Source organism: Callithrix jacchus, chromosome 2, assembly GCF_049354715.1.
Source record: "Callithrix jacchus isolate 240 chromosome 2, calJac240_pri, whole genome shotgun sequence".
NCBI classification, from domain to species: Eukaryota; Metazoa; Chordata; class Mammalia; order Primates; family Cebidae; genus Callithrix; species Callithrix jacchus.
Window position 1 is genome coordinate 34,217,302 of NC_133503.1, and position 60,948 is coordinate 34,278,249.

Below are 60,948 nucleotides of genomic sequence, written 5' to 3' on the forward strand. Positions count from 1 at the left end.
AGTGAACATAGCACAGGCTTCAGACTGGGTCAGACTTGGGCGTTGCCATGTAGCCTGTCCCATCTCCTTGGCACAGCGAGGTTGGAAAGGCAAGTCTATCCCAGTGGGCTTCCTAAGGATTACCCGACAGAGAGGATCACAGAGCTCTGCGGAGTGTTTGGGAGTGGTAGAGACTCAGCAAAGATGGCCCCGAGTTGGGTCTCTGGGACTTGGAGGAGGGAGCTTGGTACCAGCTCACCAGAAACTGGCAGTTTATGGGCCAGTAGGCACTTACCAAGGGGTCTGGCTTAGGACGGGGACCTCAGTGGTCAGGCTGCCTGCAGGGAGTTGGGGGAGAGCATGGATGTCAGGAGCATGTGTCGGGGCGGGGACTCAAGGCCCAAAGGCTAGGGTGGGAGTTGGGAAGGCCAGGGTGGGAGTCAGGAAGGCTGGGGGCTAGGCTACCGTGGGTTCTTCCATGAGCCCGGAGACCACAAGTGGAATGGCCTGGGGGCTTTCTCAGGATCAAAGGAGCCCCCTGCCTTGTTCCCAATGGGCTCTGGGTCTGGGCCTGACAGGCAACATGGGAATGAGCTGGCTTTTCACTACCAGGTACTCCGAGCATGCATCCCCTTTGGGCCTAGGAATTAATTCCTCATTCCACTTCCCCATCCTCTCCCCAAGACGTGACTTCTCCCTCCTATCACCATGGAGTCTGCTAAAGGCTTCCTTCCCGGCCGAGGTGTTCTCTTTTTGTCTATGTCTTTCCTTCCTTCCCACCCTTCTTTGCTTTCTTCCAATACTTAGTGTCTACCATATGCCAGGGTTTTTCTAGGCCTTCGGGACATAGAAGTGAACTAGACAGATGGGTCCTGCCTCGGTGGAATTTGTAAATAACAGGATGAGAAATATTAATCAAGAAACCACACAGTTGAATGTTTCACAGCAGAGGAACGGGTGCTCCGAGTGAGGGGTATGAGGGTGGCGGCAGTCAGGAAGAAGGAGAAGCCACTAAGCCAGGCATGTAAGGGACGTGACTTTAGGCAAGGGCTGAGGAAGTCACCACCTAGGACAAAGGAGAGGAAGAGAATCTGGGCAGGAGCATCACCCATGCAGAGGCCCTGTGGTGGGAGGATGCTTGGCAAGTGAGATGGACCAAGAGAGGCTGTGGCTGGAGTGGACAGAGTGAAGGGAATATGAGGTGAGTTGAGAGCCAGCAGAGTAGTTGAAGTGTGAGCTGAGTGCCTGTTATGAACCAGAGGCACCAGACACACAACACAGATCAAACCACCCCACATGTAAGGCAGGCGGACCATAGCCCAGGTAGAGCATTCCAGTGATGAAGTGATCTGGAGGAGGGAGCCTGGGGAGGTTGGGGCTGGGAAGGCTCTTCTGAGCTGAGAGTCCAGGAGCAGATCTTGGCATAGGCTCTAAGGCAGGGCCAAGCTTGGTGTGACTGGGGAATGGTAAGAAGACCTGTGCACTTGAGCAATCTAACCATGGTTGAGGGCCATTGCTGTCTTTTCACAGAAGAGAGCCACAGTCAGGTTTGGGCTTTGTAAGACTCTTTCGGCCTGCAATGTAGACAGGGACTGGAACAGAGCTGGCGTGGCTAGGAAGTCAGGGTGCAGTGCCAGATGGAACACCCTTCTCTTCGCAGATGTCCCAGAAGAACTGTGAGCCTGAATCCGGAGCCCCAACCTCTCCTAGCCTCCTGGAGGAGGATGACCCAGGGTCCCTATCCTGGCAACAGCAGGCCACCAGTTCAAGGGACAAGAAACTTCTAAGCTCCCTCCACATTTCACATAGGGCCCAGGTAGCCTTGGAGTGCCTGCCTTTCTTCCGCACCTATGGGTGCCTCCTAGCAGAGGAGCGGTTGGTCCTGCAGCCCGAGATACCACTCCAGGAGGACTCAGAACTGCTTGGTGGGTTCTTCCCTTACTACCGCTCTGAGGAGGAGAGTGTGCCCAGCCTGGCCCCTCCTGGATGGTCACACAGGGTCCCTTACTACCGCTCTGAGGAGGAGAGTGTGCCCAGCCTGGCCCCTCCTGGATGGTCACACAGGGTCCCTTACTACCGCTCTGAGGAGGAGAGTGTGCCCAGCCTGGCCCCTCCTGGATGGTCACACAGGGGCTCCCAAGACCCACCCACTGCGAGGGACAGGCTGGCTGCTTCTGCAGGACAACAGTCAAGGACGAATGTTCTGTGAGTTGAGGAGGCCATGGGGGTGGGTGGGGGGAGCAGCACCAGATCCTACATCCTTCAAACCTCTCTGTCCTGGGGCCCAGACTCTAACAGGTCCCTAGACAGGCCCCTCTCAGGGCTGCTGGGGCTCTTGGAGCAAGGTATCACTGGTTGGGAGCACAGGGACTCCAGGAAGACTGTCCTGTTCAAGCCCAGCTTGACCACCATGGAGGAAAATGGGCTGGGGAACATGGTTTCCTTATAAGAAGAGAATAGCAGCAGCAACAATCGAGCCATTGTGAGAATTACATACAACCATGCGCCCAAAGTAGCAAGCGTGGCGGTGAGCTCACAGAAGCTTTTATTTGGTCCTTGTGACTTGCTAGGCTCTCAGACAAATGTTTCATTAGCATCATCTCATTTAATCCTATTAATAATCCTATAAGATAGGCCGTACTATAATTCCCATTTTACGAATGAGAAAATGAGTCTCAGAGAAGTTAAGTGACTTGGTCAAGGGCACATAGCTAGCAAGTAGCAAACACGAGATTTGACCCAAAGTCTGTGCCCTTTAAGATTCCTAATCACCACCGTGCAACTGGGCACTGTGGCTGTGACTGCAAAGACAGGAGGTGAGGTGGGTGTGTTCTAATCCCGGACACACCCCTCCCAGCAGGGTGCCCTTGGATGCGTGAGTGACATCCCTGAGTGCTTCCCAGGCTGTAGAGCAGACATGGGCCTGTCCTCTTCTGGGACTGCCACTGCGGTGTTGCAGGCACAGGCTGCTCCCAGGTATCAGGGTCTGAACCTGGAAGTGGGCTTGCATCTGGCTGACCCTCTTGTTCCTTCGGACCTCATCTCTGGGTCCTCACACTCACTGGGCTGCTGCCCCGTCCTACAGGTCTCGGCAGGGTGTCCCCATGACAGTGACCTGGATGCCCCTCTCTCCAGGGACCATGGCCTTTATGCCTCAGGATTCGTGCCTTACTACAGAACCCCTGAGGAGGGGCTACACACTAGCCTTGGGCCTCCTGCCTCCCCATCTGGGAGCCAGGGGTCTTTAGGGGCTGCCCAGGCCTGGTGCAGTCACACCACAGGGAAGCTGGAGCTGACTGCGGCCGAAGCCACTGGAGAGCAGACCCCTGGCACCTGCTGACCATCGAGGGATGAAGGTGACTAGGGGGAGGCTACCGTGGGTCAGTCAGTTTGCCCTGGGACCAGAGCTGGCCTGGGACTGCAGCCCTCAGGCCTGAATTCTCTCTCTCTTAGTGCCCATGACCAGGGATGGGGGGCATCCTACCTTCCTGCCCAGCAGAGCCAGTGGGAAGAGCCCTGGCAGGTTCTCCCAGCCCCTCCCAGCCCACCAGGCTGCTCCCTGCCAGCATGAGGCGTCCCACTATGCAGGCCTGGGGTTTGCCTTTCTCCTCAAGGGGCAGAAGGGAGAAACTCAGCCTGTGCCGCACGTTCAACCACTCCACACCCAGGAAGAGACCCATCCCACCCCAGGCTGCCACCTTCCTGTACTAGCTGGAAAAACTGCCACGTGAGAATTGAACAGCCACACCAAAGGAGAGGAGTGTCCATCTTGCCCAGCACTCTAACCTCAGACCGCTCCTTTTGTAGCCTGTCCTAAGTGCAAACAGAGGGAGCAGGAGCCTCCTGAAGGACTGAAGGGTGCAGACACCCTGAAGCTGGTTTTGTAAATAAATCATATCACTGTAGAGGTTGGAACTGGTGCGCTAATTGGCTGCTTTGGAGTAATACCTGCAGCTTCCATTTATCGAGCATTTACTTTGTACTAGGCACCTTATAGAGATCAAGGATTATGGAGACACAATCCTTGGGTGTAGACACTGGTGTCCTCTCCATTCTACAGCAGAGTAAACAGGCTAAGAGAGGTTAAGTAGGGTGCCTGAGCTCACACAGCTAGCAAACAGCCAGGAACAGCGGAGCTGGCATTCACACCAGCTGTCTGACCTCGGGCTGAGCCCTTCAGCATCTCCTCACTACACTCTTCCTCAGTGGGTCTCTGCACAGCAGGAAATGAGCCAGGTGCTCCCCCAGACCCCGGCCTCCCCTAGACCCATCCAAGCCTCTCTTTTCCCTCATTGCCTCTGCACCTTTCCTTCCCCTGCCCCCGCCCCTGCCCTTGGGTGGAGCAGGTGAGGACGGTGACTCTGCACGTGTCTGCTAGGCCCTACCTCCTTGGACCCTGTGGACCGGTTTTCTGGCCCCCAACCCACCCTCTAACCCCAGGCCCACCCTGCACACGGCTGAAGCACACTGGGATGTTGACACTATATGCTCATCCCGCCCACTCCAGGCCAGACACTTAGATGTTGGCTCCTGTTTGAAACTCCTTTGGCACCAGCCACACTGATGCGTCCCACGTTCACAGCCTCCCTGCTCCATGGCACTGGTTTCGTGCCTCCTCCCAGGTGCGGGGTCTTTGCTGGCTTTGACACTCGCACACCTCTGACCGCTGGATCCCAGCTCCTCCGCCCGACGGCTGCGTGTATGGAATGACCTCACCTGCTCACCTGCTTCCTGAGGATGAGGATCTTGAGAAGGAGAGAGAAATCAATCTGTCACACTACAGTTACAACAAAGACGTTCTTTTTAGAAAATCTAATTTTTACTATTTCCAAGGCACTCCTATGACTTCCTGTTGGGTTTGGGGATTCGGGGTTTGGACGATAGGAGTATCAAGAAATTAAGGTACCCTTGCCAGGAAAACTCCTTGGCTTTGTTCTTGGGGTGAGGCCATTGGACTGTTCCTTTTTATTTTTCACAGGGCTGAGGCTGGGCCTCATCAAAGAGCTGGCATCGGTGGGCCCTCACCACCCCCAAAGGAACAGACGGGTCGGGAGGTATCTTTGTGTATGGTAGAAACTAGGGCCACTCTCTCCTTGTGCAGCCCAAGCTGGGTCCGAGGCATGTCCCTTCTCTTCCTGTGGGTGCACCATCCAGAACCCAAGCAGGGCCAAGAGCCCTGCAGCAGCCTGTCAGCAGCCCCTTGGGGAGCTGGAGGAACCTCCCCTGCTCATGGGGCTGAAGAGACCCTCGGAGGTTTTTTATGCTGCAGAGCTCTCTTGAGGGAGGTCTGCAGGAAGGATTTGGTGCAGAAAAGATCCCCGATAAGGGGCTGACTTGGCTGGAAGGGCAATTTGCTTCTGGCCCACCCACAGGCCTTGGCTGGGAGCTGTCCATGTGCTGACCCAGACAGGAACACTGGGGACACACAGGCCATAACAATGGCGAGGTTTGACTTGCTGAGGGTATTACTGCGTGTCCGTCATGACACTGAGCACTTGACATGATTGACTCACGAAGTGTGAGTTAAGTGTAGCTTGAGTGAGGTAGTTATTGCCCCCGTCGCACAGATGAGGATGTCTGGTCACAGTAGATTAAATGGCCCAGTGAGCTCCTGCTGGGGAGGCTGAACTGCCTGTTCTCAGGTGGTGTGTTGAGGGGGATCACAGCCCTTCTGAGGGTCTGGATAGGCACAGGCTTCAACTTCCCCCGGGCAAGACCACTAGGTTCCTGCAGAGAACAAATGCTGGTTGCAAGCAGCCTGAGCCAGCCTCCGCATGGGCTATGGAGGTTCATCCAGGTCAGATGCAGCCGGCCCCAGAGATGGGCCTTTCATCCACTGGCAGAGCAGCAGCAGGACTGAGGACTGCTGCCAGCCTACAGACTCCACTGCCCACAGAATCATGGCCTCGCTTTTCCCTTGCCATTCAGGGTCCTCAGGAGCCAGGATCCAAGACTTCCAGCCTCCCCTCCCATAGCCATGGGGGCTTTGGGCGTACAAAACTCTTCCTGACTCCCCTTGCGTTCTCCCACCTGGTGCCGCTCGGATGTGCTCCTTTTCCTTCCCATCAAAGTCAACCTGAGAGTCAAGGCTGGCTCTGTGGACATCTGAGAACAGGACATGCTGCTGTCCACCTAAGTGAGGCCAGGCATGTCAGTGGACCTGGTAGCCCAGGCTGAGTACCCCTCTGCCTCCGTGTCCTTCTCCACTCTCACAACTGAGCTTGTCTTTTTAGTTCCAGCTCAAATGCTGCTCCTTCCCAAGACTTCTGGGTCTGCCCCCCAAATTTCCAATAGCCCTTCTGGGACTCTATTTGAGGTCAGGTCTGATGTGAGGTTTCTGGGTCTCCCCCAGCCCGGCAGCTGATGTTTGATGAGTGCATGACAGAGGAGACCACCGCATGGCAGAAGAGTGAGTAAACGGTCCTCACCGACTCTTCTGTCACTGTCAGCACCCAAGCTCCTCCGAGTCCCAGGAAGTTTAGCATATAGCAGGTGCTCAGCCTGGCTTTCAGCAGCAGTGCCTCCTTCTATACTCCCGCAGGAACCCCTTGATGCCAAAGCTCTCCAACCTGGGCTACCTGGTCCCCTGACCTGCCTGGCCTTCACTCAGGCAAACAGCAGCATTTCCTGTTCTCAGATGTCCACAAGAGCCAGCCTCGACCCATGGGTTAACTCTGATGGGAAGGAAAAGGAGCACACCTGATTTTCAAGCTGATATCACTGTAGCCTGGAATTTCACAGTTCTATGGACCCAAGTTCACAGGACCCTCTCAGGGAGGAAAGGATGGAGGGCAGCCCAGGGCACTGGGATGGTATTGGGGGAAGGGATGCTTTCCCCCGATTCAACTGTTGCAGGAGTCCTATGAATGTGATACCGTCGGACAGTGTTAATACCATCTCAGTGATGGTGGGGAAACTGAGGCAGAGAAGTTAGGACATTTATGCAGAGGGGTGGGGTTGGGGGCAAGGGTCCTTGGAAAAGTCACTCTACTCTCTGAGTCCTGGCCAGGAGGCAGCACTCGTTTAATAGCATGGGCCCTGGAGTTAAACAGCAGGTGTGACTGTAATCCTCCACTGACCACTGCGTGGCTTTGGAGAAACCACTTGACCTCCCTGGGCCTCATTCTTCTCACCTACTCAGTGGGGACTTGGCTTGAAATTCAACAAGATGTTGTAAACACAGCATACAGCACTGGGCCAGCTTGGAGCCCTGAGATGTAAGAAAACCTGGGACATTCGAGGCTTCCATAGACCTACACGGGTGAAGAGATTGGGGTGTCACCTCCCGTCCAAGCACACAGCGCTCAAACACCTCTGATGGATTCTCATCGAGCCTCTCGGAGGTTTGCTCTGGCACCTCAGACTCTTCTCTGAGCCTCCTGGGCCAGCATCCCCTCCATGGCCCGCATATATACTGAGTGTGGCTCTCTGCCAGCCAGTGCCAGGGAAACCGGCCAGGAAACTATCCAGAGTGGGCAGCCACGCTTGTCTTCGCGGCCCGAGAGCCTCAACTGCTGTGCAGCAGCGCCCTCTCCTGGCGCAGCTTGATGAGACGTCCACAGCTGATACCTCTGTAGCCCAGAATTTCAGACTTCCCAGGACACCATCTAAGAGGGGATAATCCTTACCTTCCAAAAGATAGGGGGAGAATTGAGGCCTGGACTTTCTCAAGACGCCCAGTGAGGCAGTAGCAGCACTGGGACCAGAGCCCAGGCAGCCCAGCCTTCCTGCCAGCTGCTTCACCCCTCACTTCGCAGCCACTTGCCTCTGTTTCTTGACTGCCAGCCTCAAACTGAACAGGTGATGGGCCATACTCAGTCTGTGCATGCTCTGCACATACTTTCTCAAAGTGCCGCCAACAGAGGAAGAAATCCTGCTCCCAGTTAGAAGCTCGAAAATCACGTGTGCTCCTTTTCCTTCCCATCAGAGTTGGGGAGGGAGCTCAGAGCTCCCGTTGTCCAAGGCCAGTGCAGGAATGATGCAACAGGGGCAAACCCTCAACGAAGAAAGACAGCACAAGCCTGCGGTCGTGTTTCATTAATCCTTCGCATTCAGTCCTAATTGCTGTCCATCTGCTCTGTGGCAGATCCTGAGAATGACATGGTGGCACACAGGTCAGGTGGGTCCTATCTTTCTTCCTGGAGCAACCAAGCATTGCACAAGGGCCAAGCGCCACCATGAGAGTTGGAAAAAGAAGCAGGGGTGCCTTGAGAGAGGGCAACAAAGGCTTGGCCTCCTGTGAGGGGCCTGGGGAGGCCTCCTCATGCAGAAGATGCTTTGGCATAGATCTGAAGGTGGTAGGAGTTGGCCTTGAGAAGGGCAGGGAGAGGGAGCTGCAGGCAGAGGGAGTGATCAGTGCACAAGCCTTCAGGGGAAGTGTGGCTGGTACCTCTGAGGGCCTGAAAAAAGCCAGGTTTCTGTGATGCTCCAGGAAAGGCCAAGGGGAGGTCTCATACCCAGGAGTGATGTGGCCACCTCTTCAGCTCTGCCTTGTACCTGGACACCTCCTTGTCTGCCAGCTACTGGCAGGCCCTTCAGACTTTGCCGCATGCCTCCCTGTTTAAGGCCCAGCTGACTGAGCAGTGACTGCCCATCAGGCCTGTGCCAGGCTCCGCATGTCCAGTGCAGAATGAGGCAGTATCAGGCTCTGCATATCCACTGCAGAACGAGGCAGTATCCTGCTCCCAATGGGCTCACAATCTGGACAGGAAGACAGACTATCAACCAGATATGCTCAGGATGTTCAGGAAACACAGCTGAGAGCTAGCAGATCCCGTGTGGCACAGGGTGATGAAGGTTTCGAGGAAGGCCTGTCAGGAGACGGTGACAGCTGAGCTGAGTCTCAAAGAAGAAGCGGGCAGGGGTTAGCCAGGGGAGAAGGAGGGAGAGGGTGTTTCCCACAAAGGAATAGTGCATGTGCAGTCACACACATGCACAGACTGTGGGATGTTGGGGTGAGAAGTAGAAGGGCAGCCAGACCCAGTCCCACAGAGCTATGCACACCACACTGGAGAACTGAAATTTATGCTCAAGATCACGGGAAGTCATCGGAGGTCACTAAACTGAGCAGATTTAAGGTTTCAGAAGCTCACGGGGGCAGCAGCTGGAGGGTGGATGCAGGACTGGGCAGAGGGACCCAGGGGCCCATGTCCACTGTGATCCATGTCCACTGTGCCACAGTGGCACAGGCCTGGGCTGAGCCACATCTCGAGATGCCAATGAGGGATGGGTGTCATTGAGGGAATGGATGCTCAGGACTTTGTGGCTGGTGGGATAAGACCTTGGGAGAGAGAAAGGGAGGATGGCATCTAAGATTCTGGTTTGGGTAGCCACTGGCTGGAGGTGTGTTTCTCTAAGTTGAAGAGGTACTGGAGGAGGAAGAGAGAGTTCATTGAGGGATGTGCTGAGCTAAGATGACCTGAGCCACCCAGGTAGAGGTGTTAAGTGGGGATGTCTGGACTCAGAAGCAAGGTGTGGGGGTTATATGCTGAGAAATGGGAGGTACAGGTGGGTGAGGGTCCAGATGGGGGCCCTAAGGAATCCTCACCTAAGCATGAGAAGGGGACAAGGCACCAGGGAAGAAGATGAGAACAGCTGGGGAAGCGGGAGGAAAGCTGGGTGAGGGCAGGAATCTGGAAGCAGACAGGAGCAGGTGCATGGGCAGCGCCTTCACCGCAGCAGGTCAGGAATGCCCAGCTGGCACAGGCCTTTGCTGCCCAAGTGTGGCAGGTGGGCATGGGGAGGGGACTCTCAGCTTGCCTGAGAGAGTGGTTGGGGAGATGGGAGCAGTGGGGCTGTGGAGACTAAAGGTGCAGTCAGGAGACTCCAAGTTTGGAGAACCTTCCCTGATTGCTTCCTGGAGAACAGTGGACTCCTTCGCCACTGCTCTTACAGCCGTCTCTGTGTAGCATCTCAGACAGACCGTCTCCTCTCAAACAGAGACTTTCCCAAAAGCAAGGCACTAGCACAGACTGGGTGCTCAGGCAATGTCTGCGGCCTGAAAGGGTAAATAAAAAATGGGGAGTGGACCACTAGTTAGTAAATGCTATCAGCATAGCCCATCTGCATGCCCTGCTGCAGAGGAAAGTGCTGAGTGGTCACTACTAGGGGAGGAAATGAGGGAGAAAGGAAATGGGTTGCTTTCTGGCCCTAGTCATTCAGGGAGTGGATCTCTCTGTGAAGTTTCTTTCCCCGTGTAATGGCCAGTAGCTGCCCTGCCCTCTCCCGCACGTAGAATGCAAATGTGAATGGAATGGCAGTGCATTGCAAATGCTGCTCCGAAGTGCAAAGGCCAGGAAGAAGGGAGGGCCTAGATCCCCACCACAGAGCCAGCATTCAGCTTGGACTCACAGCCCTGTGATCTGGGATTCTCCAGGCCTGGCCAGGGTTGCTGGTAAACCTAGGGTCCTCCCCCCACTTCTCTGGGTGATGCACCCCATGGGCAGGTTTGTGGCACGCATTTGGGAATGGAACGCAGTAGTTCAATTTGGAAAGTGACCCACTCCCTCAGCTCTGCTCCAGCTCATTAGCAGTTCAAGCAGCAGCTTTCTGGGCTTGGGAGGCCATCCTGGGGCTGCCAGGGACACTGCCTGCCAACTTAAGACCTCCCTAATTGGTGCTGACACAGGACTGAGGGGATGACAATCTGCCTGGCACTCCTTAGGTGGTCTTCCAAAGGAGTGGGCCTTGGGAATTGGCAGGCTCTCCACTTGTGGATTCATTCCAGTGGTGAACTCACTAAAGGCCAGTCTTCAGAGACCTGCATTTCTCATAGCGGCCCTAGGCATATATCCCGGGCATGGCAGGGCACAGCTTGGGGTTGATGCTGATGGCAACTCTGAAGCCTCAAGACTGAGTGGGTCACCATGTGCAGCAGGAAGCTGAAGCGTGGGGATGGGGTGTGACGGTTCCACTCCTCCTTGGAACTTTGTAAGATTTCCCTAGCCAGGCCGGTGACTTGATCCCGGGCTGTCCTGTCCAGACACAGGTCCACTCTCTGTGTGCCAGGGCAGGGGAGGGCTGGTTGCTGCAGGAAGGTCCCTTCTACCTCCAAGTCCCAACTCCTCAGTGGACAGCCCTTTGTAGGGTCAAGCTTCGGTGGTCAAGCTGTTTGTTGCTTTGGAAGAAGGAGGTCTGGCTGGCTGTTGCTGCATGTTAACCTGGATGACATGACATGGATATGCCCAGTGGGACAAGAACAGACCCAGCAGAGGCCCCTTCCTCCTGACCATACTCCTCACCATTCTTGTCAACCTTGGGGTATCTTGGCTGAGACCCACAGCTGAGTACCTTGTGGAAACTAGCAGAATGATGGGGGACTTCGAGTCTTCTTCTTGGGAAGGGAGGAAAGAAACTCTCATGGAAACAAAAACCTCTCCACACAGCAGGCCACTTCTCCAGTGGGCATGGACCTCTGGCCAGGGGCCTGGGTGAATGTAGGGTCTCCCTACGGAGAGGGAATTTAAGGTAGAGAGGACCACCCCTCTGCCTTCTGCTGGCCCAGGGTGGACAGTGTAGGCTGAGCCAGGGCCAGGCAGGGAGCTGGGCCCCTAGAGAGCTGTAGCTGAAAGTTAGACGGTGCTTGCTGTAGGCACAGGGCACTGAGTAGGACATGGCTGGGATGAACAAAAAGGCATCACTGCCCAGAGTTGGCATGGGAGAGAGTCCATCGCTGATTGGAATCAGCATTGTCAGCACAGCACAGGGGGATATGAGCACAGTCACCAAAAGCCATCTCCGGATGGGCGGCTGGCACTTTCACTTCAAAAGCGCTGAGGCTCTGAAGTTGGCAAGGAGGATAACCCGGAGAAGGGAGGACTGAGAGAATTCCACTTGATGACCCTTGGCTGTTTGACTCGGATGAGCCGCGCGGAGCGCACCCTTATCCGCGCTGAGTGCTGTGCCTTTAAGGTCCACTGGGGGCGTGATGTCAGCTGCCCTCCGGCACTTGGAGAGGTGAGCGCGGCAGCCCGCTCAGCCGGTGTCTCAGGGACTGGGTTTGGAGTAGGAGCTGCGGTGTGCTCCGAGACTCCGACTTTCGTCTTGAGGCGCGCTCGCGTCCACGGGCCATGCCTCACTGACCCAAAGCGGGCACTGCCCCGGCTCTGGGAGAGCGAGACGCCGCGCGCCGCCGGCCATGGGCAGCTTCCAGCTGGAAGACTTTGCGGCGGGCTGGATCGGTGGTGAGTGTGCCTACCGGGAACCCCCGGACAGAGAGAGCGAGCCTGGAGGAGTTTGCCTCCGTGCTCTGAGGATACTTTGTGCCTCTGTGTGCTCTCATCCCGCTTCCCGGGGCGCGCGCAGCCTGCTTTGGGGCGATCTCCCGGCTGGTAATTGCCAGACCTAAACTCGGAGAGCTTCACAGCGATTCAGGCTCAGCTTCTGATTTGCTCATTAAGTTAGGATCCGTGGGACCTGATGCGGTAATGATTAAACAGCCAGTCAAAGCCGACAGCCAATGGAGGCTCCTAGCAGCTCACACACCCTTCAGTGACCCGGTGCACACCTGAATTGCGGACGTGGCTGGAGGGAACTTATGTCTGAAGGTGGCTCTTGGCTGCGGACCCCGGGGCGAAGGGTGGTGGGGAGCCGGGCTTCGAGATCCGGCCGGCCCTAGGGAGCGTCCCGACTGGAGGGAACAGAGCGCCTGCTACAGGTGCCTGTTGCCAGGCTGCGAGAAACACTTACTGCCTTCAGCCGCCGCCAGCCGTCAGCCATCGCCTACCTCCAAGGCCCCTCCTCCGGCCGCGGCTGGGTCTGCTGGTCCCTTCACCACAGCTCCTGGAGCCACTTTTTTACTGGGCCTGCGATGGGTTGCCTGGGCCAGAGTTACATTCATTTCCTTACTTCTCCATTTTTCTTTCCAATAGGTCTATCCCTCTTTGATCAGCTATTGGGAAGGGGGAAGTTTGATTGTAAAGTATATACGTGTGTGTGTGTGTGTGTGTGTGTGTGTATTTGAACCCAGCTAAGAGGTTTATCCTAAAAGGGATGTTGGCAAATACAGCTCCTCACCTAAATTAAAAAAAAAAAAAAAAAAAAAAGATGAAAAGAGCGACAAACCTGGTTGGATCCCAGCTTCTCCCCTCCAACCTAGCCGGAAGCCACTTCTCTCTCTCACAGGTGGCTGCAGGGCACCTGCTTCACATCTTCCTGAGCAGAGACGCCTCCTTTCACCTTGAGTAAGTCTGTTGGCACAGATGCCCTTGGGTGGGGCTGAGGCTCGTCTCTCCCAACTTTCCCAGTCAGGGGTTTCCCACCTGAGGCCCACTGGGCATATCCAGGCCTTTTTTGACTGGGCAGTTGTTCCACCATTCAGAGGGGCAGGCAGAGAGAGGAGACACTTCCGTGGGCTGCCCCTTAAATAACCAGACCACCTTCAGTAGGAATGCAAGTGGCTTGGTTTGAGAAGTGCCCTGGAAAGTAGGGCTGAGTCAAAGTAGTTCCAAGACTCTGATACCTCTCCCGACCGCCAAACGTGACAAAACATGAACCCTCCCCGGCTCACAGCAAGTAGGAGATTTTTGTGCTTTGTTCTGCGATTGTCCTTACTTTGGCGATGTTATTGGAAGTAATGGCAAAAACCGCAATTACTTGTGCACCAACCTAATAATACTAAATGATGATAAAAATTTACTACACTTTAATATTTACTAGGTGCCAGGTATTGTTTAAGTGCTATATGTGTTCTTTTAAAACAATTTTATTGAGGTTTATTTTACATATTATAAAATTCACCCTTTTCAACAATTGAATGTCTTTTAGTAATTTTACAGAGTGGTACAACCATCACCATGAATTTGTTTTAGAACATTTTCATGCCCCAGTAAGATTCATCATTTGAAATTGAAATGCTGTTTCCTCTCCTTAATCTACTTCATGTGAATCTGCCTTTCCTGGTATATGTTATGCCAATTGAATCTTGCAACATGTGGTATCTTGTGTCAGTTCATGTATATTTCTTTAATTATTATAACAACCCCAATGAGGGAGGTTCTGCTGCATCCTTATTTTACAGATGAGGAAATTGAGATACAGAGAAATTCACTGACTTGCCTAAGACCATGCATCTGGCATTGGCACTGGGATTCCAACCCAGGCCGTCTGGCTCCAGAATCTGCCATCTTAATTTTATCTTAACTCTCCAAACAACCTTACATGACAAAATTTTGCCCCTTTTTTACACTCCCCCCACCCCCGCCCCACCATACACACACCAATCTTTGTTTGAGATTTTACTGGTTTGAGAAGTGCCAAGATCTGGAAACCACTGACCTGGTAATTGCATTTTAAAGATCTCAAATCCCCTGCTTTCAGATGGGTGGGCTAATAAGTGGCAGAGAGTTGTTGGCCCAAGGCTGGATCTAAGACTGCCCTGAGCTGAGGGATGTGTGCACTCACTATGGGGGAAGCCCTGGAGCCTGAGAACCAGCATTCCCCCTTCCACTACTCTACTGGGAAGGGTTAATTACTGCCATCACATCTCTGCCCCTGCCCAGTTTAGTAGGTATGAGGGGATGAGAGGGGAAAGGTGAATCATTGTTCTGGGATTAGCTGGTTTCTTTGTCCTTATAAATATCTGATATTCCAGGAGCTCTTAGCTACCTTACCTGGTTAAATCACCTCTACTAACAGAGATATTGCCTTCTTCAATTTGTCTTTGAAGAACAGTTTCTGTTTCAATTTCAGTCACCAACTGCTACAAGGGTGATATGGTTTGGCTGTTTCCCCACCCAAATTCCATCTTGAATTGTAGCTCCCATAATTCCCATGTGACATGGGAGGGATCCCTCATAGGAGGTAATTAAATCATAGGGCAGGCTTTCCCATGCTGTTCTTCTGGTAATGAATATGTCTCATGTGATCTGATGACTTTATAAAGAAAAGTTTCCCACACAAGCTCTCTTTTTGCTTGCCACCACGTAAGATGTGACTTTACTCCTCTTTTGCCTTCTATCATTATTGTGTGGCCTCCCCAGACATGTAGAACTGTGAGTCTATTAAATCTCTTTCCTTTATAAATTACCCAGTTTCAATAATGTCTTTATTAGCAGCATGAGAATGGATTAATACAGTCAATTGTTACCAGTAGAGTCGGGTGTTGCTGTAAAGATACCTGAAAACGTGGAAGCAACTTTGGAACTGGGTAACGGACAGAGGTTAGAACGTTTTGGAGGGCTCAGAAGAAGACAGAAAAATGTGGGAAAGTTTGGAACTTCCTAAACACTTGTGGAATGGTTTTGACCAAAATGCTGATATGGACAATGAAGTCCCGGTTGAGGTGGACTCAGATGGAGATGAGGAACTTGTTGGGAACTGGAATAAAAGTGACTCTTGTTACGTTTTAGCAAAGAAACTGGTGGCATTTTGCCCCTGTCCTAGAGATCTGTGGAACTTTGAACTTGAGAAAGATGATTTAGGGTATCAGGCTGAAGAAATTACTAAGCAACAAAGCATTCAAGAGGTGATTTGGGTGCTGTTATAAGCATTCAGTTTTATGTATTCACAAAGATATGGCTTGGAATTGTAACTTATGTTTAAAATGGAAGCAGGGCATAAAAGTTTGGAAAATGTGCAGCCTAGTGTTGCAATAGAAAAGAAAAACCCATTTTCTGGGAGGAAATTCAAGCCTGTTGCAGAAATTTGCATAAGTAATAAGGAGCCGAATGTTAATCACCAAGACAGTGGGGAAATATCTCTAGGGCATGTTAGAGACCTTGGTGACAGCCCCTCCCATCATAGACTCAGAGACCTAGGAGGAAAAAAATGGTTTCCTGGGCTGGGTCCAGGGCCCCCTTACTGTCTACAGCCTAGGGACTTGGTGCTCTGTGTCCTAGATACTCCAACCATGGCTAAAGGGATCAAGGTACAGCTTGTGCTGTGGCTTCAGAGGGTGTAAGCCCTAAGCTCTGCTTCCACGTGGTGTTGAGCCTATCCATACACAGAAGTCAAGAATTGAGATTTGGGAACCTTAATCTAAATTTCAGAGAATGTCTGGATGTCCAAGCAGAAGTTCGCCGCAGGGGTGGGGCAATTATGGAGAATCTCTGCTAGGGCAGTGTGGAAAGGAAATAAGGAGTGGGAGCCCCACACAGAGTCCCCACTGGGACAGTGCCTAGTAGAGCTGTGAGAAGAGAGCCACCATCCTCCAGACCTCAAAATGGTAGCTCTGCTCACACTTCCACCATGCACCTGGAAAAGCAACAGACACTCATTGCAGGCCTCATGGGAGTTACAATTTTTTATTAAAAAACAAAAAGCCCAGTTTTCTTTCTCCCTCAGTTCCTTCCCCGATGGTGATCTGTCAGAGCACTTTCCTCTGCAATGGGTCATGCAGATGGGCTATGCTGACAGAATTTGCTAACTCATGGGAGACACTCATGCCAGAAGTTAGTAGGAAGGCTGTACCCTGCAAAGTCACAGGGATGGAGCTGCCCAAGGCCATGGGAACCCAACTCTCGCATTAGTGTGCCCTGGATGTGAAACATGGAGTCAAGGAGGTTGTTTCAGAGCTTTAAGATTTGATTGCCCTGCTGGATTTTGGACTTGCATGGAGGCTGTAGCCCCTCTGTTTTGACCATTTTTTCCCATTTGGAACAGGTATATTTACCCAATGCCTATACGCTCATTGTTTCTAGGAAGTAACTAACTTGCTTTTGATTTCACAGGCTTATAAGTGGAAGATACTTGCCTTGTATCAGATGAGACTTTGGACTGTGGACTTTAAAGTTCCTGCTGAAATGAGTTAACACTTTGGGGGGCCATTGGGAAGGCACAATTGGTTTTGAAATGTGAGGACATGATATTTTGGAGGGGCCAGGGGTGGAATGATATAATTTGGCTGTGTCCTCACCCAAATCTCATCTGGAATTGTAGCTCCCATAATTTCCATGTGTCATGGGTGAGAGGTAATTGAATCATGGGGAGGTAATTGAATCATGGGGACAGGTTTTCCTGTGCTGTTCTTGTGGTAGTGAATGAGTCTGATGAGACCTGATGGCTTTATAAAGGGGTGTTCCCCAAGCTCTCTTTTTGCCTGCTGCAATGTAACACACAACTTGCTCCTCCATCACCTTCCATGATTGTATGGCCTTCCCAGCCATGTGGAACTGTGAGTCAATTAAACCCCTTTCCTTTATAAGTTACCCAGTCTCAGGTATGTCTTTGATAGCAGTGTGACAGCAAACTAATACAAAGGGCTTCTTAATCTAAGTGGCCTTGGGGCAGCAGTGGTTCTTTTCAAATTGTATAGGTCTTGTGTGTGTGTGAGAGTGTGTGTGTGTGTGTGTGTGTGTGTGTGTAGATATTTTTTCTGTGAAAAGATACAGTGTATATTCATAATTTTTCCTAAAGGATCTTCTTTTAAAAAAATTCTATGGTGACATCACTCATATTTGAGCATCCTATAGGTGTCAGGCTCTCTGCTAGGTACTTTTTATGCATCGCTGCATTTCATTCTTACAATGGAAGCAGGAAATAGGTGCTGTTGTTATTCCCACTGTATGCATGCTAAAAGTGAGACATAGAGAAGTTAAGTAACCTGCAGGTAACTGAAAATTTTCAGGTTTTTTCTTTACACACATCCTACCCTACTTTTTGAGCTGAAATTCATGTAACAAAACATTAACCATTTGAAAGTGTGTAATTCAGTGGCATTGAGTACATTCACAACACTGTGCAACCATCACTTCTATCTAGTTCCGAAACATTTTTCTCATGACGAAAGAAGATGCTGTACCCATTAAAGAGCAACTCCCATTTCCACCTCCTCCCAGTCCTGGCAAACATTAATTTACTTTCTGTCTTTATGGATTTACCTATCCTGGATAATTCATATAAGTAGAGCCATACAGTAGCTTGCCTTTCACGTCTGGCCTTTCTAATTTAGCATAATGTTTTGGAGGTGCATCCATGCTGCAGCATGTACCAATAGTTTGTTTCTTTGTATTACTAAGCAGTATTCCTCTGTATAAATATCCCACATTTTGTTTATCCATACATCAGCTGATGGGCATTTGGATTATTTCTACCTTTTGGCTATTGTGAACAATGTTGCCATGATGTGTGTGTAATGTACTTGTTTGAGTATCTGTTTTCTATTCTTGGATATATATGTAGGAATGGAACTGTTAACTCTGTGTTTAACTTTTTTTGAGGAATTGCCAAACTGTTTCCATCATGGCTGCAGCATTTTACATTTCTAACAGCAATGTATAACCGTTCCAATTTCTCTATATCCTTGCCAACAGTTCTTTTCCATTTTTTTCAATTTCAATTATAGCTATCCTAGTGCGTGTGAAGAGGACTCTCATTGTGGTTTAATTTGCATTTCCCAAATGAATGCAGAAGTTGAGCATCTATTCATGTATCTGTGGATTATCTTTATATCATCATTGGAGAAATGTGTGTGCAAGTCCTTTGCCCATTAAAATTATTTTATTCAGTTGTAAGAGTTCTTTATATATATGGATACTAAATCCTTATCAAATATATGATTTCCACACATTTTCTCCCATTCTGTAGGATGTCTTCCCTTTTGTACACAAAAGTTTTCAAATTTTATGAAGTTCAGTGTTATTCTTGTGTTGTGTAGGGGAGTTAGAAATAACCTCCACCCCCCTGTGTAGCTCTTACTAGGCTCTTCAGCTGAATATAGAAAACAAATTGACACCAGGCTGATTAACAAGAGAAAAAGAATACAGATTTTATTAGTTTTTCATGACATAGTGATCTTCACAAGGAGTGAAGTTGGGAGAAGTGTCCAAAGCAAGATCTTTTCATACTTTTTAGACAAAGAATAATCAATTTAAGAAGAAATGACAGGACAAAGAAAATCTGGCCAGGGTGGTAGAAGTTTGCTAGAGGAGTCACTAGGAGATGTATGGGGGGGCTGTAAAGCAGGTGGAGGATAAGGATTACTTCATTATGTATAGAATCAGGTCCACCGCAGCCTTCAATTCCAAATCCCTGGTAATAAAGCCTATTTTGCTACCCTGGTATGGAGAGAGTACTGCTCCCAGAGGAATCTCAATTGCTTGCTGCATGCAGGAAGAGACAGGTCAGCTCAGTCTTTCAGAAATTATGATTTCTCAGTATTTTCAACTTGAAATAATCCACGTATCTGCTGTATTTTGGCATGACATGTACTTCCCTCTATTGGTTGGTTGTACTGTTGCTATTATATCTAAGAGTCCATTGCAAATCACAGGTCAAGATTGTTTTCTATGTTTTAGTCTAAGCGTTTTATAGTTTTGCTCTCCCATTTAGGTCTTTGATCTATTTGGAGTTAATTTTGTATATGGTGTGAGGTGGGGGGGTCTATCTCCACTCTTCCACTCTTTTGCCTGTGACTATCCACTTGTCCTAGTCCCTTCCATCAGCTCCAAAGTGAACTTTACTTGCAGGCTCACCTAGACTTTGAAGACTCAGGAGTGAGGGAGTCAGGCAAGGAGACAGATATTTTTAGGGCAGTGATAGACACCTTTTTTGGAGTGATTAGTTGTTTTACTCTATTTTCTCTGCCTTCCTTCCTGCATGGGCCAGTGCCTAGCACATTGGAGGCCCCCCACCCCCACCCCCTGCAACTCCAGCAACTGGCTATTGACTAAGTAAGTGCCTGTTTTGTCCCAAGAACCGGCTGGTGCAAGCTGGGAGTTCCAGGGCTGAGTTATCAGACGTTCTTTTGTAATCCACAGGTGCAGCCAGCGTCATCGTCGGCCACCCTCTGGACACAGTCAAGGTACAGTAGCCATGTTTCCCATTACCTCTTAAAAAGAGGCATGGAGCTGATCTGCCTCTGGGACTATTCCTGCTGTTTCTGATTTCCCATAGAGTCTTCTGTCCAGGGCAGGCTCTCTGTTGACAGCCCAGGGGGCTGGAGTGCCAGGAGGCCTGGGTTGGACTCAGAAGACTCAGAGGTCCAGGTGGGACTTTAAAGTAGGTTGGACATGGGAACTCATCATTACCTGATGAAACACATGGGTGTGAGGACTTTGGGGCTGGTGGGGCCTTCCTGATATTGGGATTATGCAACACCCTTGTTCTGGGATTTTCCCTAGAAGGGGAAGGGGCTAGTCTCAGATCAAACAACAAGTTAAAAACAGAGGTGTGAGATGCTGCAAAGGAGCAATCTTTCACCCTATCCCCACTCCTGCACCCATTCCCTGTGGTGAGCAGGACTTAGAGCTATGCTCTGGGAACAGAGCCATAAATTGTGCCTCCTCACTGCTGACTGGCTTCCAGATCTGTTTCTAAAGCTCTGCCTGGATTGTGCACAGACAGGAGCCTCACAGGCCCTTTCAAATGGCTGCTGCAATGTCTATTCTCCCATCTTCCTCCCTGTATGAAAATGGACCCTCTCCTGGGTCAGGGCTCATGCTCACTCTCTTCTTTATCAGTCTACCTATTTTAAATATTTGAAGAAACTCTTTAAGTAGTAAAGGGGGGTGTTTAGGGTCCCCAGGGGATGCCCCAACACAGGCAGATGGAGGCAGGACCCAGTGCTGGGAGATGGGCCCACAAAGTAGTGAGTGAAGCAGGTTTAGTCTACCCTCTTCCAATGGTATAATCTTCCCATTTTATACAGGCGAGAGTAAGGTGCAGAGTTCAGAAACCTGCCCCAGACCTTAGAGCTGGGAATTTTAGTGCTGGATTCAGAGCTCCAAAGTGAACTTTATTTGCAGTCTTACCTAGGCTTTCAGGACTCAGGAGTGAGGGAGGCAGGCAAGGAGACAGATACTTTTAGGGCCAGTGATAGACAATAATTAGAGAACACAACAGATACATAAAGCATCTATGGACAGTGGTGGGTGCCAGAGGGACAATAACACAAGGTGATGGCAGAAACAGTGATGAGGGGCTTCCCTATTTTGAAGTCATGGATGACCTCTCTGCCAGGGAGGCAGCTAAGTTGAGACTCAAATGACACAAAGATCCAGACACGCAGAACTGGGGTCAGAGGGCTGCTCACAGAGGAACGAGCCAGTACAAGCGCCCAAGGCTAGGAACAGGCTGCAATATACATTCTCCAGGAAAACAAGGCCAGTGTACGTGTGGTGCACATAGTAAGCTGAGCAAGTGGGGTGGTGCAGGTGCTGGGAGAAGCCCAGGGAGAATGGGATTTCAGAGTAGGCTGGGGGCCTTGCTGCCTGCCTCCTGCCAGCCCTGCATACCCAGGCCCTGGGTCTTTGAGCCCACCAAGGAGGGCTGTGCAGCAAGTTCATGTCAGAAGTGGATTTACCAGCATCTCAAGGCTGAGCCATTGCTGCCCAGAGGTAGGGCCCATGTCTACCACTCCCCAGGGCTGTCCAGAACCAAGCCAGGTCCTCAGAAACTTTCCTGCCCCTGTGGTAGCTGCCTACTGAGTCCTCTTTCCCCACCATGAGAGCTGGCTGGTTACCTTGCCCAGGCCTGGCTTCCCTAGCCTGTGGCCTCTGACTCTCCCCTATTCAGAGTGCAGCTCAGTACAGAGCTGGGCACAGCCTCCCTGGGTGAGCACCTGCTGAATGAGTTGCCATCCCAGACCTCAGCCAAGTTCAAGGTGCCCAGTCTTCAGGACTGGGCCTTAGGGAGACTTGGAAGACTCGGATGTACTCCCTAATGTCTCCATGAGAGTGCTGATTGTTTCTGGCATTTTTCACCTTCCAAACTCACCTGTCATTCCCAGACTGTCTTTCCCAGGGCTCATTCAACAAACCCGTCCACAACAATGGATCAGTGGGGAGGCAGCATGGTCGAGCCAGAAAGCATGGGCTTTGGAACCACACAGGCTCTGGGTGTGAATCCTGTTTTTGCCATTTCCTGCTTGCATAGCTTTCTATTAAGCAATATATAAATTCTTGCCTTACAGGGTCAGTATAAGATTATAAGCATTGTTTTTGGTACCCAGTTGGCATTCAAAATTGGTAGCTGCTTTTTTTTTTTTTTTTGAGATAGAGTCTCACACTGTCCCCCAGGCTGTAGTACAGTGGCGTGATCTCAGCTCACTGCAACCTTCACCTCCTGGGTTCAAGCAGTTCTCCTGCCTCAGCCTCCATAGTAGCTGGGACTACAGGTGTGCACCACCATGCCCAGTTAATTTTTTTGTATTTTTAATAGAGACGGGGTTTCACCATGTTGGCCAGGATGATCTCGATCTCCTGACCTCATGATCTGCCTGCCTTGGCCTCCCAAAGTGCTGGGATTACAGGCATGAGCCACCGCTCCCAGCCAATAGTTGCTATTTTAATTACTATCATTCTATATATATTAAGTTTTGCTCAGTTACCACATCATGAGACAATGTCTAGCAAGATTTTAACCAAAATTGGAGAATGTGTTTCCAATTCTCTGATTTAAATGATATTTATACATTTCTCTTGGGGGTCAATGGGATACCTCAAAGATGGGCAAGTGGCGTGCTCTGAGTGGCGTGCTCAGTCACTGATCTTGGAACTATCTGCCACAGGCCTAGCATCTTGGCAAGGAAAAGGGCTGCTGTTTCTCTAGAACCCAGGCTGACTTCATATAAGTGAGTTGGTAACAAATCACTGTGGAGAGTGAGAGATTTAACAGTAAAAATTTGAGAGTATGGATTAGTTTCCTTGGTCTGATTTAACAAATATCCACAAACTGGGTGGCTGAAAACAATAGAAATTTATTTCCTCACAGGTCAGGGAGCAGGAAGTCCAAAACTGAGGTATTGGTGCCTTCTGGAGGCGTTGAGGGAGGACCTGCCACATGGTCCTGTGCCAGCTTCCAGTGCCAGCTGCAGTGCTTGGCATTCCTTGGACAGTGGCTCCTTAACTCCAGGCCCTGCCTATCTTCGCAAGGCCTCCCCTCTGAGTCTCTGTGTGTTAAATCTCCCCATCCTTCCTAAGGACTCTAGTCATTGGGTTTAGGGCAGTTTATGGGAGTGGAGCTCCCTGGCCACAGTCACCTGAAAAGTCTGGGCTGTCTCCCTTCTCTACACTGTGCCCTGAAGCTCGGGAGGGAAGCCCTCCTGAGACATGGATTCCAGTCTGTTTGGCCTGAGTGCCCCTGTGGCACTCCAGAACACCCTCTTCCTTCCTTCTGGCTGATGTTTTCTCTGTAGACCCTGTCCACCAAGAAAGGGCCAGGCAAGTCTGAATAACTGGAAATCCTGTCCTGGCCTTATCACCTACTCTCCTGTGACTGGGGCAGAGCGCTTAACCTTCCTGAGCCTTGGTTTCCTTGTCTGTAAAGTGGGCAAGTAGCACCTCCCTGGTAGGGCTGCTGTGAAGAGCGTTCACAGAGGCATTGCATTGAGGATATAGCAATGAGCGAGATGCTGCTGCTATCGTGAATAGACAGGCTGGGCTGCAGGAGGCAGACAGTGAATTGCCTGGAGTCCCAGGACTCACCTGTGGAAGAATCCAGCTACAAGGGCCTGTGCTGCTGACTCAGGTCAAAGGCTTCTTCCTGTGCCCTTGGCTGCCTGCTCTTAGGTTAAGGAGGCAGGTCTGCTGCAAATGTCTGATGCAGCATGGCTAAGTTTTCTAGTCAGGGCTTGGCTGCCTGTAAACCAGGGGTCCCCAGCCCCTATACCATGGACCAGTATCAGTCTGTGGCCTGTTAGGAACTGGGCCATGCAGCAGGAGGTAAGTGGTGGGCAAGCAAGCATTCCTGCCTGAGCTCTGCCTCCTGTCAGATCAGTGGCAGCATTAGATTCTCGTAGGAACATAAACCCTATTATGAACTGCATGCATGGAATCTAGGTTGCCTGTTCTTTATGAGAATCTAATGCCTGATGATCTGAGGTGGAACAGTTTCATCTTGAAACCATCAGCCCACCCTGGACCATGGAAAAATTGTCTTCCACAAAACTGGTCCCTAGTACCAAAAAGGTTGGGAACCACTCTTGTAGACCATGGGGTCTGGACTGCAATGGACAGGCTTTATGTGTGGGGGGGATGTCTGCCTCCTTCTCATGAACATCCCATTGAGGCTTCTTGTATTTCTTCATCATGCTCCCCACCACTCCAGGCTGCCCCCTCACTACCCACTCCAGTCTGGGGCATGCATGTTGGCCCAGGACAGCTAGGGCACGGCCTGCTCTGCCAGGTCAGGGCCAGTTGGGCAGTGGCTTAGCTCCAAGCACTGAGGCTCCAGCTACCTCACCTCCTGACACTGAACACTCATCCTCTTCTCCTTGGGTTTTCACCTCTGGGGCCCTGAGAGCTTCCAATGGGAGGGAAACCATGAACTGGAGGCATATGAGCTCATAGCACTCCTGACATGAAGCTCATAGTTTTGGGCTAAATATTGCCTGCAGTGCCATGATCTTCAAGCTGTATCCGCTTCATGCACAGAACACAGGGCTCCCGATCTCTGTAATGACCAAAGAAAGTGTCAGAGAACTGAGAAAATGCTATGTAAGAAGAAAAGTATAGAATCAAAATTAATGCTGCACTAAATGTTTACAAAATATAACTACATGTTAAATAGTCAAATGGAACTCAACTTTCATGGAGGTCTATGTGGATGATATTAATATGGGATGTACATTAAATACGTATAATTATACTAATTTTATCTTGCTTGATACAATATGAGCAGGTTTACAAAAGTGAAAGAGTCCAATATCTAAGAAAGTCTTAAAATGGCCTTGATTCTACATAACTAGGAAAGGTGAGAAAGATAATGGCAAACCCATCAATTCTCTAGGTCCAAAATGAGGGCTCTGGGCACCTCAAATATGGAGATATTTTCCCTAATAACTAAAAACACTGAAGTTGGGCTAAGGAACCAAGCTCTCTTCTCTCTTGCCTTTCATAGGTATTTATTGAGCACCTATTATATACCTAACCCTATGTCCCTGAGGTAACTCAACTCTCAGGGAAGTCACACCTAGTCAAGAGCTTGGGCTGGACTTCTTTTGGTCTCAGTAGGCTAGAGGTTGGTGAGAATAGCAGCCTCTGGGGTCCTGTAGAGTGAAAGGCCTGGGGATGAGCCAATGGAGGGAGCCAGATTCCTGGGGAAACTGTGTGAGGCAGTGTGGTTGACTGGATAATGGTCCCCAGATGTGCCCATGTCCTCATCTCTGGAACCTGTGAATGTCATCTCATATGGCAAAAGAAAACTTTGCAGGTATGATTAAGTTAAGGATCTCGAGATGGGAGGATGATCCTGGATTATCAGGGAGGTTCTTAAATGTAATTTCAAGTGTCCTTATAACAGGGAGGTGGAGGGAGATTTCAATTTCTTCTTATAGAAGAGGAAGCAAACAATGTGACGATAACAGAAGCAGGGAAAGAAGAGGAGCTGTGATGTTGGGACATGGCTCCAGGAAGGAGGGTGAACTCCAAAAGCTGGGGGAGACAAGGAAACAGATTTTTCCTGAGAGCCTCCCAAGAGAGGGCTGCCCTGCCAGCACCCTGGTCTTAGCCCACTGAGACCATTTCAGATTTCTGGTCTTAGAACTGTGAGAAAATGCATTCATGCTGCTTTTTTTTTTTTTTTTTTTTTTTTTTTTTGAGACGAAGTTTCGCTGTTATTACCCAGACTGGAGTGCAATGGCACGATCTCGGCTCACCGCAGCCTCCGACTTCTGGGTTCAAGCAATTCTCCTGCCTCAGCCTCCCAAGTAGCTGGGACTACAGGTGCACACCACCATGCCCAGCTAATTTTTGTGTTTTTTAGTAGAGATGGGGTTTCACCTCGGTGACCAGGATGGTCTCGATCTCTTGACCTCGTGATCCACCCGCCTTGGCCTCCCAAAGTGCTGGGATTATAGGCGTGAGCCACTGCACCCAGCCTCAGGCTGCTTTAAACCATGGAGTTTGTGGTAATTTGTTAAGTAGCAACATGAAGCTAATGCAAAGAGTCAGCTGTGTTCATCTGTAAGATGGGACCAGTACTTGTGCCTTAGAGCACCTGTGCAATTTCGTGGGATCAGTTTTATATGATGGCCAGTATGCAGTTGGTGCACACTAAATGTCATCTCCTGCTGTCACTGGGTCCCTAGAGACTTGGAATTTGCTGCTGGCCTCAGTGCCAGCCTCCCCGAGTGCTCAGCATGCCTGACAGACTTTTGGCTCCATGGCTTTGAAATTATTCTGTGATCCAGGTTTGGCTCTTGGGTTGAGTTCCTTCATGTATTATTGGCTTGAGGGACTCAACCTCTCAATTTTCTTAGTGGGAACTTGATTACTTGTTGCAGGGGGTGGGGTGGCAGTCAACCATTCTGTGGATTCACTTTCCAGGGAGAGCCCTGGGAGAGTGCTGGACCTCATGTCAGCCTTACATGGGGCACAGAGAGAGACCTGCACCCCTCCACCACCCCCTAAGTTACCACCTGGCCCAAGTCATTGTCCTAGTTGTGGACATTCCACTCCAAGGTAGGCCTCTGTGGTTCTGCTTAACAAGAAGACCTTGAAGGCCAGGTTCTCATCTCACTGCATCTTCCAGGGAGTCTCCACCACTCAGTTTAAAGCTACCCTTTCCTTCTCATCACCCAGCTCTTCTTATCCTTGGTTTTCTTCCATAGCACTTGTCTTCATCTAAAATACGTATTTACTTTGGAATTATTTTTATTGACCATCTTTTCTGACTTCACCAGAAGTCACCTCTGTTCCATGAGGGCAGAGACTGGTTTCTTTATGGCCAAATTCTCTGAGATTGGAATGGTGCCTCCAATAAAATAGGCCCCGAACAAATACTAGTTGAGTGAGTCGATAAACACATTTCTCTGGTTTTGAAAGTAAAACTTATGAGCAGGGTGATAATATTTCCTATATTTTTCCTTTGGCTATATATGTTTATAAAACTATTTAAATGGGTGCTTCTCAAACTCTTGGCCATGCTATTAGCCATGATCATGAACTCAGGGGAGGAGCAGGGTGAGAGCAAAGGTGGGTCCAATGAGGCTTTAGCCTTACATGTGATGCTAATTTTGATGTCATTGAGAGAATGTATTTCGCTATGAGTTGCGTACTTTACATTAGTTTTAAACAATGTAAGCTAAAAATAATGAAAGTAACATCTGCTATTGCAGGAAAGTTGGAAAATGCAGAAAAGCTCCACATCGCCTGTGGTGTTCACCTCTGAGATCACCATTTTAACTCTACGTACTCTTCCCGGGCCTCCTCCACTTGTCTCCAGAGCTGAGCTCAGGCGGTTTGTGTGAGGAGCTAGCCTGATTTTCTGGGTCTCAGTCCCTTGCTGCATACTGGATTCTGTGGGGACGGGCCAGTTTCTCCTCCTTGGTCATCTAACGGCTCCTTCATGCACAGACATGGCATGCTGTGCATGCTGACAAAGTGTTTTGGTGGAAAATTATAGGCTGTACATGTTAAAAGAAGTGGAATCCTTTGAGGCCAGGGCAGGGGTACTCTAGACACTTAGGTGGGCTTACTCAGACCCTCTGTGTCTGTCCGCTGCTGCCCCTGGTCACCAACGCCAGCCTTCATCAGAGGCCACCACACCTTAGCCATGCAGCCTTTGTTCAGTCAGTGCAAAGGGGCCACTGTGCTGGGGCTGTGCCCTGCTCTGGAGATGAGAGGAAAATAAGACAGGTGTTTCTACCCTAGTTGGGTGATACAGCATAAACCCTATGTAATCAAACACGTAGGACCATAGCGACATATCCATTTAGTCCTAAAAGATGAGCAGGACCTGGAGGATGAGCCTTCCAGAAGTTGGGAACAGAAGGGGCAGTGGGCTGGAGGCAGGAAAGAATTGTGGCTCCAGGGTCTGGGGACATGCAGCTTATGCAGGGGTCTGGGGGAGGAGATGGCACATGGGGTGAGAGGCAGGAGCCTCCCAGGCTCAGGGAGAGTGAGGAATGTCTCCTACATTTGATGGGAGGCCACTGGAAGCTTCATTGACCTTGAAAAAGATCAGTCTGCCTGTTGCATAGAGAGAAATGGAGGAAGTGGCAGAGAAGCAGGAGGCTGGGGAGAGCTTCAGGCCATGGGGTGGTGTTTCTAGGGGCAAGAAGAGCAGGTCTCCCCCAAAGCTATTTTGCAGGGTGGAGATAGAGTTCCAGTTTAGCTTTGTGTACTCAAGAGGTGGGGATCATACGGTGATTCGGCACAACTAGCTGGCCTTTGCCATTCTCTCAGCAAAGCGGGCTTCTCTGCATTGAGCGAGTCTGAAAGGGACATTAGAGGGAGGCGGTGCAAGCCGGGGATGGAGCACCAGACTGGCCAGAACTGAAACCCAGACCCTTTACTGGCAGGCTTCACTATGAGCAGGGCCTTTCTCTCTGGGCATCTTTGGAGCAGTGGGGCTATGAATGATCTCTGAGCTGGCACATGCCCTTTCCTCTCTCCACAGACTCGCCTGCAGGCCGGTGTCGGCTACAGGAATACCCTCAGCTGCATCCGCACAGTGTACAGGAGGGAGAGCGTAAGTGCCTCTTGGGTGGGTGGAGTGACGCCTGCCTGGACCCCCACAGGCTGGGATCGGGGCCACAGCCCCACACCAGTATGCGGGCGGGGGCCTCCCATTCTGATCACACTCTGCTTGATTTTGCCTACTTCATCTCACACCACACCTCAAATATTACATGTTACCTAAACTCAACCCTGCCACCTACCGCAGCATAACTGAGGAAAAACTCCGGTGTTGTGTAACCTCTATGGAGAAATCCTGAAGAATCTGGAGCCCAGTGTGGAAAATTCCAGCAAAAATAAGGTGATCGCTCAGTTTTTCACAAAGGAACAACTGACTGGTAAACTGTGTGCTGACAGAACTCCCTTTATTGGGCCTGGTGGGAGCCAGGTGTGTCTGAGCCCAGACACCAGAGTTTACCTGCGCCCAGGTCGCTTGAGAGCATGTGACCCAAGATGTTTCTTTTCCAGAGGGAAAACTGAATGATACTTTGTAGAAAATGCATCAGGTTCCCTTCTTGAGAATCAGTATGTGCTTCAGGATGACTTTCTGAGGTCCCTCAAAAATTTAGAATAAATTTTTGATTTTTGAATGGAATGACCTGATTTAAAGAAAGTGTCAGGTGGAACCCTGTCACAGCCCTCTGACTTTTCCCTGAGTCCCTGGAAATGTGGCCCCACCGTAGCCATTGTCTCCACTGGGCTCCATTCTAACAAATGCCCTGGGGCTCAGAAGCCTCTTGCAAGTACCTAGAGTTTTCCCACCAGTGAAGGGCATCTTGTGTCAGGGTGTTGCTGTAACTCTCCTGATTGGCTGCTTTAAAATTGGGGCGAGCACTGCAAGTCTGGCACTTGGCGTTCCTGGGTAATGCTGTGGGATTGCATAGTCCCCTGAAGGCGGCTGTTGATTCTCTTTTTGGCACATGTTCCCAGCAGTGTCTGCCAGCTTGTGTCCCAGCTCTGGGGTTTTGGTGGGGATTGCAGTGGGTTTCTCTGAGACATGGTGGCTCATGGCTAAGCCACTTCCCAAGTAATCTGAAGGGTCTTGTGATGGAAGAAGAATATGAAGCAGGGTGTGCTCACGTGTGTGTGTGCATACATGTGTGTATATATGCACGTGCGTGCATGTGCAGGTGTGTGTGAGGCATCCTGTCTCTGGCAGTGCATGCAGTGAGGACTAGAGTTTTGTGTGCAGCCTGGAGTCTGCACAACGGCTTCCCAGTACTTTCTCACGTTTGGCTCCTCCAGGAGCCTGTGGAATTTTCCTGTTTTCCTCGGCATATCTGTGGTGTTCATCAAGGATGCCACATGGAAGGGAAGGGCCATGAGCCTGCAGTACCCCGTCCTCAGCCTCATGCAGCCTGTGTGTGCATCCTATGTCCTTATGTGGCCCCTCCAGCCACTGCTGTCAGGAGACACCCATGCTCATGGGCACCCATCTACAGGCTGGCGCAGGCTCCCCTCGGGGGTCTGGGGAACCTGTCTTACCCCACAGGCTTAGCAGACAGCCTATGTTGTAACTGCCTGTCAGTTTGTCTGTTCCATACCCCACTTTCTCCAGACTATAAATTCAGTGAGGGTGGAGGCCGTTTCTTTTTTATGGTTGCTCCCCAGGGCCTGGCCCCTGGTGAGTGCTTAGAGAATGTTTTTGTTGTGGCAAATGAGGAGGGGATGCATGGTGCTTGGCCAGCCCACTGCCCCTAAGGGCTCCTCAGGCTCCCCCTTGGCCACAGCCTGACTTCTTTCTAGCCCAAGATCACTGCCCCTCCTGCCACATGCATGCCATGTGTGGGTTCCAGGCCAGGACACCACCCACAGGAAACAAAGCAGCCTGCAGAAGCCAGGCTGTCCTCGGGACAAGAATGCCTGCCCCAAGCAGCCCCCAACCCCCTGCCAACTGTCGCATCAGCACCTTTCCATCTCTTCACTGATACATGGACAGATGTGTCCTGTGGTGTCCCCCGCCAGCCTGCAGGCTCTGCGACAGCAGCCTCCAGTCCTCACGCCTCTTCCTACTGGGTTTCACTGCAGGTGTTCGGCTTCTTCAAGGGCATGTCCTTCCCCCTTGCCAGCATTGCTGTCTACAACTCTGTGGTATTTGGGGTCTTCAGTAACACGCAGCGGTTCCTCAGCCAGCACCGCTGCCAGGAGCCCGAGGCCAGTCCTCCCCGCACGCTGTCGGACCTGCTTCTGGCCAGCATAGTGGCCGGCGTGGTCTCTGTCGGTGTGGGCGGGCCCGTGGACCTCATCAAGATCCGACTGCAGATGCAGACACAACCATTTCGTGACGGTAAGCAGCCAGGGGAACAGAGGCTTGTGTCTGGGACCTGTGGCTCTTTCCTGGTTTGTGGCATCTGGGACAGACATGGTTGTTAAAATCCTTTTATTGAGCAAGGCATCTACCTTGTCATGTAGTAGTCCCTAATTACAGGCATACCTCGGAGAGGTGGGTTCAGTTCCAGACCACTACATTAAAACAAATATCACAGTAAAAGTCATAGGAACATTTTGGTTTTCCAATGCATTTCAAGTTACGTTTAGGCTATACTATAGTCAAAGTGTGCAATGGCATTATGCTTAAAAATATATATACTTTAATTTAAAAATACTTCAGTGCTAAAAGTTACTGACCATTATCTGAGGGTTCAGCCAGTTGTAATCTTTCTGCTGGTGGAGGGTCTTGCCTCCATGTTGATGGCTGCTGACTGTTCGGGGTTGTGGTTGCTGAAGGTTGGAGTGGACTGTGGCAATTTATTAAAAGAAGACAACTATGAAGTTTGCCACATCCATCGACTCTTCCTTTCACAAAAGATTTCTCCGTAGCATGAGATGCTGTTTGATGGCATTTTACCCACAGTAGAAATTCTTTCAAAATTGGAGTCAATCCTCTCAAACCCTGCTGCTTCTTTATCAGCTAAGTTGATGGAATATTCTAAATCCTTGTCATTTTAACAATGTTCACAGAATCTTTACCACTAGTAGATTCCGTCTCAGTAATGATTTTTTTCATCCAAGGTGTGCTTTTATTACTATTTAATCTGAAGCAGTAATTGTCATTGATTAAGCATTTGATATGTGCCAGGTACCCGCTAGGACCTTTGCATATGTTCTCATAATTCATCTTGTAATGATTCTGTGAGGCAGGTGCTGTTATCTCCATTTTACAGATGAGAAAACAGCCTCCCAGAGGTTAAGATACTTGCTTAGGAAGACACGACTAGCAACTGGTGAGTGAGAGCCAGCTCTGCGATTTGCAGTCCCCAGTGCAAAATGCTAGGGCCCCTTGTTCAAAATTCATACCATATTTTACAATGGCCACAGAAACTCTTCATCTGTTTAAATATTATCATGAGATTGCAGCATTCAGCCCCATCATCAGCCTTTACTTCTCATTTGAGTTCTCTTGCTTTTTCCACCACATCTGCATTCCTTCTTCCGCTGAAGTCTTGAAGCCCTCAAAATCATCTGTGAGGGGTGGAGTCAACTTCTTCCAAACTCCAGTCACATTGCTATTTTGACCTCCTCCCATGAACCCCAAATGCTCTTAAGAGCATCTAGAATGGTGAGTCCTTTCCAGAAGGCTTTTAAATTTACTTGGTTCAAATACATCAGAAAAATCACTATCTATGGCAACTATAGCCTTAAGAAATATATTTCTTAAATAATAAGACTTGGAAGTCAAAATCCCTCCTTGATCCATGGGCTGTAGAATGGATGCTGTGTTAGCAGGCCTGGAAACAACATTCACCTCCTTGTGCTTCTCTACCAGAACACTTGGGTAATCAGGTGCATTGTCAATGTGTGTAACATTTTGAAAGGAATCTTCTTTTCTGAGCAGTAGGTCTCAACAGCAGGCCTAAAATACTCAGCAAACCATGCTGTAAACGGATGTGCTGTCATCCAGGCTTTGTTGTTCCTTTTCTAGACCATGCAGAGCAGACTGATCATCATTCTTAGAGGCCCTAGGACTTTCATAATGGTACGTGAGCATTGGCTTCAACTTAAAGTCACCAGCTAAATTAGTCCCCAACAAGAGAGGCCGCCTGGTCTTTGAAGCTTTGAAACCAGGCATTGATGCCTCCTCTCCAGCTATGAAAGTCTTGATGTCATCTTTTTCCAATAGAAGCCTGTTTGTCTACATTGAAAACCTGTTGTTGAATATAGTCACCTTTATCAATTCTCTTGGCTAGATCTTCTGGTTAACTTGCGGCAGTGTCTGCATCAGCACTTACTTGCTGCTTCAGCTCGTACTTTTATGTTATGGAGATGGCTTCTCTCCTTAAACCTCATGAACCAACCACTGCCAGCTTCTAACTTTTCTTCTGCAGCTTTCTCACTTCTCTGCACCTTCAGAGAATTGAGGAGAGTTAGGCCCTTGCTCTGGATTAGGCTTTGGCTTATGGGAAATTGGGACTGATTCGATGTTCTATCGTGACTACTCAAACTTTCTTCGTAACAGTAATAAGGATATTTGACTATCTGATTATTTGTATGTTCATTGGAGTAGTGCTTTTAATTTTCTTCGAGCATTTTTCCTTTGCATTCACAACTTGGCTGACTGTCACGTAAAAGAGGCCTAGCTTTTGGCCTGTCGTAGCTTTCAACCTGCCTTCCTCACTAAGCTTAATGTTTTCTAGTCTTTGATTTAAAGAGAGACACCCATGAGTCTTCCTTTTACTTGAACACTTAGAGGCCATGATAGGATTATGAATTGGCCTAATTTCAATATTGTTGTCTCTGAGACCAGGGCAGTCTGAGGAGAGGGAGAGAGAGAGGGAATGGCTGGCTTGTCAGTGGAGCAGTCAGAATGCCCATGATTAAGCTGACTCTTATATGCACGGAGCTTGTTGTGCCCCAAAACAATGACATTAGTAACATCAAAGACCACACATCATCATAACAGATATAATGATTACGACAAAGTTGAAAATATTGTGAGAACTACCGAAACATGACAGAATGCAAAGTGTGCACATGCTGTTAGAGAAATGGTGCCGATAAGCTTGCTGGACTCAAGGTGACCACAAAGCTCCAATTTGTAAAAAAGGAAATATCTGTGAAGTGAAATGAAGTACAATAAAGCAAGGCATGCTTTTATTACTATTTAATCTGAAGCAGTAACTGTCATTGATTAAGAATTTGATATGTGCCAGGTACTCGCTAGGACCTTTGCATATGTTCTCATAATTCATCTTATAACAATTCTGTGAGGCAGATGCTGTTATCTCCATTTTACAGATGAGAAAACAGGCTCCCAGAGGTTAAGATACTTACTCAAGAACACGTGATTAGCAACTGGTGAGTGAGAACCAGCTCTGTGATTTGTAGTACTCAGAGCAAAATGCTAGAGCCCCTTATTAAAAAATTATGCCATATTTTACAATGGCAACAGCACAGCATTAAGCTAAACACGGTGCCTGTGTGAACACACTGGTCTCATCCCCATGAAGCTAGCCCCAGCTGAGTTGGGACTCATATGCAAGTATGTCCCACCCAAAAGCCCAGAGTCCTGACCTCACGTGGTCCTCATGTGTCCCACACACCAGGAAGTGCAGCGGCAAGGCCTTGCTCCTGAGGACCCCACTCCTGGCTTTACCTGGCCCTTGCTTGCCCTTCAGCCCTTCCCTTTCCTGTTAGAGCTTCACTTCTTGGTGTGTGATGTAGCCATCTCTCACCATGAGCCTCATCTCCCATTCCTCCTCTCTGGGAAAGAGTTTTCTGCATCTTTCCTGGTAGTGGTTTTGCCAAAGGATGGTGGAACGAGCAGGAAGGCACTTCCTGTGCAGAGCAGGGGACCCAAGCATGGCCTCCAAGCAGGGTGCACAGCTCCCAGTGTTAGGGAGCTGAGCAGCCACCATTACCAGCTGCCAGTGTGACATGCTCACTGTGTGTCAGATGCCACATGAGGTACTATCCACCCATCACCTTCTTTAATATTTACCATGACAGCATGAGGCAGATATGATTGCCACCTCTGTTCATTTATCTGAAAAACGATAGTTATGTACCTACCAGGTGCCAGGCATAGGGCTGTGTGCTGAGGATGTAGCAGTGAACAAAAGACCGCATCTTCTCTCTTTTACAGTGCCACATCCAGCTGAGAGCCAGAGAGGAACTGGGTTTCTACAAATCATCATGGTAGGGAAATAGAATGGGCTCTCAGGCTAGGGTCAAGGATGGCTTGGGAGCAGGGTGGGAGAAGGGCTGCGAGGAGAGCCTGGAGATCAGGGCTGTGCACCTGCTCAGGTAGTGCTGAGGGCCACTCAGGCCTGCCTTGCCTAGGCATGGGAGCCTGGGACATGGCCTATGTGGGGCCCTTCAGATCTCCCATCCAGGAAGTCCAGATCCTTCCAGTGCCCTGTCTCCTGGGTAAGCCTCTAAGCAGTGAGAACATAGGGACCCTGTCCCTCCATTGTGGGAGCCACTGACACATCTCAGGATGGGTAAGGTCCCCTGAACCTCCTTTATGGCAATCTGCCCATGGCCTATGGCCTCAGGTTGTTCATTGTCTGTGGTGCCAGAAGGAAACCGGTTCTCAGAAGGAAGCCCCCAAGGCAGCAACAGAAAATGAGCATGTTTGTTCTGTTCTTCCCTGTGTGCCAGGAGACTGGCCTTTTGGGAGCATGGAGAAGGCTCTCAGAGGCATGCCTGGTTTCTGTAGGCAAATGTTTCTCAGCCCTGCAAAGCTTTGAGACATTAGAACCTGGAATCATGGGCTTGGCACAAAGAGCAAAGGCAAAGATGGTTCACTGAGTGGGTGGAGGGGGGGTGGAAGCCAAGACTGGAGGATCCACCTCTGCCGTGCCCCACAGATCACAGGTTCTGTGATCTGGGCTAAATGAGAATAGTCTTGGCAGTAGTGGCTGAGTAGCCAGTGTTTACTGAACCCTAATTGTGTGCCACGCCCTATGCTAGGAACTCTGCATGTGTTTAATCTTCACAGCCCGATTCCTGGGCATTTAGTAAGGGGAGACTGAGGCACAGAGGGGTTTCATACCCTGATGTCCCTCCCATAGTGGGAGGTGGAGGAGGTCTGATTTGGAGCCACCAATGCCATCTCTGCTTTTGCCCTGGGATTTGTGAAAGCTGTGTTTATGACAATGTTAATAACATTGGGCCCACCTGGGCCTTTGCACAAAACCATCATGCACACAAGTAGCTTCAAACTTTAGGGAGAAGTGGTTTGGGAAGATGTCTCCAAAATACATTGTCAAAATAATGGACATAATTTGTGGGTTCCAAGGGATGGGTGTGAATTCTGTGGCATTGGGCTGTCTCCTCTGGTCTCCCTTGCCCTCAGCTGCTTGGAGGAAGGACTTTGGTGACAGCAGGTACTGGACAGGATCAACTACTGGGGAAGGGAGGGAAGGCTGATGGAGAGTCACCAGGCAGTGTTTTCTGCCAGGAATCCCTCCAGAAAATGAGAAGGAATGTGGTTTTCTTTCACTTGTTCCTCAGGAACCCTCTAGGCTAAAGATAGAAAACTCAGACTCATCAGGACAGGAAGCTAACATACATGTAACCTCCTGAGTTAGTCCATTCTGTTGCTGCTAATAAAGACATACCTGAGACTTGGTAATTTATTAAAAAAAGAGATTTAATTGACTCAGTTCCACATGGCTGGGGAGGCCTCACAACATGGCAGAAGGTGAAGGAAGAGCAAAGTCACATCTTACATGGCAGGAGGCAAGAGAGCACGTGCTGGGGAACTCCCCTTTATAAAACCATCAGACCTCTTGAGACTTACTCACTATCATGAGCCCAGCATGGGAAAGACCCACCCCCATGATTCAATTGCCTCCCACCAGGTCCCTCCCATGACATTGGGAATTATGAGAGCTATAATTCAAGACGATATTTGGGTGGAGACACAGCCAAATCATATCACCTCCCATGGCATTACAGTAAATGCAGAGTTTATTTGACATCAAGACTGTGGGAGATGGAGTTATTCCTCAAATCAATCTCATAGAAGGATCATAGGTTAGGGCTTTTTCAAAGGTGGTTTGGGGAAAGGGATGGGGATGGCTAGGCAATGGGTGCTTGCTGCTGATCGGCTGGCATGCAATTATAGAGGTGTGGGGAATGGTCCTCCTGTGCATGTTGTTTCTGGGTGGGGCTGCAGGAGCAGGGTGAGTGGGTCTAGGAGCAGGGCTGGTGAGTTGGCACCACTGGTGTCAGACATGCAAAAAGACTGAAAAGATACCTCAAAGGGCCAATCTTAGGTTTTACAGTACTGATTACTCCTACAGTGATGTCATCAGCAGGAGTAACTGGGGAAGTTTCATATCTTGTGACATCCAAAATAATGACTGGCAATCCTTTATGTCTACTTCATAGCAGAGTTCGGTCTCCTCTCTTCCCTCTAGCCTGTTGTTCTCTCTTACTTTTAGGGAAGGGCTGTTATCATTTAAAGTATAAACTAAATGTCTGGCAAAGTTAGCTCAGCCTAAGCCAAGGAATAATTAAGGCAGCTTGAAGGATAAAGGCAAAATGGGGGTTGGCGAGATCAGATTGTCCCCACTGCCCTAATTTCTCACTGATCTAATTTTTGCACAGCCAGTTTCATAAGTGAGCAGAAGTGTCTGGGGAAGTGAATCCTCTCCCACTTTTCTTGAGACCACAGCTCTCTTAACCTGTGTTTCATTTTTTCTGTGTTTTCAATCTCTTGATTGAAACCTGGACATAGAACATATTTCATCTTCTGCCTCATTCTGCTATTAGAAAAGCAGTAGTTCAAGCCTCATGTGTCAGCTTTAGTGTCTGAGAGGCAGTTGGGAGTGGTGGAGACTGCAGCGAGCTGGGCCCACATCCTGTCCAAGGGAGTGGCCACGACCTCACTTTACCTGACTGTTGCTGTATGGCCAGATGTGCCTGGATCCTCTGATTTTTAAGATGAGGCAAAACGCTAGATTTTTATGTGAGATATTTTGGTTGGAATGATCATGTAATTCAATTAGAAACATACAGAACACCATATAGTCCAAGGCTGTGTGAATTGGATAGAATGGGGCTGGGGCTGGCTGCAGTCTTGTGGTCTCTGCCCTGGATCAGGCCCAATCCGTGTGTTGACTATGCTGATGTGGGCATTGCCAAGCAGCCTTGGGCAGGGCTTGTGGGAATGCTCAGGTTTGGTGGTTCTGCCTCAGGATTGCCAATCCACTTCCAGGATTATCCTATGTCATCTGAGAGACAGCACTCACATACTGAAGCCAGGTGCTGAGAGACCTCTGGCTGCTTTGCTTTGGGACATATGGCAGGTGGACTAGGGGCCACACTGAGGTGAGAGCCAGCTCAGGTGGTTGGAGGATTGGCAGATATACATCCAGTGAGCCCTTTCTGATTGTCTGTCCATGGTGATCCATGGATGAAGATCTACAAGCTACAGAACATTGACAGTAGAGGTAGAAATCACCCATACATGCAATTACAACCACTGGTAACACATTAATGTTTCTTTTTTCATTCTGTGTTCATAGATTAAAGATTTGAAGAAGCTGTGATCATGCTATATAGACAATTTCATGTCCTGTTTTTAACTCAACATTATAACAGAAACATTATGCCATGGTATTAAAATAGCATATAAAATTATTTTACATAGATGGGCAATCTTTAAAATGGATGTGCACTAGTCCATCAAATACACACTCTCTCTCTCTCTCTCTCTCTCTCTCTCTCTCTCTCTCTCTCTCTCTCTGAAAGGGTCTATATAGTATGGTAAGAATTCAGCTTCTGGAATTATACTACCTGCTTCTAATTCTACTTCCACCAAGCCCAAGAAAGGCTGGACAACTCACCTAATGTCACTGAGCCTCAGTTTCCTCATTTGCAAAGCAGGCATCATCATAGTAGCTACTTTACAACTGGGATGCAATGAAATGTCTTATACATGAAGACCTTAGCACCACGTCTGGCATAAAGAGAATGTGAAATAAATGTCAGCTATTAGTAAATGTATTATTTAACAATCTTCCTACTGGTGAATATTTAAGTTGTTTATAGTTTTTCCTCTTTTAAAAATGGTGATGTGATCAGTGAATATGTTCATAAAGAGTTCTCTTCATTTAGGTTATTTCCCTAAATGTGTGGGCTCTTTGATTCATGAGTGGGTCAAGGGGTGTGGCCATTTTTAGCATTCTTGGTACATATTGTGAAATTGTTATCCAGAAGGGCTTTACCAAATCATATAAGCGGCTGCTTACATTTAAAGGGAATTTCCATTTGACACTGACTACCATTGCACAATAACTGGTAGTTATGCCTCGTGTGAATGCTTCCAAATTAACAGAGGTATTCTCCTGGGGCCTCTGCCACTCGGCAAGCAAGGAGACACTGGCTTGTGTTCAGTCGGATGTGCCTCTGACAGCAAGGCACCTGTGGAAAAAACTTCCTTTTAAAATGTTGCATGGGCATGAGCCTGAGCTAGAAGTCAGGGCTATGGCCCTGCAGACCAATAGTCCCTCTGCTGCCTGAACTATGTCCTTCCTAGAAGTTGATGGCTAATGGCGCTCACTTTTCCCATTTGGGAATGTTTAGATCTGTGTTTCCATTAAAAGCCTCATTAATGTGCAGATCACAAAGCCCTCCACATAATGGGAGGTCAGAGTTGGGATGATCAGGGGAAAACTGAACATTAACTCTGTGCTCACTATCCTAGCCATTGCACCAGGCCCAACGGGAGGCAAGGCGCTGAGTGTTACACCTGATTGAATTCACTGTAAATCATTTATTCACAAGCATTCCTGAACTCCTGTTCTGAACCAGGCACAGCAGGTAAAGAAGTGTTGGAAGCCCCAGCCTTTGAGGTGCCCACGGTCTGGTGGGGAGCCAGATGTGTGCTTCAATGAAGAAGGCCTCATGAAAGGCTTTGGAACCCCTGACTCTGGCTTGGTGGATCAGGAAGCCTCCAGAAAGGAAGTGGCTATTGATTGGGTCTTTTAGTTCTGCATAGGATTTAGAGATGGGGACATGGGATGGAGGAGTGTTTTAATACTAAGGGAATGACGGGAAGATTTAGTGGCAGGAAAATTCAGGCATGTGGTGGAATGAGGGAGCCCTTGGTTAGCGCAAACAAGCAATGCAGGGACAGTGGGGGTTTTAGAAGATGAGAAGTAAGTTGGGAAGAGCTTGGATTTCTTTGCAGAGGATGGGTTTAGATTATATTCAGCAGGCAATAAAGCACTTTGGACACCAGAATGATGCAACCAGAGTTGTGTTGGAGAAGACGAAACTGGCCTCTGGAAGGGGTGGAAAGTGGTGGGAATTGTGAAGTGGGTAGATTGATTTGAAGGCTGCAACCACAGACCTAGAGCCTTTGGCTTGGGAACAGAGACAGGTGGCAGATCCAGAAGCACTGGTGCTTTAGAAGCGAAGGCCGAGCATGAGGCATAAGCAGGAGAGAGGAAAGTGTCAAAAATGACCAAAGACCCCAAAGCTGGATGACAATGAGACAAGTGGAACCTCCTATACAGGGAATTAAGTAGCAAATGAAACATGTAAGAAGGTTCTTGGCGTGGAGCAGGTAATCAATCAGTGCTTACCGTTGCTGCTGCTGGAGGGGCAGGCTTGAGTGAGAAAAGGATGAGTTTGGCCTGGTCTGTGTTGTGTGAGGTGCCTGTGGGACTGCATCTGGAAGCATCAGGGCTGCAGGTAGAGGCATTAAGTGCAATAGGCATAGAAGTGACAGTTGAGGTCGTGACATTAGATGTGAACACCAAGAGAGCTGCAAATAAGGTAGAGGATGGCAGCAAAGAGAAGACTTAGTGAAGGAATTTGGGAAGGAGCAGAGAGTTGCAATAACACTAGTAACTGCAGTTAAAATTATCGAACTCATACCATGTATTGAGCTATACCATGTTAATGCCCATTCCATTATCATCACAGCAACCCTAGGAAATAGCCTCACTTATCATCTTTATTTTATAGGTGGGAAAGCCAAGGCTGGGATTGCATAGCTATCCATGGGGAGGCAGGGAATTACACCCCCAGGCCGTGCAACCCTCACACCCCCAGAAACTGAGTCCTGAGAAATTGGTGTTACTGAAGTAGGAGGAAGGAAAATGTGGAGGGGAAAAGTGCTGAAGTTGGGATGATGATGGGGATACAGACAGAGGTCAATGGAGAAGGAAAAGGCGTTCTTTTCCAAGTTGGGAGAAGAAAAGACAGTAAAAATGCAGAGAGATTCTTGAGGGAAAATGGGAGGAAGTGAGGGCGTTGATGTCAGAAGGTCTGGCTCCATCATACTGAAGACAATCCCGATAGAAAGGAAGCAGAGTGTGGCCAGGATTTGAGGTGAGGAAGGTCCTAATTTCTGGACATGCCAAGAGGTGACAAGCTGAGCTGGGTGGTAGCAGCAGAGAGGGCCAGCTGAGGGGTGGGTCTCAGCAGGTGAGAGCACAAAGCCATCTGAGCCCAAGAATCTGCACGGTACAGAATAAGGCAAAAACATTTCTTGCTTCCCTGAATCCTCAGAGATGCCTGGCTGGGAGGTCACGAGCTGTAACTCTGAGGCCCTGAGTGCCTCCATTTGTCTCTTTAGCAACATGGTTTTGTTGCTACATTGAAGATGTGTGGCAACCAAAGAAAATACTCTTCTCCAGGGGGGTTGACCTTGTGAAGGAACAGCAAATATTCGAAGACTTTCCCAGTACAGGACAGGGGTTATTGATGGTGAGATCCCTGAAGGTACACACGACCCTTGAAGAAGAAAGCTTATGTAGAAAGGCAGGAACCCTTGGAGCATGAAAAGGGACACAAAAACCTGAAACCCAGGCCTGTATAGCCTGGGCCTTCTCAAGTAAGCTATGGGTTGCCAATAGCAAGTGAGGGCTGGAGCAATGGCAGTCCAGGAGTGGAGGGAGGAGTTTTGTGGAGAGGCCAAGCATATAGCCATGCAGTTCCAAAGAAGTTTTTGCTCTGAGCAGTTTGACTAGTTTGAGCCCTTTAAACAGTTTGTCCTTTTCAAACAGTTGTCCCACATGGTTACCAGACATTAATGATAGTGAATAAAAACAAACCATTGGACAAATTACATACATTGGTGACATATTGTTTGTTTGTCTAAAGCAATTGACAACAGCAAGTATTGTCTTGATTTCTGGACTTGACACCAATATTGGTCATTCTTGGCTCTATGTGAGCATGAGTGATCTCCCACAGTCAGCCTGGCTGCAGGCCACAGCTGCCTGAAGCTGGCAGGTCCAGCACTTCCAGAATCCAGAGTCAAATAAGGACAGAGTAATAAAAATAGGAATGAGAACTATTCGCCTTGCGTAAAGAGCATTTGCACGACATGCATTTCAGTAAAGTACATTTGTCAACATTCCCTTTCATGTTCATAAAAGCCAGATGAGGTGGACAGGCCACTTATTCTCCCCCTTTCACAGATGATGAAGAAACTGAGGCCCAGTGAGATTCAATCTCTGGCATGGGGTAGTACAGTAAACAGCAACTGAACAGGAATGCAAATCCAGGGCTCTTTCTATGAAAGCATCTGCCTATCTTGGACCTCTCAGGTCATGAGAAACTGCTGGACTCTTAGAAACAGGAACTAGGTAGGAGCTTCCCAGCTGGTACTATCCTAGGAAGTGATATGAGGGGTTCACTAGCCTGCTCAAGCTCAAACCCAAACTGAGGATGTTATAGCCGGCCTGTCTGCTGGAGGATGTATAGCCATGTTACTGGACGCTTCCGTCACATCTAAGCAATGCTGTAGGTGGAACCCTGATTTCAGAATTGCCTTTAATACCTAAAACCTCTGACCCAAGGATCGGTCAGGGCTAGCTTTTTGATGAATGCTAAGGGTGTGAACCTTGGGAGTGCTGAGACCTGCCTAAGTCAGGTATTCCATTGTCCACCAAGTAGATGCTGAGATATGTATGGGACTTGGGCCACAGTGTGTGATTCCTGTCAGGAAATTGACTGCCATGCTAAGGGCAAAACAGCATGCTCAGAAAACAGCAGCAACCAAGCCAAGCCATACTAGGGGGCACAGCCTCCAGCATGGGCTGTGGGCCCCTTTTTCTAAGAGTGCTGTGTTAATATGGAAAATGTGGTCCAACCCTCAAACAGCAGCTGTATATTTAAGTGTTCATGGATTAAGAAAGCAAATATGACCAGAAGCTACTATGGATTACTAATATGTTTAAGTAAAATGTTATTGTATTACCTGCGATAGCAACTATGCATATGAGAAAAATGAGCATATATGTATGTGTGGGATATTGTAGGAGTTCTGTGAGTGCATAATGCTCATAGATTCTGGTGCCTTGAAATGACTTCCTGCTCTCAGTTCCCATTGAGAGCCCACTGGTTGAAGCTTACTGGACACAGAACCCTCGTGAAAACCTGCACATCCCTGACTAGTGACTACACAGCAGAAGAGGCCGGGAGCACTTTCCCTTCCAGAGAAAGTGCTTCTCTGCTCCTGAGAGCCAGCCCTGCTCCCCTCAGTGGCTGGCCATTGTGTTCCTGCTGGCCTTATTGTTTCCAAGGTCATGGCCCATTGAAGACATTGAATAGCATTGACTGAGAAAGGGGAAGAAATGGAACATCTTTGTGTCGGTGTCTGAGGAAAACACAGTGATGTCCTGTAGCTGGGTCCCTGGGTTCTAGAAGAGGGGCAATAGTGGCAACTGGTATCTCCAGTCCGTGTCCAGCTCAGCTCAGCCCTTTTGAAGTTGAATGTCTCCTAAGAGGTGGCTGCGTTGTTACCTCTTAGGATTGCCCAAATCTGGACCTACAATCCTCCCAAAAATCAAACTCCCTGCAGAGACGTCTACCTTCTAAGGGGCCTCCCAGGCCAAGCCGGAGACCAGCAGCAAAGCACTAGCACTTCACAGAGAGCTGCAGAGCTAGATAGCCACAGCCTGTGGGTTTAGGTGTGCTGGCCAGGACTGAGCTGGGCACGGTGGGAGGCCTGGGCCCTCCTCCACTTCTTGGGGCAGGGGGTTGCTATTTTCATTGACTTTGAACATCTTGCTAGCCTTGGTTACATAGGTGCAGGGGGCCTGACATGGCCTTAATTGAAGTTGGGAAAACAAAGGAAACCACACGCATCCTGAGTTTTTGAGGTACACAATCCATATCTATCCTAATAAAAGGTAGTATGCCCTGGATCTAAACAGGCAGCACAAGACGGTCTCACATGCAAAGCACTCATGATTAAAAAACATCCAAATTTGATTAATATTTTATCCTCATTACAGAACAAAAAATTCTAATTAGAGAAATTAAGCACATTTCACTTGAGAAGAAAATATACCTAATGCCAATCCTTTTACATAGACATGTGCACCCCGAAGGTGCAGGGACCATGGGTTGGGAGCTGGCGGTTCCCTGTGAGTAGATGCTGAGTCCTCATCCGGCACCTTGTAGTCTTCCTCAGGTTCCTTGGACAAAGGACATACAAGTTCACAGATCTCAGTTGTTCATACTTCCAAGATTGACTTTCTAGTAACTTTCCAAATCAGTTTTTAAGAGTCATCAACATTTGGTTTTCACAAACTAAAATTGGTCCCCGATGTAGTTACCAAGAACTCTGATGCAGTGTTTTCCCGAGGCTGTCTGTCAAGGCTCCCGGCAGCCCCTGGCTCCACCACCCCAACAAGCTAGAGAGAGCACCTAGCACTGCATGGGCGGCTGGTAGAGATTTCTGCTGTTTTCCAGAAGAAGGCTCTTCTGTTTATTCATCAGTAGGGCTATCTTGCATTGGTCATAGTTTTCCACAGCTCCTACTATTGCTGTTGAATTGAAAATCGGTATTACTGTAAGTGCATCATCATGTTAGGTTTGTGTGACTTTGGGTCTCACCAATGTAGGTGGTATGATGCATTTTTATCTCAGGTATATTTATGTTTAAAACTATAGTAACTACCTATGATGACATTCTGTTCTGTGGACCCAATGGGAATCAGACATCCCGCTATTGCTAGTGCTAGTGCTGATGGACTTGTAAGTTACAACCACTGCCCCAGAGAAAGGTTGCTTCCCAATGAGTGAATCTCATGATATCACAGAGTTCTTGTATTTTGAAAATCAGGAGAGGATGGATAGGCTGTGGAAACTCTTCTCTCCCTAACTGGGCTGTGAACAAAACAGTTTATTTCAAGTATAAGAAGTCACTTCCACTCTAGCGTATGGTGACACCGGTGAATGCAATTGTAAAAACTCATCAGTCGTGCACTTGAGAGCTTTACCTTTTATTGAATACAAAGTATACCTCAATTAAAAAACAAACTGATAAAAACAAGAATAAGATGCCAGAGGAGGAGAACAGGGTCTCTTGAGAGTGAGACTTAAGAATGGGGAGGAGGTCCTTACCACAGTGTAATAAGGAAATGTCAGACAAACCCCGAATCAGGAAAGCTCTATTAACAAGCAAAGGGTTCGTATACTATTAAAAAATGTCAGCGTCACAAGAAACAAAGAAAGGTTGCAAAGGGCAAATGCTGTAAAGGGCATCATGAAGGTCAAATGATAATTTGATTATAGATGGTATATTAAAGTATTGTCAGTGTAGCTATATGAAGCTGGTGACTGTGCTACAGCTATGTAAGACAATATCCCCATTCTTAGGAAATGCGTTTCAACATATTTAGCGGTAAAGATCCATGAACATGTAACTCACCCAGAAATAGTTTAGAAAATAAAGTTATGTATGAATGTGTAAAAATGCATGTGTATGTATACACACACATGCACACAAATTCCCTGTTGTTTACCTTGGGAAGAAAAGAAGGAAAAGGATAGGTTTGGTTCTTGCTTGAGTCTTACTGCCAAAGTGAGTTCAAGGTTTGACAGGTGTTTTTCCAACAGCTGCACCTCCAAACAAACCCATTGCCCTCAGGACCCCTTCTTTCAATCAGTAACTCCTGAAAGCCACATCATACCTGTAGCTGATTCATGAAAACCTTGACTCCTGGTTAGGTCACTGTTACCTGGAAATGAATGGGGCTCAGGCAAAGTTTAAACACTGGGACAAGTACATCGATTCAGTTAAATTGAACACACACGACTGAGTGAGAAGGGCGGGAGGTGAAGAGAGAGGGAGAGAGAATGCACGAACAAGCAAATGAGCTAAAGGTTAGCAATAGATACATCTGAGTACATGGTACATATGGGCCACATTCTTTATACTATTTTGCCTGTTACACTTATTTTGCAAATTTGGAATTATCTCGAAATAAAAAGTGTTTTCAAAAAAAAATTGATAATGAGGGAGATAGAATTCCAAGAGCTTCATAGTATAAACTTGGGTCAGTTTGGAGCTGTGTCAGTATCCTCATGACAGGAGTCACTGTGGTAATTATGCTGCACTAAAAGTCATAAATGGGTAATTCTAAAGCAATAAAAGCTATATTGCTTATGTGGCAATCCTGGGAGAATGAGAGAGAATTTCCTTCTTTCTTATTCTGCAGAGAAAAGGAAAAAGGACAGGATTTTTGTTGACAAGGCCTGTTGGGGTTTGGTGAGTGTTTTCCCAACATCTGTACTTTCAAACAAGCAGACTGTTATCAACATCCTCTCTTTCAATCAGTAACTCCTGAAAGCCACTATTTACCCGTAGTTGATTCATGAAAACCTTGACTCCTGGATAAAGTCAGTGTTACTTAGAGATGAAAGCAGTTCCGGTAAAGTTTATACATTGGGACAATGACATATATTCTGCCTAATGGCAAAATTTCTCCAGATGACCCAGGCAGTAGCACCGTGGGTTTGGAAGGGGAAGGGGTGCCTACTGATCTCTCAGTGTGCTTTCAAAGGCCATCATGTCTGATCTTGCTCAGAGGGGCCTTGTTTCCCTCAAGGTGGCCACCACCCTAGCTCACCACCTAGGGGATCCACTGTGGAAGAAGTTGGCTCCATATCCTGCCCACACTAAAGTTGGCCTAATACAGATAACAGGAATTTACTCCCTTCCCTCCTCGCAGATGGAAAATACAGCCTGACTTTGTTCAAGCACACTTTCCAGGCACACAGAAACCTCCCCCTCTATCTCACCTGCTTCTGGGTCGAGTTAAAGTACAGATTGCAGTTCATTCTTCAGTCTCTAGACTGTGGGGTCATGAAGCTGAATGCTCCTAACTTTTCCTCTGATAAAGATAGACTGTTTGGGGGGACTTGGATGTTGACCTAAATAATGAAAGCTGTCTGCCTGTTTGCCAGCATGTGTAAAGCCAAACTGGAACACTGTACAGGGGATTAAACTCAGGCAGCAAAATAGGCTTGTGGTCACAGACACACTTACTCTATTCTTTCCTGGTCATATCACATTATGTTCCTTCCTGGAGAAGGGAAAGTCAAGAACAAGAGCCTACATTATCTGTACTGGGTCTGCAAGGTCTGTCTGGCCATGAGTCAAAGCCTCAGAGCAGAGAAGGATCCATAGCAGAGAAGACAAGCATCAGAGAGGGAGATGGGCAGCAAATGAGAGAGACGCAGAGTCTTTGCTGGAGACATGGGTAACCCCTGATCTGCCAGCATAGACCTCTGAGGTTAGACAGGAAGATAGCAGCCCTGGGTCCCAGGACTTTCAGGGGCCAAGAGCCCCAGTGCTGCCCTACAACTGTTTGGGTCACAGCCTGGCCAGGGCTGGAGTGAGTCAGTGACAATATACCCAGCCCTCCAGCTTGTGGGTCCTGCCACCAATTCATGTCAGCAACCTTGGTCTCCGTTGATAACTTATTGAGCCCCTACAACGTTCAAGGCACCGTGCCGAACACTGCACATGTGTTACTTCGTTTGTACTCAGGACAACCTATCCCTGTTTCAACGATAAGGAAATGGGTTGAAAATGCTGACCTGCCAAGGTAAATTTCGAATTATTTCCAAATAATTTTAATAAAATTATAAATATTAAATTATAGATTTTGAATTTTATACATAATTTATAAATTATTTTTAATAAGTGGTAGAGCTAGGATTTGCAGCCAGGGCAGTCTGCCTCCAAATCTCATGTACATTTTTGCCCCACCACACTGTGCATAAGTAAGTATGTACACAGACACACACACACACACACACACACACACACACACACACACACACACACAGAGCATGTTGGATTTTCTAACTTCAAAAAAGAATTTGGTGTGCATGTCATAACTGATTCTTGGCATTCTGTAGTCACATCTGCTTAGAAGGAAGTAGTAATGTTGGCCTAACGTAACTGGGGCTCTATCACGTGGCTGAGATTGTCTCCAGTCTGGTTGTGTATGTTGGCAGAGGCTCTTGTTGGGACCTCAGTACCCTGGTTTCAGCTGCCAAGAAGTTCAAAAGATTTGGTGAAAGCCAATGTGCTACATGAGAGGGAACTGTCAGAGGGCTGGGCAGCTCCAGTGCCAGGGAATGTCCAGTCTCTTACCCCTTGCCATCTTCTCTTCCCTGTCTTTGCAGCCAACCTCGGTTTGAAGTCCAGTGCAGTCGCTCTTGGGGAGCAGCCAGTATACCAGGGGCCCGTGCACTGCATTGCAACCATCGTGAGGAATGAGGGCCTGGTGGGGCTGTACCGGGGGGCCAGTGCCATGCTGCTGAGGGACGTCCCGGGCTATTGCCTCTACTTCATCCCCTACGTGTTCCTGAGTGAGTGGATCACACCCGAGGCCTGTGCAGGCCCCAGCCCCTGTGCCGTGTGGCTGGCAGGCGGTGTGGCAGGTAAGGGCAGCAGCAGCTGGAGCTGCACCCCTGTGCCAGCCACTGCAATGGGACAGCTGGGGAGCTGGCCATGCCCTTTCAGCCTAGGGGGAGGGCAGGACACATCCAGGGACTCACCCAACAGTTCTTTGCTAGGCACCTACTCTGTCTCAGGCCTTCTCCCACCTCCTTCTCCTCCTCTGCCCATGTAGCTATGAGAATGGCAGTTCCCATTTGAGCTCGTTTGACTTTCAGGCAATAGATATATTTTGAACACATACTCTGTGTCAGGCATTGCTAAGGTTTGGAAAGGAAATCCATGATCATGGTTCAGTGTATTGAATGCTGGCATGCTGCAACCTTTGTAACGTAAGCATAGTTCTACAAGGTAGGAATTAGTCTCCCCATTTCACAGATGAGAAAACTCAGGTCCAGAGGTGTTAAGTAGCCAATCCCACGTCATACAGCTGGTGCTGACGTATATCAGAGACTCTGCAGCCAGAAAGCTTTAAGTTCAAATCCACACTTCATCATTTTGTGACCACGGACTGGTTGCTTAACCTCCCTGCTCAGAATCCTGCACCACATCCCTCTTTCATTTAAGGTAAAAGTTGACATCTTTGCAATGGTTTTCTAGGCCCTCAGTGACTTGGCTCCCTGTTTCTCACCCACCTCACTTCTACTCCTCTCCCCTTCCTCACTCTCTCCAGCCACACTGATCTCTGCTGCGACTTGACCATGCCTGGCCCTTCCCCAACCACAGGGTCCTTGTACCTGCTGCTTGCACCACCTGAATTTAACAATGTGAAGGCTACTGGGGACTTTGGCAAGGGCCATTTGATAGAGAGAAGGGTGTAAAAACCTGATGGAGAGGCATCAAGAGAGAATGGGATGAAGGATATTGGTGCACCGAAATATACACAACACTTCTGAGGGTTCTGCTATGCTGTAATGAGGAACAGAGAAACAGAGCTCTAGCCAGAGGGGCCTATGGAAGCCAAGAGAAGATGCTATTTAAGAAGGCTGATATCAGAGCATGTTTGATGGGATGGGAAAGATCTAATGGAGAGAAAATCATAAGTCCTCCTCCTCTTCCTCCTCCTCCTCTTCTTCCTCTTTCTCCTCCTCATCGTCACAGTTTGCAACGCTGTCAGCCCATAGCAAACTCATATCAAAGCTCACGTCTTCTCCACCTCACTACAGTTTCCCCTTCTGGCCCCCTGGTGCCTGTGCTCATACCCAGCTCCTAGGAAGACCTCTGTCAGTATCAACTGGCAGAGAGGACAGCAAGTCCCTATCTGCTCTCACTTTTGGGGAAAACAGGTGTGAATGGCCTGGCAGGAAAATCTCATTTTGTGATGCCCTTATCCATGGGCTGAGGGACAAGGGAGTGTACTGGGGCAGCCCAATTGTCCTGGAAGAAGGCACAGATTGGAGAGGCTCCTGGAGGACCAAGGGCAGGAGGCCAAGGGGACCAGAGGCCGGGATAGGCAGAGGGCCCAGGGAAGTCTAAGGTCTCCTTTGGAAGCTACTGGGCAGCAATTACAAAACCATGCAAACCAGTTGCCCTGGACTTTAACATCCATTTGTTTTCTCTCCCCATCTAAGAATGTGCCAATTGCTGTGTTTATATAATAACATGGCATTGTTTTTCTAGAGTTTACCTAAGCGTATCCCATGAGGATGACCTAGGGGCATATGATCCCAAGCCTTCAAAAACCCTTCCCTGCTTTGTTTTTGCCATCCCCAGGCTGGCCCTTCCTTGGTGAGCAGCCTGTCTGCATGTGTTTGCTGAGCTTCTCTGTGTTCAGAGTAAATTCTGCCTTCAGGGAGCTGCAAACCTTCAGCCTCATGCCTTGCCCTGGACTCTCTCCTGGTGCCCTGAGAAGGTGCTGCCTAGTACCCGTGGAGCCTGTTACTCTTTCCCCAATAAAAACTGCTAATAAGACTGCCACATCTCGAGCACTGGCTGTGGACTGGCACTGTGCTCCATGCTTCACGTTTGTCCGTTCATTTGGTCCTCAAGACAGCCCCACAAAGATAGGTGCTGCTGCCTCATTTTACAGATGAGAAGCCCAAGGCTTAGAGACGGGAAGAAACTTCTGTCAAGTCCCACAGTGAGTGGCGAGGGTGAATCAGAAACAGACTTTGCAGGTTCTAAGCCTGAGCTCTGTCCCTTCTCCCAGCTTAGTAAGTCTCTGAATGGTAGAAACTTGCAAGGAATTTCTACCATTTGCCGGCCCCTCCAGATCCTAAGGAGCCAGCCCCTGACACCTGTTTCTTTCTTTCTCTTTGCAGGAGCAATTTCTTGGGGGACAGCGACTCCTATGGATGTTGTGAAAAGTCGACTTCAAGCTGATGGGGTTGATTTAAACAAATATAAAGGTGTCCTGGACTGTATCACCCAGAGTTACCAGAAGGAAGGTCTTAAAGTAAGCCCACAGCAGACTTGCGGGGTCAGTGTCTGTCCTTGGAAGGTGGCTCACACATTTAGGGGGATGTAGGACCATAGAGAAGGGAATCGGGAGACCTAGGGGCTGGTGGTGATTATGTATGAGGCGCTGCAAGCAGGTGCTTCGTCAAGCACTTCACTGGGGTGGTCTTTTCATATGGCCAGTGGAGGAGGTAGGTGCACGGCCGACCTGACAGAGCTCAGAGAGGGCTGGTAAGCTGCCCCCAGCCACACAGCTGGTCCATGGTGGAGCCTGGTCCTTGTCTGTCTGTCACCACAGTTCACCTTCTCATCAAGATAGGCTGGGCGGTCCTTCCTCACAGCTCAGTGCCTTCCCCACCCCGCCACCCCATGGGAAGTCCCAGAGCCACCTCGCCTCCTTCCTGCCCTCAACCAGCTCACTTACCAGCTCCAGGCCCTGTGGACTGTCTTCTGCTCTCCCACCTGAGCTCCAACCCCAGACCTCTGGCCAAGGCTGAGGAGGCGGCCTCCGACCCACTTCCCTGGGCTTCGTCTCCTCTGTTCTGCCTACAGCTCGAAAGCTTAACCTAACACACACCCCTTCCCACCACCTGAAAAGGTGCTACCCCAGGACAGACCAGACTTCCATGTCTGGTGTCCAAGATTATAAACAGATGCCTCACCCTCCGGAGAAACCATCCTGCTGGCTCTTTCATGCATGGGCTCCTTGCTTTCTTGGTGTGGCTCTTAGAGTCAGCAGATGTGGGTGCAAAGTCAGATGTAGCCACTGTGAGCTGGCAGAATCCAAGCAAGTAGCTTCATGTCTCAGGGCCTCAGGTTCTCCCAGAATGATCATCTCTTCCATAAAGGGCAGGGTGTTTGTGGGTTAATACAAAAAGCTTTCCGTTCAGTATGCAACCCATAGGTAAGAGTTAACTCTTTCTCACTGGCATTAGTATTCTCAGCATTGGTTTATTAGTGCCAGTGTTACCCTGGAGCTCTGTCTTTTCTCACATGGCTGCCCCACCCCAGGACTTGCCAGGCCCAGCACAGTCCACCACCATCCCCAGAATCCGTGTCATTGTCTTGCTTCTCCTGTACCTCTCTCAAGGCACTTCTCACACACCACCATGGGTGACAACTATTTCTATACCTCCTTCTCCTCTGTTTCTTACAGCAAGTTTCCTGAGGTCCTGTTTTATGCCCTCCCCCAACTTGGGGAAGATCCAGAGTTGGGATGACCCAGTGTTGAGGTGAATGACAAGATCCAAAAGCTAGATCAAAGGGCCACATCTAAAGTACAGAACTACCAGAAGTCACTGCAGAGTCCCCTTAGTATTCAATAATGGATCAATCACCTCCGCAGAGGATGGAGCGATCTGATTTGATGAAGGCTCCTAGGGAAAAGCGCTTCAGGGCTTTAGTTTTCAAATGCTTATTTTTAGAGAACCCCGTATGTGGTAGGCACAGTTCTAGGAGCTGGGGACAGAGCAGTAAACAAAAGAGAAAAAGCCCGTGCTCTGATTAGCTAATGTGGCAGTGAGCCAACAGTGAGACCTGTCCCAAGGCTGCATTCATACACGTATAGTGGGTAGGATAAGGGAGGTGGAAGCCTCTGGCCTGACCATATTACAGCTGGACTGTTGCGTCCACCTTTGGTCACAGCCCATTAAGCAAGACCCTGGTGGTGCCCAGGAATGAAGAACAGGATATCTTAGCAAGTGGGGAAAGGCTGGACCCCGGGACTCTGGTTAGTATGAGAAGGTGTGATAGGGAGGAAACTTGATTTCTGTCTTTATGTATTAAGGATGGATAAACTCAGAGGTTCACTGTTCTCATTGTTTTAAATTCCTTTTTAAAATATTTAACAAGAGCTGCTCTGACAGAAGGGTGAAGCCCAGCCCTGGTGCAGCCTGGATTGTCTTTCGTATCCTTTGTTTTGTTTTGTTTTTAACAGAAGTGCAGTTTGTGATTTAGCCAATGAGTGCAGAGAGATATAAAAGTGTTTCAAATAGATGATTCATTTTTATTTGAGATGTTTTTGTCTACTTCCCCAAATATGAATGTGTCATAATTCTTAAAAAGTCTGTAGAGGCAAAATATATTGCTGACATTATTTCCTCCAAAAGTAACTGTGCTCTCTGAAGAAAAGTGAAGTCCTGGAAGTCAGCTGAGTTCAGACGATTGGTTTCTTCGTCTCAATAGCATTTGGTCTGTAGTGTTGGATCAGAGACAGATTTTCAGTCAAGATAGTAATACTCAGCTTGAGTAACCACTGCATGATCAGGCCGTTCAAGGTTAATTTTTTAAAATTTGTATTCAGTGGTTAAAAATAGGTGACATATGAACATAGGAAGCTTCCAAAAGTACATGAGGATATACTGTCTCCGTGCCCTGCCTGCAGTCCCTGTCCTTGCTCAAAGGCAATTACCATAAAGTTTCTTGTGATACATTCCAAAAATATTTACAGTGTATACAACAATATATGTGTATGTATATATCTATGTATGCCTATATATGTGTTTACTTATGAACATAAATAGTAACATAAACATAACCACACCATCTAGAACAATCAGGTTGTCTCAAAGGCATTTTTTTTTGAGACAGAGTCTAGCTCTGTCACCAGGCTGGAGTGCAGTAGCATGATCTCGGCTCACTGCAACCTCCACCTCCCAGGTTCAAGTGATTCTCCTGCCTCAGCCTCCTGAGTTGCTGGGATTACAGGCACACACCACCACACTGGGCTAATTTTTGTATTTTTAGTAGAGATGGGGTTTCACCATGTTGGCCAGGACGGTCTCAATCTCCTGACCTTGTGATCCCCACACTTTGGCCTCCCAAATTGCTGGGATTATAGGCATAAGCCACCGCGCCCAGCCATTCAAAGGCAGTTTTCTAGCAGCTGCAGGAGAAGGAGGTAGAGAGGATTCCCCCAGTGCCCCAGGGATGCCTCCAGTTCCCAGCTGGCTTGGGCTCTGGCCATATGGAGCATTCCTCCCCAAGCATTCTTGGCTATGGCTGGCAGAAGCAGATTGCAAAGCCCCAAACCCATCATCATCCAACCTGTTCTTACCAACTTCTCCTGTGGAAGGAGAAGTTGGTGACAGTAAAGAATTAGAAAGGCATTAATTATGATGATGGTGACCAGTTTGAGTAGTTCTTTGTAACCCACTTAGGGATGATCAGTGGTGCAGCCTTTGTGGTGGGGAAAATCAAAAGTCCATGGACTTGTCTGGGCATCCCCAAGTAGAAACAGAAGAAAAGCCTGGTAGTTTTGGAGCCATTCTCTGCCTGCTGTGATGGTTGTCTTTGGGCTACATGGGCCTTAGCTCTGAGTTGGAGAGTTGTCATCTGAATTGACCAGGCAGGTGAAGCACCTTGGTATTCTTGACTCAGTGGAAGCAGCTGCTGTGGAGGGGCTGTGGCAGTGAGATGAGGCTGGATGAAAGACAGAGGGCATTTGTCCAGACAGCTTCTGGAGGCACCAGGGCCAGCTGCCCTGGGGTGCTGTCCCTGGGGAATCAGAGCCTTCCTCCCAATCTAGGAACCCCCCAATTGCAGCCACCAGGACTCTTTCAGTTCAGAGGCTCTTTCATGTCCAAAAGTTCATTCATTCATTCATTCATTTACTCATCCATTCATCCATCCATCCATCCATCCATTCATTCACTGGTTCATTTAATGTGTTTATGAAAGGTCTACTCTGGGCTAAGTGCTTGCAGGTGCTAGGACTTCAGAGGCAAACCACACACACAGCCCTGCATTCACTGTCCTGACTGTGATGGCTAACTCCACCCTCATCCCTGTTGTCTGTCCTTCCTGACAGATAAGTCAGGGACACTTGGAGAACAGTGTGAGGAGTGCTGTGATGGGGAGACACTGAGTGCACAGAAGGTGAGGGGCTATCATCCACCTGGAGGTGACCATGGGGACACTGCCAGGCTGCAAGCCAGGCCTGGGAAGCATTCCAGGCAGAGGGGACCAGGCTCAGTGGAGGAAGAAGGCTTGCCCTTCAGAGGAATGACAGGCTGTTAACCTGCCCAGAGTATCAGGTGTGAGAGGTTGCCCAGAGAAAGTGGAAGGGAGAGCATGTGGGTCCTTGCAAGCCAGGGAAGGGTGTGTACCTGAGCTTAGGCCATAGGGAGCCATTGAGGCTTTGTAGGGTGGGAGTGAAGAGGGGCTCAGTCTGGAGGCTGTATGCTCGGGAAGCTCTGGGTAAAAGCTGGCAGGTCTGCACTTGGTTTGCCTTCTGTGGGCTCTGCAGCAGTGCAGGTCACAGCTGCTGGAGGGAGGACTGTCTGCCTGCCTGCAGGGCCCAGTGCTGGGGGACAGAAGGCTCACACTCCAAGCTGGGTCCTGACTGCCTCCACCTTGCAGAGCAGAGCCAAGCCCAGACCCACAGGGGAGCCTCTGTGGGCACTGGGCATGGAATTTTCCTCTCAGGGTTTGACCCAGTTCCTGGCTGTTATTCAGTCACTGTGGATGAGCTTGTGGAATTTCCGAAAGGTCAGACGTTAGAGAAGAGTGCTAATGTTACCAGGATCTCGCTTGCACCCTGGCTAAACAGCTAGAGGGCTTGGCTGAGCCACTTGTTCCTCCCCAGGGATCCTTGTCCATCAGCTCCTTCCCCAGGGCCACGCTGCACCCTGGAGGCCACTGTGAGGTGCAGGCACCTCTCCTGAAGGAAGGTCACCTGATATCCTAGCCAGTGACAGAGGCCTGCACCAACTGTGCCCAGAGACTGAGGAAGCTGGGGAAGTGCAAAGGGCTGGTTTCTACTTTTTAAAAATGACCAGTTCTGTTTCTCAAACTTAGATAATCATACACGAAGTAGAGAGTAGGTTTCGATTTGTGCCTGACAGTTCTCAAGTCACTTACATTTGTGTGGGGACTTGCTTTTGGATGGTTGTTTTTCCCAGAGGATGCATTAAAGGCCAGCTTCTCTCTGCACGGTCCCCCTCACCAAAGCTCTTATCTGTTCTCATCATTTTCTGGGTCATGTTCTGATTGTTCCTGAATGGGGCTTATCTCCACTAATAGGCTATAACTGCTTGAGGGTTGGAACCACATCACATTTAGGAGCTGACACCCAATACCATGGAAGAAGCTTGAGGCAGGACAAAAAGATCATGGGCAGTGTTTGGGAAGCATCACATAATACTCTCTAGAGATGGAAGACAAATATAGGTGTCATGGAGCAGCAAAGACAGAGTTATCTGCTCATCAGCACAGGCCATTCTTCCTGAGCATGCATCCTAGTGATAGAGATTGAGTCCTAATCCCTCTTAGCTGATAGACCATTGATAAGAATAAGGAGGGGGATGATGGTAATCAGCAGTTAAGGCATGCTTCTACTGTATGCCAGGCACCATGCAAGTGCTTGAAAAGCCTCACCTCATTTAGTCCTTCTAACATCCCTATCAGGTCAATTCTGTTATTAACCCCCTCTTACAGTTAGGAAAATTGAGTTCCAGAGAGTTTGCCATTGGCCCAAGTAACACAGCTACTCAATGGAAAAGCTGTGCCTCAACCCATGTCTGCAGAGTCTTAAGCACAGCTCGAGTTCCGTTCTCTACCACTTTGGGTATGTCCTGTGAAGCCCCTGCCACAGTGAATAGGCATGGCTGGGTACTCTGTCTACTTAGGGTTTCCAGATTCCCGAGGATCATGTGTATGCCTCTGTGTGCGTGTGTACATGTTTGTGTGTTTGTGTGTGTGTACATGTGAGAGAAGAAGAGAGAGAGGGCAATTTAAAAAGCATATGTAGGTGTTTACCAGGCCCAACGGCTTGCCTGTAGTGTTTAGTGCATGTGTATCAGGGTCTGGAAGGAAAAGCACTAGCAGACATGACATGGGGCAGGGCAGGGCATGACAGGGACTTCCCTGTGTGGTCTCTGCCTACACAGGTCCTTTGGGCTCTGTCTGGGAACAGGGCCCGGGTGTGCCAGGTGGTGGAATGGCCCACCATGAGCCATTCTCTACCACTCCTCGGCGGCCCTGCAGAGGGTGTGGGTCAGTCCCCTGCAATAACCGGGCCCCCGTGCAAAGGTGTTTTTCAGAGGCATCACTGTGAACGCGGTGCGGGGCTTCCCCATGAGTGCAGCCATGTTCCTTGGGTATGAGCTGTCACTGCAGGCTATCCGCGGGGACCACGCCGTGACGAGCCCATGAGCGCCAGGTCAGTGTGCTTCCGTCCTGGCCAATTGTGCCTCCTGGAAACTTGAAACTCTTTTTTTTTTTGTCATGAGAATGTTGTGACCTGAAATGTCCTGTTGTTTGTCACATATCTAATCTGTGGTAGGCCTGGGCCATCCTTCTCAACATCAAACAGCAGTTCAGAAATGCCCACCAGTGACTGTGGTGTGCTGGGTCCCCAGGGACTGAGTCTGGCATAGAATGTGCCTGTTTCCAGACAGCTCACCTATCTATCTTCCCATCCAGCAGCTTCCACACCCCTTGCAGAGAAGTGCTTTTACCTTCACTGTGCAGACACAGTGACCCAGGCTCATAGGTGAGGACTGCAACCAGGAAACCCGCAGGGGCCGTCTCCCACCTCCCTACTGACCTGAGAGCCTGACTCAGAGCTACCCACAGACTCCCAGAGCCCATGAGGATAGGTCTCTGCCACTATTTCTTGCCTCCCATACCCTTTCTTTTTCTTTCTCATTGCAGAAAGATCATGGTAGCCTGAGGACTGGTCTAAAGACAGAAATCTGACTCCCATGCTTTCACGCCCTACTTGGCTCCCCATTACCATGTAGATAAAAAGCCTTCACACTGCCTCCTCTGGCCTCATCCCTCACCACTGTTCTGAATGTCCCGCCCTCTCTCTTGCCCCTAGGTCTTTGCTCAGGCTGGTCCCTCTGCCTGACATCCTCTTCTCGCTCCTTCCCTGCTTGTTCTTGGTTTCACCAGCTCTTTGTCACCCAGGCTGTAGAAGTCTCCTCCTCCAGGATGCCGGCTTGCTTTCTCAGCTGGGGTGAGTCGTGCCTTCTGCAGACCATCCCCCACCTCCACCACCACTGCATCCTAAGTGCCAGAGGACGCTCTCACTCCCCAGGCAGGGCTGCTTCAGCCATCCCCACCTTTGCACTGATGGTGCCTGGCACCATCCCCATAGGCCTCCTCTTCCTCCTGTGCTTTTTCTTCCTCGTTGCTCCTTATCTGGTCCCAAACTGGCTACCTGGAAAGCCCAGAAGACAAAGTGGGGGTGGACTGAACTTTCTAGTTGACCAAGAGGCCATTTGACATCAGCCTTGGTTACCACAAACTCTCCTAGGAAGGATGATCTTTGTCTCTAAAACCTCACTGCTGCCTCCCCTGTGAGCTGGCAGGGGCATTCTCGTTCTTGGGACAGCAGAGCCCTGCCGTGGTGCATGGGCAGTGCCAGAACCTGTACAAAGGGCGGGGCCTGACCAATCAGGCTGACTGTAGTGAGCCCTGGACAAGCCCCAGAAGCTGGCTTCAAATAAAACACTCTCCAATTTTTGCTAAAGCGGCAACATTCACAGCTTTTCTGGCTTTTTGCCCTTTCTTATAAAAGGAAAAGGGTAGCAACACAGTTTGCATAATTAAACATCCTGAGTGAAGAGTTACTGCATTTGGGTGACATCCAGGACAAGGAATTTGTCTTATTCTTAAAGCTGTGCTCAGATATTGGCCATTTCCCCCTTTTAAGAGAGAAAAGTAATTTCTTTAAAATCCTATAGTAAACGCCATGCATTTTTATTGTAGAAAAAAATAGAAAATTCAAATAAACAGAAAGAACAAAATAACAAGACCTGTCATCACAAGACCTTGTTATTATCCTTCCAAGGCTGTCTTATGTGTATTTCCAAATCAGGACCCTGCTCTACATAGTGTTTTACGGCCCTCTCTTCCCATTTAGTAGTTTGGGACCATTTTCCCATGTCATGACATCTTCAGCTACAAGATGGTTTTAATGCCAAGACCTCCCAGATCCCAGAGTGGCTGGATGCCTGCCCATCCTGTCGTACCTGCCACTGTGACCAGCCTGGTGATTAACTGCTTCAGGACAAAGGAGGAAGTTTCTAGCAAGCCAATCACAATTGTTCTGCATTTGGCCTTTCACAAGCAGTGACCAACCCCAGTGGAAGCTTTTCTTTCTGAAAGCGCTCTTTCTTGTGAGGAGCACGGCTGCCTATCTGCCTTAGGAGGGAGGACTGCTAAGGCAGGGAGGAGGCTGCTGCCTCCTGGTGGGAGAGGGAGGTTCCTGGTCACCCGTCTGCAGATTCATCTTAAACAAGTCTTGCCCATGGCATCCAGCTTCCTGCTCTAACCCAAAACACTAAGGCCTTTTAATGACATGGATCTTAATTTACCAAGTAGCTCTGAGATTTGGGGCAGGCCATGGTCAGGCAGCAAGCACACCCACCCTTTGAATGCCTCCCACATTGTCTAGACTCAGGACAGAGTGAGACGGTGTATATTAGAGATCTAGGGAGGCAAGCAGTCCCTAAGAAGTGGCAGGGTGGGGACCATCTCAAGAGTTCCTGGATACAGATGGCAGGGATGGTGTGAGAATTGTTTCTAAGAGCTTGCAGGAGATAGATGACCCAGCTCCAGCAGCGCCAGGTGCGTTCCAACAGCCAGGCACAGAGATCTCCGCCACTCCCCTAGGTCCCATGTGGGAAGCTCAGTGACCTTTGGTGGCAGAAGTGGCATCTCATCCACTCACCAGCAGCTAGATTGTAGATTTGTCTGTGGCTCATGAATCCAACTCTGCCATCCCTACCTGTCCACCAAGACTGGCCCCCAGAGCTTCTTGGAATAACACTGGTCTGCCCTCTGTCCTGACATGCGCCCTCCAGACCTCATTAGCCTGCCTTCAGTTTCAGGAAAACCCATGTTCACGGAAAGAAGATACAGTCTTCTTATGATACCTTTTTATACCTTTTTTTTTTTAACATTTGCAAGTAGCCCCGGCAACCTGAGAGCCTCTGCCGGTCTGTACTTTGCCTCTTGGTGCTTCACATACCCAGGCTCCAAATGGGTTGTCTGACCCCGAGATCCAAGATTTCAAGACTCCAGTTAGATGACGTTCTTGTCTTTCCTCCTGTTTCCCAGGGCTTTGTTCCATTAACAGGTCAATGCAAAAGTGTCTGCAGAACCCATGGTGCGAATTTACTGAAGAGAAAGATGGACTTCCTGCCAGGTGGGCTTTCAGCCAAGCACGCTGTCCTCAGAACCCCTTCCTCCTTCCTTCACAAGCACTCTGATCCTCACCCTGGCTGGGGCAGTGGAGCTCCTGCCTTGGAGGGATGCAGCTGACCATTGGTCAACTGATCGACTATTTTGGTTTTGGATTTGCACCGGGTAACAACAGACGAACAGACCAGAACAAAACAAAACTGGATTAAATTGGCTCTGCCCCCATGGCTGTTGTAAACTCACTGGGAATTCACGGAAGAGCTGGAGTTGGCTCTCAGTTTCCAAATAAAAGCATTAAAAACCTCTTCACATTGTTTCTGTAGCAGATGCCTCTGCCTGGCTTCCAAGAGAGGCACCTGGCCACTGTCATTCCTCTCTCTGTTCAGGCCTCTGTGGGTATTACAGGCCCAGAGGGAAACCCCCTTCACACAAGTGAGGAGAGAAATTGACAGGGGCAGCCTGGCTTCTTTTTTCCCCAGATGCCTAAAAGTCAGCAGGGGAGGGCATAGCAGATGAAAAGGGCAATGAGGGACAGAAACCTAGGGGTTCTCCCACCCTGAGCAGTGACACATGTTGGTGACTTGCTTCAGAGAGGCTGGCCCTGAGCTTGGTTGGGGTGGGCACTCTCTGGGCCTTATTTTTACATGGAGAAAGAAACAAAACAAAATACTTGGTCCACAGTCTGGTTTCCAGAGTGACTTCATTGTTCTAAATTTTATTCCCTACTAGAGCCACGTGGGGAGGCCATTACTATTTCGCTGTTACATGGCTTGAGTCCCTGCAGCCTCTCCCAATTCTATGCCCACAATAAGCATTCCCAGCCAATCATAGAGCCCTTTCTTGATGAGCTGAATGGCGCCTCAGAATCCTTCTCAGCACAGTGCCCCAGCAGCCACCACCAGCTGCACAGAACTGTCATACTAAATAAATCTATTTACCATCCCTGGCTTAAATCCCAGTGCAGGAAATGTCCCCAAATTTGTTCTTTATTCTTTCCCGTGAAAAGGTCTTCCTTGGTTTCTCCACTATCCTGTTCTCCCACTGTCCCCTGCCTTTGAGTGATTTGGCATATCTGAAAATTCTCTGCCTTAATAGACCCAAGACAAAAGCAATACTTTTGAAAGTGTTCAGTCTCTTCGGTGTAAAGCCTGTTAGTGGAGTGGAGGGTTCCCTGCTTGAAATAAAACCGTCAGCGTGCCCTCCTCAATCTTTCTCTTCACAGCTTCCAGGACTGCAGGGTCCCCTGGGCATCTCTGTAGGCTTCAGTTCAAGCTGCCCACCCTCCAGCAGTGGGACATTCATTCATTTGTTCAGTCATCAAACATTTGTTGAGCAGGTGCTGACCTAGGTGGTGGGAACAGCCACAAGGGACTCCGGTGGAGAGGCTCTATTGACTGGAGAGACGAGCCTGCCTGT

At 48.9% G+C, this 60,948-nt stretch overlaps 2 protein-coding genes across 10 annotated transcripts in view; both read left to right on the forward strand.

The window, feature by feature from the left end:
• Positions 1-3,884, forward strand: part of LOC118150158 (uncharacterized) — a 4,870-nt gene extending 986 nt beyond the window's left edge. Inside the window, exons 2-4 of the mRNA XM_035285209.3 lie at positions 1,640-2,184; positions 3,115-3,335; positions 3,594-3,884. Of these exons, the coding sequence (XP_035141100.2) occupies positions 1,640-2,184; positions 3,115-3,319 (750 nt within the window). The 3' untranslated portion in view covers positions 3,320-3,335; positions 3,594-3,884. The remainder of the gene's footprint in view (positions 1-1,639; positions 2,185-3,114; positions 3,336-3,593) is intronic.
• A 7,833-nt stretch (positions 3,885-11,717) lies between these two features.
• Positions 11,718-59,837, forward strand: SLC25A48 (solute carrier family 25 member 48). 9 transcript variants are annotated; one of them, XR_013530909.1, is made up of 9 exons: positions 11,955-12,161; positions 19,674-19,717; positions 28,255-28,326; positions 30,342-30,600; positions 47,709-47,966; positions 50,244-50,377; positions 56,410-56,539; positions 57,203-57,340; positions 59,449-59,837. XR_013530909.1 is itself a non-coding variant. In XM_078359683.1 (8 exons), exons 1-7 carry the CDS (start codon positions 12,116-12,118, stop codon positions 56,530-56,532), a joined length of 936 nt encoding a protein of 311 aa, XP_078215809.1. In that variant the 5' UTR covers positions 11,955-12,115; the 3' UTR covers positions 56,533-56,539; positions 59,449-59,837. The 9 variants fall into 9 exon arrangements, 7 of the variants coding, with proteins under 7 accessions (XP_035141138.2, XP_035141150.2, XP_035141124.2 ...); XR_013530906.1 differs by lacking the exon at positions 30,342-30,600 and having other exon boundaries at positions 11,718-12,161; XM_078359683.1 differs by lacking the exon at positions 57,203-57,340.
• The last annotated feature ends 1,111 nt before the right edge of the window (positions 59,838-60,948 follow it).

Coding starts and splice junctions, on each gene's coding strand:
- SLC25A48 (XM_035285233.3), top strand. CDS start 11,815: ATGACCCTTGGCTGTTTGACTCGGATGAGCCGCGCGGAGCGCACCCTT. Junction 28,327..47,708: donor CAGTGTACAGGAGGGAGAGC/GTAAGTGCCTCT, acceptor CTGTCTTTGCAG/CCAACCTCGGTTTGAAGTCC. Junction 50,378..59,448: donor ACCAGAAGGAAGGTCTTAAA/GTAAGCCCACAG, acceptor CCTGTTTCCCAG/GGCTTTGTTCCATTAACAGG.